Here is a 72,089-nt window from a genome sequence, read left to right as displayed (position 1 = left end):
TGTCCGGCTGCCTCGGGCCTCCTCTTGGTAAACTTGGCGCCAGTTTCCCTGACCCTATGTGGTGCCTTCCTAGCGGGTGTAACGAGGGGCTGCGCCACATAAAATGTCAGAGCCTCCGGTTTCTAGCTGAGGGTCGTTTCCTGCCTCCACTAGTTCGGGGACCGGTCTCCCCCTTTGGCCTGACCCCTCCACGCAGGTGGATTCGGGCGTGCGGTGGCGACTCGCCCGTCCGCACCCCTGGGATCCCTTCATTCCTTGTTCCTGGAGCCTTCTCCGCTCCTCTTCCTTCCTTCTCCCTCTTCCAGGCCTGGGCCTCTGTTACTAGGCCCGCCTCCGGAGCAGAGCTCATGCAGAGCCCCTGCTCCCTGCCACTTCTGCTCAGACTTCTCTGCACTGAACTAAGATGGTGCCCACCTTTTATACTCCCTTCTCAATGCACCCAGGAACTGCTTCCTCCCTGCTCCTGCACTACAGGGTTCCCCTTCCTCAGTGTTCCCTCCCCCCACTCCAGCCAGGGACAGGGACTGTCGTGCCCATCTCAGGGGCATATTGGTCGCCCTGCCCCACGGCAATGTGGTGTAATGCATGCAGGTGTCGGGTCCTGATCCACACTCCATCCTTACCTGAGAGTGAGATATCACACCTCTGGGTGAGGTGCAATACGTCTGTAGCAACCGAGCCCTCAGGGTGCTACAGTTCCATTTATCTTCAGCCTAGGTGACGTATTGCGATACAGGGCCGTGATTTTGGCTATAAAAGGGTCCCCTAGACCCCTACCCCAAGCTTTTTAAGAGAATCATATATGGCGTGCCAGGAGACTCTATGGAATGCTTTCTCAGCATCCAACGAGAGTATCTAATTACAAATTTTTAACTGCATCTAGCCCAGGAAATACTTTGTGCCTAGTAGCAGTGTCTGCTAGTGAGCGGATTATCCCGGCTGTTAAGCAAGCTGCACCACCTGTAGTTTAGACACTTAATTTTTTCAAAGGAAATGCTTCGGGACCATGGGATACTTAGTGAAGAGCATCAGGAGGCACCCCAAGGCATAGGGGCTGGGACTGGCAGTAGGATGCCTTGCGGTGGACAGCCGAGCTCGATCCTTATAAAAGCTTTTTAACTGCAGCAGCTTTAGTGGACGCTACTGGAGCTGGAATTACCGCGGCTGCTGGCATGAGACTTGCCCTCCAATAGATCCTTGTAAATGGATTTAAAGTGTATTCATTCAAATTAGAGAGACAATTTAAATTAAAAAGCTTAGAGCTGCCTCCACCACAGGGGGGCTCGCTCGACCCACCAGCGGACAGGCACCAGTATTGGGAGAGGGGGGCTGGCCGTCAGGGTTCACCGCGGCTCTGGCACAAACCCGGCGACACGGAGGTGGCACGGGCAGGAGCGGACTGGCCGTGTCGGCTTCTCACTTTTTGGATTTTAGAAGGGCATGACATGCCTATATCTGTGTCTCCCCCTCCTTTTACTCCTCCACCTCTTTTATTTTCGCATGACTATATGTACTTGTCACTTTTCCATGTGTTAGTTATGTCTTCTGAGCAGTTTGTCAGCTTTTGGACACCTTTGAAGGTGTTTTCTATGTGTTTCTATGTGTTTTTGTTTGCCTGCCATTGGTTTTAACGGTGTTCGAAGGTGTTCGACGAACAGTTCGACGAACAGTTCGGCGAACACACGGGTGTTCGACGAACCGAACCGAACTCGAACACTACGGGGGTGGCTCAACACTAGAGGTGACTGAGCTCCTTGTGCCTGATGCGGAGGTCAAAATGTCATCCGCCATTGTTACTGGTCCAGCAGGAATGAATGTGGTGGTGGGGGTGAATGAGGCTAATTCATTGTCTAGTGGTGTGGTTGCTGGTTTGGTGGAGGGTGAGATGGAGGTGGGTAATGGTGATACTGTTGGGGCTGATGTGGTCACTGGTCCGGTTGCCCCCCCGGGGGTGGCAACACCTGTCCAGAGTTATGCCAGTGTCACCTCCGGGGCAAATAGGGCATCCTCCTCGTCTCCGGGCTTTGGGGACGGCATGTTGCAACGGCGCCTTCTGGAGGCTCTAAAGAAGGGGGAGAGATCACTAATGGTAGAGGGTCGAGAGGTTGATCTATCCTTCTGGATAGAGAGGCATGGCCTCGGGGCCTTCCGAGAGCAAAAAGGGGGAGATACAGTGTGGTCCCTCCCAACAGCCGGGCCAGGCAGTGTGCGTAGGAATGTGGTCCGTCTTCGGTGGAGGGGCAGTGATGCATGTCCGCCAAGGTCTAAAGTTGTGGAGCTCCTGCTGAGGATGGGCTTCAAGGCGATTGACATCTACGCCTTGATACATCCCTATTCCACGCCTGAGTTTGATGTCAGCTTTGTTCGGCCGGAGGGGCTTGAGCTCTTCTGGGCGAATTATGAGTTGGCAAAAAATGAGCCCGGCTGGCGAGACTTTGCCGTTCAGGCAGTGTCTCGCCAAAACCAGATCAAGAAAGTGACCGTGATGACTCGTAACGAGTCGCTTTCTTGCTATGACATCATGACGTGGCTTGGTCGGTATGGAGAGGTGGTGGAGATGCCAAAGAAAAACCGCGACGAGTTTGGTATCTGGTCAGGGGCCTGGACGTTTATGGTAAAACTTAAGCGTTCAGGTGGTACGGTTGCCCACATTCCATCGTCTGCCTTCCTGGGTAGGGATCGTATCCTGGTCTTCTACCAGGGGCAACCGAAGCTCTGTCACAGGTGCGGCGACCCCACACACTTCAGTGCAAACTGCACCGTGCAGAAATGCGCGTTGTGTGGGGGTGTCGGCCATCTTGCCGCTTCTTGTCTGGAGATTAGGTGCCACCTGTGTGGTGAGTTAGGTCACCCATTCAGCCGTTGTCCTCGCTCCTTTGCTAATGCAGTCGAGACCCCGGTGGGAGTAAGCCGTGAGGCCGATTCTGCTGGAGAGGGGACTAGCAGGGGTGGGGGAGCTGAGGGGCCAGGGAAGAAAAGCAATAAAAAGACGCCTGCCCAGCTGAGGCGTCTAGACAAGCGCAGACAGGAGAGGGAGCGGGGCGAGCCCCAGACTACCGGGGCAGCCCCTGTCCTGGATGCCAGTGTTGCTGCTGAGGCCCCGAGGGATGATGAGTTGGATGAGGAGGTCAGGAGGATCCACAGGGAGGAAACTGCCTCTGCTTCAGAATCCTCCCATTATGAAAGTATGGATGAGGATAATAAGCGGTGGCTAGAGCACAAGCGTAAGCTCGGCACCAAAAAGAAGAGAAAGAAGGGAGATAAAACATCTTCTCCCGCTCTGACCAAGGTACCTAAGGAAGGTAAAACCGACTCCCCTCTAGTTGGTCTTTCTAACCGGTTCCAAGCCCTTGATAACATCTCTTCCTCTGAGGAGGAGGCTGAGGGTGAGGTTCCGGCTTCAGCGGAGCTTACAGGGGGCGCCGAGTCTCCTTCTCCTGGGGATGCAAGGTCCTTGGGGGGAGGGACTGGCCCAGAGTCCGGAGACGAGGACGAAAAAAGAAGGAAAAATGTGGGAATGGACACCTCTGTGTCATTAAAGAGGGGGAAGGATTCCTCCTCTGAGGCAGAGGATAAGGGGAGTGGGAAGAAGAAAGCCATCTAACTCAATCACCAATGATGGCGGTACCCACTCCGTTGACGCTGGCGTCCATTAATGTCGCCAGCATTAAGTCAAACATGGCTAGATTTGCGGCCTTTGATTTTCTCAGCCGGGTTGAAGCTGACATTTTCTTTTTGCAAGAGACCAGGCTGCCAAATATGGCAGAGGTGTTTATAGCTAAGAGGGAGTGGAGACTCGGGCCCTCCTATTGGTCTCTTGCGGCCGAGCCGTATAGCGGAGTGGCGGTCCTTTTTACCGCACCGGTAGAATGCCGACGGGTTATTGAGTTAGAAATGGGGAGTGCCTGATATTAGATGTCCTCATGAAGGGACAAGAGCTCCGGCTCATTAACATCTATGGTCCCCAATCTAAGTGGGACCGGAAGTGTCTCTTTATGAGGATCAAGCCCTACCTTTTTACGAGTCGGCAGGTCGTCTTTGGAGGGGACTTCAACACTGTCACGAGGCCCCGGGATAGAGGAGGTTCCAGAGACAAGCTGACTTATGATAGCGTCGCCCTTAATAGTATAGCTAGTGAGGCTCGCCTGGTGGATGTCCACATCCGGCACACCGCAGGCCACGAGGGGTTCACCTATCATAGAGGTAACTGTAGGTCCAGGATAGACAGGTTTTATTTAAAGGAGGAAGCCGTCTCTTCAGCAGTATCTGTTGTTGAGGTGGAGTTCTCCGATCACTGTTTGATTTTGTTTTCCCTGAATGTTACAGAGACCCCCCGGATGGGAAGAGGCTTTTGGAGGCTCAATTTGTCTCTCTTGGAAGAAGCGGAGATAAGACAGTCCTTTGAGGATTTTCTTCAGAGCCAGGTACCCTTACTGGATCTTTGTAGTAGTAAGTCAGAGTGGTGGGAGATGTTTAAGAAAAGGGTGGCGAGATTCTTCCGCCAGCTCTCGTGCCTCAGGAGCCTGGACAGGTACCGCCTGTATCAGGGCCTGAGGAGGAAACTCGAGCATCTTGTCTCAACTGGAGGTAGCCGCGAGGAGATCTCCAGAGTGAAATCTTTGCTAATGAGGTGTCAGTATGATAGACACGCATCTTTGGTTTTTGAGAGGGATTACGGGAAGTACCGCTCGCCCGACCTTTATAGAAACTGCAAGATGTCAGTGAATAGTAAAGTTGTTACAGGACTGGTTGACACTGCGGGGTCCCTGAAAAGATCCAGATCAGGGATCCTGGAGGTCGTCAGATCCTTCTACTCGCACCTCTTGGGGAAGAGGGATCTGGATTGGGATGAGATGTCGGCTTTTCTGGCTGAAGCCGTCCCCGAACCAGGGGTAGACCCCTCTCTTGGCGTTTTGACAGAGATGATCAGGGAAGAGGAAGTTAAGTTGGCGATTGAAGGGCTTGCCCTGAAGAAATCTCCCGGTCCGGATGGCTTAACATCTGAATTCTATAAGACCTTTAAGGACGCCTTGGTTCCCCTCTTGACTGAGATATTCAATGAGTGTCTTTCCTCGGGCACTCTGCCAAAGTCAATGAGGAGGTCTACCCTGATCATCTTGTCAAAGGGTAAGGACCCATCTTGCATTGAGAATTGGCGTCCCATAGCGCTTCTCAATGCAGACAGGAAGGTTTTGGCAAAGGTGCTGTTTAATCGGCAGGTGAAATTTGCACCCCAGCTCCTTTCGGGGGCCCAGCATTGCTCTGTTCCGGGCCGCAGTACAATTAGTGCTGTACTCTGTGTCCGAGAGGCGGTGGAGCAGGGTAGGGCTGGCCACTGGAAGGGGTACATGCTGTCATTGGACCAGGCAAAAGCGTTTGATCGGGTTAATCATGAGTACCTCTGGTCTGTCCTTCTGAGGTATGGCCTGCCGGGGGGGTTTGTTGATTGGCTTAAGACCTTGTACTCTTGGGCAGAGAGTTTCCCGCTTGTGAACGGTTGGATTGGCAGATCTTTTGAGGTTGGGTGTGGTGTTCACCAGGGTTGTCCCTTGAGCCCGCTACTGTACGTGTTTGCGATTGACCCACTTCTTAGGAGGGTGGAGCGTGGACCGTTGGCTGGGATCGGGATGGACCGGGCAGCACCGGAAGCCACTCTGAGAGTGGTGGCGTATGCCGATGACGTCACCGTTTTTGTTTCCTCTGATGGGGAGGCAGAATGGCTGATGTCAGAGGTAAATCGCTACTTGGAGGCATCCGGGTCTAAGATCAGCCGGGATAAGTGTGAGAGTCTCTGGCTGGGAGGAGGAGATCCTGGTTTTGATCTCCCGGACACCCTTCCAGAACCCAAAGTCTCTGCAAAAGTTCTTGGCATCGAATTTGGCCAGGGGGATTACCCCAAACAAAATTGGGACAGCAGGCTAGAGATCGCCACTCAGAAGGTGAACCAATGGAAGGGTTGGTCTTTGACCCTAAGGGAAAGGGTAAACCTGATCAAAACTTACCTGCTCCCTTTGCTGATCTATCTGGGCAGTGTGTGCATCTTGCCAGAGCCTCTCTGGACTCGGGTCTACAGTTTGTTCTTTCAACTGTTATGAGGGAATAGACTGAACCTGGTCAAGAGGGAGGTTACTTACCGTACGAGTAGACTAGGAGGGTTGGGTATGGTCAACCCTGTGGTATTCCTTGTGAATACCTTCATTAAGATCAATATTGCAAACCTCTGGAAAGAGATGGCTCCTCCGTGGGTATTCTCCTGTAAGGGATGGTTTCAGCCTTTCTTCCAGGAATGGGAGACAGGAGGGCAAGTGAAGGATCTCCGCACACCGCATGGACATCTCCCGGCTTACGCTACCGTGGTTCTGAAGGTAATTCGCCGGTGGGGTCTGGGAATGTGGGAGGTCAGGACTCTGCCAAGGAAGCTCCTTGACAAAAGGGTTCTGTTGACCCATTTTCAGAGGCCTCTGGCGCTCAGGGATTGCCCAAGTCGGGATCTTGGGGTGGGTCTGCATCTTTTGAATTCTATCAGGATCCCCTCGAAGGTTTGGGACTTGGCTTGGCGCTGCTTCCATGGGAAACTGTGTGTGAGGGACAATCTGAAGTGTAGGAGCTCTGAGGACAGGAACTGTCCTCGGGAGCATTGTGGTACCATGCTTGAAAGCATGGACCACTTCCTGCTTTGTTGTCCCTTTAACACAGAGGTGTACAATAGGGTGGGCGCCTCCATTGGCTGGACCCGGCTGGCCGGTCTCTCTTATGCGGAATGGGCCTATGGAGCATTCGGGGACCTGGGTGGTCGGGACCGCTGCACCTTATTTCTAGTTAGCGCAGTGGTTAGGTATCACACGTGGAACGCACGGTGCTTAGTATCGACACAGCGGAAAATCCTCCCAGTGGACGATGTGTTTAGGACCATACTCGGTGACCTGGTGAAGGTGCGTTCTCTGGAGTATGAGAGACTGGGTACACGGAGGGCCGCTCTCCTCTGGAGGGGCTTTTCTTTTAGTGTGCCCTAGTCTGGTCATCTCCTCTGCTGGTGGTGGGCTGCTGCTGACACCATAGATTTTTGTTTTATTGATCAGTAGACAGTGATGTAGGGCTGCAGGCACCGAACTTGGGCTTTGTCAGTTGTGGTTATTGTATTGTTTGTTTCTGTATATATTGTATATATGGGTTTGGGTGTAGGTGTTAGGTTGGGTGGAGGGAAAAGGGGGGAGGTGGGTTCATCTTGTGGGACACTGGTTATTTGGGTGAATAACTGGCACTGCCTGATCTGGCCTATGGACGTTGGACTGAGGCATGAGGCGCAGGACCAGCTCTCAGATCAGTGCCGGGGAGGGACTGGTGGGCTCGAATGTGGGGGGTTTTGTTTTGTCTTGTATATATTTGTATAGTTAGTATTTATTTTATTTAAAAAAAAAAAAGAATGTATATATTAGTATGTATATAATTTGTCGGTTATTGTTTATTAAATTGTTATTATTTGTTTGGTAACCGGACCAGATGTCATGGTGTAGGTAGTTATTATTGTGTATATATGTATAATATGTGTGTGAGGAGAGAGAGAGCGGCTGGACCAGTTCATTACACTGTTTATTTTCTGGTTATTAATTTTTTTATGTTTCTGTTATTATTCTTGTTATGTTTTTCATTTTTATAATAAAAGATCTACAGGATATTACTGAGGATCAATACAGGATAAGTAATGTAATGTATGTACACAGTGACTGCACCAGCAGAATAGTGAGTGCAGCTCTGGTGTATAATACAGGATGTAACTCAGGATCAATATAGGATAAGTAATGTAATGTATGTACACAGTGACTCCACCAGCAGAATAGTGAGTGCAGCTCTGGAGTATAATACAGGATGTAACTCAGGATCAGTGTAGGATAAGTAATGTAATGTATGTAAACAGTGACTCCACCAACAGAATAGTGAGTGTAGCTCTGGAGTATAATACAGGATGTAACTCAGGATCAGTACAGGACAAGTAATGTAATGTATGTACACAGTGACTCCACCAGCAGAATAGTGAGTGCAGCTCTGGAGCATAATACAGGATGTAACTCATGATCAGTACAGGATAAGTAATGTAATGTATGTACACAGTGACTGCACGAGCAGAATAGTGAGTGCAGCTCTGGAGTATAATACAGGATATAACTCAGGATCAATACAGGATAAGTATTGTAATGTATGTACATGTACACAGTGACTCCACCAGCAGAATAGTGAGTGCAGCTCTGGAGAATAATACAGGATGTAACTCAGGATCAGTACAGGATAAGTAATGTATGTACACAGTGACTCCATCTGCAGAATAGTGAGTGCAGCTGTGGAGTATAATAGAGGTTGTAACTCAGGATCAGTACAGGATAAGTAATGTAATGTACATACACAGTGACTGCACTAGCAGAATAGTGAGTGCAGCTCTGGGGTATAATAGAGGTTGTAACTCAGGATCAGTACAGGGTAAGTAATGTAATGTGTGTTGTGGTAGATTGATTTACTCGACAGCGCATTTATAGCCTAGGCCACACCCTGCGGTGGAAATATGGTGAACAGCCTTCTACCTACTCTACAGCTGTTCACATAAAATCCTAGCCCATTAAAAATGACCTATTAACCCCTAGACACATAGTGTGCTGGAGCAAACTTCTAGGTTTCACATCACTGAAGCAAATAGCCTCAGTGAAACATATCTCTCCTCCAGTAATTTGCCAATGACTCTGTCACAGTGTATGCATTGACTCCACCAGTGCAGCTTTTGTGGCAAGACGACTCACTCGGCTACAGTCGGAAGTAGATACAGGAACGGTTTCGTCTGCACGTTTATTATGTCAGCATAAAGCATTGCAGACTTTAGTAAAAATAAACTCAGCCTTGCTGGCATAAATGTAAAACAAAAGACAAATGGTAACACAGTCCATATGTGTGCGTGTTCGCCCTGCACCAATTTGCAGCACCTTCCACTCCTCTCTGAGCTGAAGTTACACATCCTGGAGACTTGTCTCTCCAGACTCACCAACAACAGAAAAAAAAACAGGACTGAGCATTTAAACTTGCCCAGCCACACCCTGAGGGGAGATATGGTGAATGACGTCCCTCCAGTCTCAGTCATTCACACCAAACCACTCCCTTCACAATGGTGAGTTAAACCCCCAACATATAACATGTTGGAGAATAGTTGTAAGTTCAGTTCACTAAGGCTAGTAGCCGTAGCAAAACATATCTCCCCTCACATATAACACCAGTGACTCTGTCACATATTGCCCCCCCTCTACCCAAAGTCGGGGGTTTGTGCACCTTCAGACACCAAGCAGGGAATTCTGGAGAGGGCATCAGCATTAGCGTGTAACTTCCCGGGTCTATGCTCCACATGAAACTTAAAGCCTTGGAGACCTAAGAACCACCTAGTTACCAGGGCATTCTTACCCTTCTTTTCCCTCAACCATCTCAAAGGGGCATGGTCTGACACCAATTTAAACTTTCGGCCAAGTAGGTAATATCTTAGCGTGTCTATGGCCCATTTTATGGCTAAGCATTATTTCTCCACAATGCCATAATTTTTCTCGCAGGACAAAAGCTTCAGGCTCATATACAGAATGGGATGCTCTTCCTCATTTATCTCGTGTGACAGCACAGGTCCTAGGCCAACTTCTGAGGCGTCTGTCTGGAGCACAAATTCTTTAGTAAAGTCTGGTGCGACCAGGACCGGCTGCTTACACGGTGCCATCTTCAGCTGCTGGAGCACCATCTCGGTTTCAACTGACCATTTCACCATCGTTGATTTGGTGCCTTTCAGAAGGTTCGTCAGTGGTGCGGCAATCATGGCAAAATTTGGGATAAGCCGCCGGTAATATCCCACGATTCCAAGAAACGCTCTCACCTGCTTCTTGGAGAGCGGTTGCGGCCAGTTTGAATTGCCTTCATTTTATTGACCTGTCGCTTAATTTCGCCTCTCCCGATGACATATCCTAAGTACTTGGTCTCCTCCTTTCCAATAGCACATTTTTTCGAATTTATAGTAAATCCCGCTGTCCTCAGAGCATCCAGAATCGCCTGTATCTTTGGCAGATGACTAGCCCAGTCAGGGCTAAAGACGACAATGTCATCAAGGTAGGCTGTGGCATACTTCTTATGTAGACCGAAGATCCGATCCATGGCCCTCTGGAAGGTGGCTGGGGCCCCCTGCAGTCCGAAAGGCATTCGGGTGTACTGGAAGAACCCATCAGGTGTTGAGAAAGCTGTTTTCTCCTTGGCCCTCTGGGACATGGGGATCTGCCAGTAGCCCTTCGTCAACTCGAGGGTGGTAATATACCTCGCCGGGCCAAGCATCTCGATGAGTTCTACGACGCGGGGCACCGGGTATGCGTCACACTTGGATACCTCATTCTGCCTGCAGTAGTCGTTACGAAATTTCCACTTCCCGTCGGGCTTTGGCACGAGAACGATGGGACTTGACAATCCGCTCTTTGATTCCTCTATCACCCTGAGGTCCAGCATCCTCTTCACCTCAGCTGAGATTACCTCACGGCGGGCTTCAGGAATCCTGTAGGGTTTAAGGTTTACCCTAACATGCACTTCCGTCAGCACGTCATGCTCGACCAGCTGTGTACGCCCCGGCAACTCCAAGAACAGGTCAACTTTCCATTGCAGTAGCTCTCTACATTGTTGCTTCTGTGCCAGCGATAGAGTCTATGCTATCTTGATGTCCTCGAGGAATCGCCAGCATTTCCTGATCTCGCTATGGCTTGAGCAAGTTCACATGGTACACTTGGTGCGGCTTTCTTCTGCCAGGCTGGTGAACTTTGTTTGAAAACCTATGAGCCGACCATACAATATATGGTCCGTAATCCCTATGAAGACAACACACCCAAAAAAGAAGTATTGGAGAAGAAAGTTATATGTGAAAAAGAGAGCCTCTAAATATTAAGTAATAAATTCCTCAATATACATATAAGTTATCTCCAAAACAACACCAAATGGGATTTAAATATTCTTTATTGAAAAAATTATTATACACAAAAATTACTCAAATATAAATAGTAGGAGGAAGTTGTGTATGCGAATATACAGACTGTTGCAGCAAAGTGAAGTGGCCATTCTATGTGTTCGCACAGCACCGCCTACTTCGCAGCACCCTGCTATTCTCACTGAAGTTCTTTAGCACAACCTGTTACCTATCTATATTCGCTCCTGCGCATGCGTGCTCTCGCTCCGGCGGCGTCCTGAACTGGCTGCGTTGCCGTGGTGACGGAGTGGATATCACGTCCCTCCTTCTCGTCGCGTGCGGCGCGCGCGGGCCTACGTCTTCACCGGGGCGGAGTGCCATGACGTTGGAGGTTCTGATTGGTACACTCCTATACATAAGGTGTCCCCTTCCTTAAGACAGCCACGCCTCCTGACGAAGCTGTTCCCAGCGAAACACGCGTCGAGGCTGCTACACATCCCCAGCATTTCTTTCCATGCCACCATATATCTATCTTTCCAGCATGACTCAAGGTAATGGAGATTTAATATTATTAGCTTTGAACTGACAGTGCGGTGTATATGTGCCCCCACCGCACCAATAACCTATAGTCAAACGGATTAATCTCTATAGTGTACCTATTCAGACAATTGTCTATTACAGTTGAACTTCTACTACTAGGCTATATATCCCTCACATGGAGAGCTGTCATATGAAATATTTCTCTATGGTCCACTGATGGAATATTCTTCTATGGTCCATTGATTGAGTGCTCCCTGGCCGGGTTCGTGTCTGTGTGTCACCCTGGCCTGGATGCCACAAGTGTAATTAAAGCTGTGTCTGAGAGCAAGGGGGAGGTTCTCTAGTCAGGGGAACATTAGCATGCAATGCCTCCTGTCTCAGGCCAGTAGGGGGAGCAGGCTGCCCCTATAAAAGCTGGTACTGGGGGCAGGGTTAGAGAGAACTGGACGACCTGCCTCAGCACTGAGAGGTGTCCCAGAGCAGGGACAGAAAGTTGTATTGCACCCTAAGAGGAAGTGTGGCAGGAGGAGAGCCACAAGCCAGAGACAAGAGGCGAAGAGAGCCTGTCTTGGCAGATCACGGACTTAATTTACCAGACTTTGGTGTCTGAGGCTGGAAGGATTCCACATTCTCCAGCAGATAACCAGTCCGCAAGGGACTGTATATTCCTTGACCTAAGAAGCCTGGAGGCCCTGCCACAACAGAAGGGACCAGCAGAGCCGTACAAGGCTGGGAGCAGAAAGGAACCCACGTCGCAGGCCATACAGGCGAGAATACACGGAAAGCTCGGAAATGTGGGCTGTTACCCTATAACGAGGAGATAGCCAGAAGGAGCACAGAAAGCACGGTAGGCCTACACCCTCACCCTGACCAGGGCCAATTTTCCCGTTGCTCTCAGACATCCAGGTCCCCTCCTAGCCGGGACTGTTTATGGGTCAGTTTACCTGCTTTAGTAAAGACCCTGGACTGCAACCTGTTGTCTGTGTGCTCCTTTGCTCCTCCAGCACTATCAGCACTGGGACTCTCACTACCATCACTCCCACCATCCACTACACTGCCCTGGGGCCGCACTCTTCCCATGGGGAGTCACACCATCCCAGCTTCATACATCATCAGCCCCTGCGGTCTGCCTTGCAGCGGCGGTTCCTAATGACCGCAAATCCACGGGTGGCGTAGTCGGACATAATCATCAGCACATAATGGACTACCACTGGCCTGACCGCCCTGAGCCACGGAACCGGGTTGCCACTACTACTCCCATCATTCCCCCTATTGCCCGGATCCGAGTGCCCCACGGCCCAGGGGGCGAGTCAGCTTTGGCGTAGTCGGCAGGATTTCGTGCCCGCAACCACCGGGTACTGCGTGCCTGAAAAAGACTTTTGTAACTTACCTGTGGCGAAGTTTCCCATCGTCCGGAGTCGTTTCCCACCATCCGGAGCCGATTCCCGCCATCAGACGCCATCTTGGACCGTTTCCCGCCGTCTTCTGCCGTCTTCCCGCCATCCGCAGCTGCTTCCCGCCATCGGACGCCATCTTCAGGACGCCGTGCGGGAAGAAGAGGGGCATGGACGTCCAAACCGCGTGAGATCCGAAGCTCCGCCCCACGCACCGATGCTGCGCAAGGTCCTGGAAGGGAGAGAGAGCGACGCTGACGTCATCAGGACGCGACGCCAGGTCCTCGTCCAGAGCAGCAGCAGCGGAGCTGCGGCCTACAGAAGAGGATCGTCGGAAGGTAGGCCACGCTTAACTGGGGGGGAAGAAGATGTCGGACACAGAGGCGCCCACTACCACCAACGCAGCTGCAGCAGCGGTGATGCCCTTTTCACTGCCCTACATCCCTGGAGCAGCCTGGCTGCCCAAGTACTCAGGGGAGCCCCATGCCCTAACTGACTTTAAGGAAAGGCTGTAAAGGTTTGTTCCAAGTCTACCCCCTGACAGAGGAACAGAAGGTCAGCATATTAACAGGGCAGTTAACTGGCGCAGCCCAAAGGGAGGTAAAATCATGGCCCACTGAGGAGAAAAGGGCTGTGAAGGGCATTCTGGCCCGGCTGCGGGGTACCTTTGACACACGTACCTCCGCTGAGATTAAAATGAGGTTCTATGGATGTAAGCAGCGGGCACAGGACTGCATCAGAGACTATGCCCTAAATCTGCAGGAAGCCTTGAGGGCTATTCAACAAACTGACCCTGGCAGTGTGCAGGAAACGGATAAGCTGCTAACAGAACAATTCAAAGAAGGTCAGCTGTCTAGCGCCCACAGGGCCCAACTGCGCCTCATGTTCTTTCAGAACCCCGACCTGACCTTTGCCCAATTTAAGGACAGGGCCATAAGGGTGCTCCGTGAATCTGCAACCTGTGGCGCTATAAACCCCCGGCACCCTGCTCTCACCTACCACCAGGAGGTGGCGCCCTCCTCTATGGACCCCGTGGGGGCTGATGCACAGGCCCTGAACCAAGCCCCGTCGAAAGACCTGCACCACCAAGTCCAGGAGCTGACCAGGAGCGTCGCGGCGTTGACCAGGACCGTCCAGGCGTTGCAAGTGGACCAGTCAAGGCTAGTGTTGAGCCACCCCCGTAGTGTTCGAGTTCGGTTCGGTTCGTCGAACACCCGTGTGTTCGCCGAACTGTTCGTCGAACTGTTCGTCGAACACCTTCGAACACCGTTAAAACCAATGGCAGGCAAACAAAAACACATAGAAACACATAGAAAACACCTTCAAAGGTGTCCAAAAGCTGACAAACTGCTCAGAAGACACAACTAACACATGGAAAAGTGACAAGTACATATAGTCATGCGAAAAGAAAAGAGGTGGAGGAGTAAAAGGAGGGGGAGACACAGATATAGGCATGTCATGCCCTTCTAAAATCCAAAAAGTGAGAAGCCGAGACGGCCAGTCCGCTCCTGCCCGTGCCACCTCCGTGTCGCCGGGTTTGTGCCAGAGCCGCGGTGAACCCTGACGGCCAGCCCCCCTCTCCCAATACTGGTGCCTGTCCGCTGGTGGGTCGAGAGAGCCCCCCTGTGGTGGAGGCAGCTCTAAGCTTTTTAATTTAAATTGTCCCTCTAATTTGAATGAATACACTTTAAATCCATTTACAAGGATCTATTGGAGGGCAAGTCTCATGCCAGCAGCCGCGTAATTCCAGCTCCAGTAGCGTCCACTAAAGCTGCTGCAGTTAAAAAGCTTTTATAAGGATCGAGCTCGGCTGTCCACCGCAAGGCATCCTAGTGCCAGTCCCAGCCCCTATGCCTTGGGGTGCCTCCTGATGCTCTTCACTGAGTATCCAGTGGTCCCGAAGCATTTCCTTTGAAAAAATTAAGTGTCCAAACTACAGGTGGTGTAGCTTGCTTAACAGCCGGGATAATCCGCTGACTAGCAGACACTGCTACTAGGCACAAAGTATTTCCTGGGCTAGATGCAGTTAAAAATTTGTAAGTAGATACTCTCGTTGGATGCTGAGAAAGCATTCCATAGAGTCTCCTGGCACGCCATATATGATTCTCTTAAAAAGCTTGGGGTAGGGGTCTAGGGGACCCTTTTATAGCCAAAATCACGGCCCTGTATCACAATACGTCACCTAGGCTGAAGATAAATGGAACTGTAGCACCGAGGGCTCGGTTGCTACAGACGTATTGCACCTCACCCAGAGGTGTGATATCTCACTCTCAGATAAGGATGGAGTGTGGATCAGGACCCGACACCTGCATGCATTACACCACATTGCCGTGGGGCAGGGCGACCAATATGCCCCTGAGATGGGCACGACAGTCCCTGTCCCTGGCTGGAGTGGGGGGAGGGAACACTGAGGAAGGGGAACCCTGCAGTGCAGGAGCAGGGAGGAAGCAGTTCCTGGGTGCATTGAGAAGGGAGTATAAAAGGTGGGCACCATCTTAGTTCAGTGCAGAGAAGTCTGAGCAGAAGTGGCAGGGAGCAGGGGCTCTGCATGAGCTCTGCTCCGGAGGCGGGCCTAGTAACAGAGGCCCAGGCCTGCAAGAGGGAGAAGGAAGGAAGAGGAGCGGAGAAGGCTCCAGGAACGAGGAATGAAGGGATACCAGGGGTGCGGACGGGCGAGTCGCCACCGCACGCCCGAATCCACCTGCGTGGAGGGGTCAGGCCAAAGGGGGAGACCGGTCCCCGAACTAGTGGAGGCAGGAAACGACCCTCAGCTAGAAACCGGAGGCTCTGACATTTTATGTGGCGCAGCCCCTTGCTCCACCCGCTAGGAAGGCACCACATAGGGTCAGAGAAACTGGCGCCAAGTTTACCAAGAGGAGGCCCGAGGCAGCCGGACAGAAGTGTTGGTAAGAAAGGCCAGACAAAGGACACACAAAGGGGGTCCTGTGAAGCGCTCCAAAGTTATCTGGGAGTTGTCTGAGCCCCTCACCTGGTGAGCACAGTACGATGTGGGCAGCCGTTACCTGCAGACGTGGTCTGGATAATAAGAACTGTGAGTAAAGGCCCTGAACTGCATCACTGACTCCGTGTCGTTACTGCTGCTGCCCTGCACCATCACCCCCATCCTCCGCATACACTGCCCTGAGGCTATACTCCTCCCGTGGGGAGTTATGCTACGCTCTGCTGCACCCACAACACCAGCCTTAGCGGTCTGCCCTGTAGCGGCGGTTCACTCTGACCGCAATCCACGGGTGGCGTAGTCGGACATTTAAACATCAAAACCACATAAATAGTTCCGCCACTGGTTTGACCGCCCTGAGCCACGGAACCGGATCGCCGCCACGAAGACTACAACCACCAGCATCCACCAAAAAGGGTCCGGCTCCGGGTGTCCCAAGGCCCAAGGGGTGCGTCAGAACATTTTCATCACCTTTCACAATCACCAATGGGACAAGGCAGGGATGTCCTCTGTCCCCTCTCTTATACATCCTAGTGACGGAGCACCTGCTCTCATCAATTCGCCATAACCCCAATATTAGGTGGATTGAGGTGGGAGGCACCGAGTACAAGTGCTCTCTATTTGCTGATGATGTCCTAGTATATATCACTCAATCACATATATCCATGACTGCTGTTATGGCTGAAATAGATCACTTTGTTACATGGTAAAATTTTAAAATCAATGCAGCGAAGTCTGAGGCCCTCGATGTCTCCCTCCCTAAATCCATATAGGATTCCATCCAGTCCAACTTTCCCTTTGCCTGGCCCTCACAGGGTATCAAATACTTAGGAATTCCTATTCATAGAGACCTCTCCCATCTATGTTATCTTAATTTTGGGCCCTTTATTGAACAATTCCATACAGACCACGGTTGGCAAGTTAGAACTGTAAGATTCACTACGTGAACCACTGGTGTTTTGTGGAAAAGCACATGTACACCGCGTTCCAAATTATTATGCAAAAAGTGTTTAGGAGTGATAAGGGAAGAATTTGTTTGTTTGTCAGTTAAACTCATTGATGGTGATGTGTGTCAGGGCTCTTTATATCACTGTAAGCAATTGCAGACACCTGTGCTAATTAGTTTGGCAGGTGTGTCCAATGAAAGGCAAGACTACTTAAGAAGGCTCTCTCACATTATTAAGCAGCCTACATTTTCTGCCAAAATGGGAAAGAAAAAGGATGTGTCGGCTGCTGAGAAGCAACAAATTGTGGAGTGTTTAGGTCAAGGCATGACTACAATCAACATTGTGCGATGATCAGGATGAAGTGTCTTGGCAATCAAAAAGTATGTAGCTGATTCACAGTACACACGTGTGCGTGCTGATAAGGGCAAATTGAGGACTCTTTCCTACAGGCAATTACGTCAGGTTGAAAGAGCAGCGGCAAAAAAGCCTTGTCATAGCAGCAGACAAGTTTTTGAAGCTGCTTGTTCCTCCAACGTCCCCCGAACAACAAGATGCAGGGTCCTTCAGAGGTTTGCAGCTGTGCATACGCCATCCTGTCGACCTCCTCTATCCACTTCACACAAGCAGAAACGGCTCCAGTGGGCCAAACATTACATGAAGACTGATTTCAAAACTGTTTTGTTCACGGATGAGTGCCGTGCAGCGCTCGATGGTCCAGATGAATGGAGTGGAGGATGGCTGGTTGATGGACACCCCACGCAAACACGGCTACAGCGCCAACAAGGCGGAGGTGGAGTAATGTTTTGGGCTGGAATCATGGGGAGAGAGATTGTCGGCCCCTTTAGGATCCCTGAAGGCGCTAAAGATGAACTCCATAATGTATGTGGATTTTCTCAAACAGCACTTCCTGCCATGGTTCAAGAAGAAGAACCGTGTATTTCACAGCAAGATCATTTTTCTGCATGATAATGCACCATCTCATGCTGCACATAAAACATCTGCATCTCTGGCTGATATGGGCATAAAAGGGGACAAACTTATGGTGTGACCCCCATGCTCCCCTGACCTCTACCCCATTCAGAACCTTTGGAGCATCATTAAAAGGAGTGTCTATGATGGCGGGAGGCAGTTCACATCTAAGCAACAGCTCTGGGAGGGTATTCTGTCCTCATGCAAAACAATTGAAGCAGAAACCATCCAAAACCTGACAAATTCAATGGACGAGAGAGTTCAGAAGCTCCTTTCGAACAAGGGGTCCTATGTGAAAATGTAACATCACCTAGAATAAAGTTTTGAGTTGAAAACTGTTTGATTTCAGTTTCTAACAACCTGCTAATGCTTATAATTTCAAAAATGACCATTTTTTTGGTCTTTATTAAAATGAAAAGGTTGATCGAAAAGTTTGGGGGATCTAAGAGTGTGGCAACCCAGTAGTCATGATTACTTCGAATTCTGACAATATGAGGGTCATGCTGCAGGTAGTGCAGCAAGAAGGCACTTATGTGTCTTGCGCATCTCGGAGCCCCAAAATTATTTTCCGGGCTAGATGCAGCTAAAAATTATTTTTAATTTTAAATCTGGTGAAGCTTATTATAGATGGCCTAATAGAATCAGTGCTGCACACTGCTACAAAGCCCAAATTATTTTCCAGTCAAGATACAGATAAACATGATTAGTAATTTGAAAGCTTAAAACGGTTGGTAGGGTGATTTTAACCAATCATCAAGCTTTTACTCTCCCCAGGATGACACGGGTAGAAAAGTCGTTTCGGATCCATGATTTGTTCATCTTTATGAACGTGAGTCTGTCTACATTATCAGTGGAGAGCCGCGTGTGCTTATCTGTCAGCACACCACCAGCAGCGCTGAACACACGTTCAGACAGAACGCTGGCTGCGGGGCATGACAAGATCTCCAAGGCGTAAGTGGCTAGCTCCGGCCATTTATCCAGATTGGAAGCCCAAAAAGAGCAAGGGTCCAGTGACACAGTCGTGGCTTCAATGTTTACTTGGAGATACTCCTGTACCATCGTCTCTAGGCGTTGACTATGTGTCAGACTTCTTGTCTCCTGTGGCCTTGCAAAGGATGGGCTAAAAAAGTGGTGAAATGATTCCGCAAAATTGATGTTACCAGCAGATACTGTGGTTCTGTTACGGTTTGAGTGCTGAACACTTGACGGTCCCACGGTTGGCAAGTTGGAACTGTGAGATTCACTACGTGCACCACTGGTATTTTGTGGAAAAGCACATGTAAGATTCTGCAACAGTCTCTGCTGATACTCCTGCATGCGTGCATCCCTTTCTATGGCAGGAATAATTTCTGCAAATTTACTTTTGTACCGGGGATCTAACAGTGTGGCAACCCAGTAGTCAGGATTATTTCTAATTCTCACAATTCGAGGGTCATGTTGCAGGTAGTGCAGCAAGAAGGCACTCATGTGTGTTGCGCATCCAGGAGCACCAAGTCCCTGTTGTGTTGGTGGCGAGGTAACAATCATGCTTCCTTCCTCTGTCCTCTCCCCCCAACCTCGCACAACAGAAATGTGATCAAGGTCTCCCTCATCTGATGAGTCTTCCATCAGTTCGTCCTCCACTTCTTCCTGGGCTCCTGCACCTTCCTCACTAGTTTGGCTGCTACCATGCGCCCTGGTAAAATCATCTCCCCCACCCTCACATGCCTGCCGCCTTGGTGCTGCCGACCGTCTGGACCTTGCAGATGTTAGCCCTTCCGCATACAACTCCTCCTCCTCTACTTCCTCCACCTCCTCTTGTGCCACCACCTGACTCCGAATTCTGTTTAACATGTGCTCCAGCATGTAAATCACCGGAATAGTCATGCTGATAATGGCATCGTCAGCACTAAACATCTTCGTCGCCATTTCAAAACTGTGCAGAAGGGTGCATAGGTCCCTGATCTGAGACCACTCCTCCAGCGTGATTTGCCCCACCTCTGAATCTCGTTGGCCCAGGCTATACGTCAGAACGTATTGCACCAGGGCTTGTCAGTGCTGCCACAGTTGCTGCAACATGTGCAGAGTTGAATTCCACCGGGTAGGCACATCGCATTTTAGCCGGTGAAGTGGCAGGCCCAACGACTTCTGTAGAGATGTAAGTCGCTGAGCTGCGGGATGCGAACGGCGGAAGTGAGCACACAGCGACCGTGCCCTCTGCAGAAGGCCATCTAGTCTGGGATAGTGGGCTAAAAATTGCTGGACAACCAGGTTCAACACGTGAGCCATACAAGGCACGTGTGTGACATTGCCCCGGCGAAGGGCCGCACCCAGGTTTGCAGCATTGTCGCACACGGCCTTCCCTGGTTTCAGGTCCAGTGGAGACAACCATTCATGAAATTGGTTCTCCAGAGCTGACCACAACTCCTCAGCTGTGTGACTCACATTTCCCAGACATTTCAATGTAAAAACCGCCTGATGACGTTGAGCCCTACTGCCAGCATAGTAAGGAGGTGTGCAGGATCCCTTCTGCGCAGTTAGAAAGCTTGTGGCATGACTAGACAGGCTTTGGGTGCAGGTGGAAGACCGAGAGGAGGTTGAGGAGGCAGAAGCAGTGGAGGAACTTTGACATAAAGAGGATTGACGCACAACTCGTGGGGACGGCAAGACTTGGACAGCAGCCCCTTGTCCTGCTGTCACCATAGTTACCCAGTGCCCAGTCAGCGACATGTAACGCCCCTGTCCATGCCTACTCGTCCAAGTGTCTGTGGTGAAATGCACCCTGTCACACACAGAGTTTCTCAAAGAAGCGGTGATGTTGTGTGCGACATGCTGGTGGAGCGCAGGCACACCTTTCTTTGAGAAGTAGTGCCGACTGGGCATCTGGTACTGGGGCACTGCGACGGACATAAGGTCTCGAAAATCCTCTGTGTCCACCAGGCGGAAAGGCAGCATTTCTGTAGCCAAGAGCTTGCAGATGGTGAAATTCAACCTCTTAGCTTTCTCATGGCTAGGAGGAAATGGTCTTTTACTTGTCCACATCTGAGGGACCGAGGGCTGGCTATTGTGCTTAGACGGGGTTGATAAGGGTGTCCCCGGCAAACTGCCGGTCTGTGAGGAAGATGCAGGCGGACATGTTAGGTTGCCTTGATCCAAAGGTGGTGCTATCGATGTCGGACAGCGCTCAAGACCAGCTGGTGTTACCACCTCCAAAGAAAATGATGACCTGCCAATCACGCTGGCTGTTGCGGGTAAAGAGGTGGCAGGTCTGCGCCCCAAAACAGGTGTGACTGCTGTCCCCCCAGTCACAGAGGATGAAGAGGCCGCGGATGCACAAGATATGGCAGACGGTGGTTGGCCCGGCCGGCTAGGCCGCATTGTAGCACACTGAGCTTCCCACTGCAACTTATGCTTCATGTCCATGTGCCGGTTCATGCATGAAGTACTCAAACTATGTATTTTTTGGCCTCTACTTAGCTTTTGCTGACAAATGTTACAGATAACACGAGTTGGGTCATCTTTATCGATCTGAAAAAATGCCCAGGCTATGCAAGGCTTAGCACCCATGCGACCTGAAGAGCCACCACGACTTGTGGTGAGAGGCAGAGTTGTGTTTGAGGATGCAGTTGTTGACGTGCTTCCAGTACTACGTCTCTGTCCAGGAAGGCGCAACCTGACCTCGTCGTCACTAGCATCTTCCTCCACCTCCTCTGCTGACCTCATCTCTTGGCTGACTGTGGGTTAACAGTAAGTGGGATCTCCGACCTCATCATCATCACCCTGTGCGTTATCACACCCGTCGTCCTCAGAGCCAACCTGTTCCTGCCCTGACAAAAAACTAAAGTTGTCGCTCCAATCAGGTATTTGAGTCTTATCATCGTCTTCCTCATTGTCTCCACCAACAGGAGTTACAGTTTGGGAATGAGGGTCTACATTATGGTCAGAACCTTCTGCGTCTGGTCCTGGATCCGACTCATAAAGATTCTGGGCATCAGTGCAGATCATTTCCTCGTCTGGATTCACAGAAGCGCTGGAGTCGACCTCTGATTCCCAGGCTATAGTATGAGTAAACAGCTCTGCAGACTCAACCATCTGTTCTACCTCATACTCAGATGGGCAGCTGGAGATTTGGGAGCTGTGAGGAAGCAAGTGCGATTTGGGTGACACCTTTGAGGACTGGAGTATTTGTGATGTTGAAGTTGATGTGGAGGAGAGCCCACTTAAAGGAGCACTTGATATCCGTTGAAGCACCTGCTGTTTTTGTGCCTCATCTGGAATTTGTAGCGATTGGCGTGGCCGTAAGAAAGGGATCTTATCACATTGTCCGCTAAAAGAAGTAGACATTTTAGTTTGGCTGGAAGATGGTCTTTCTTCTGCACCTACCCCACGGACACAACCTTTTTTCCCCTTCCCAACACGCCTATTCCCCTTTCCACCAGCAGCAGGCCTTTTTCCACTCATTTTGGTGGTTAACTAATTCACAACTCTGGAGTTGTTTGCACAATAAAACAATGGATGGTAACCGAGCAGAGCTGAGTGGCCAAACTGTGGTATTAGGCCAAAACTATTGGCTGGGTTAGATGCAGAAAAAAATTATTTTTAATTTGCAACCTGATGGAGGTCAGTATAGATGGACTAATAGACCAAGTCCCACACACCGCTAGAAGCCCAAATATTTTTTCAGAGCTAGATGCAGAAAATTTTTTTATTCAATTTGCAACCTGATGGAGGTCAGTATAGATGGACTAATAGACCAAGTCCCACACACTGCTAGAAGCCCAAATATTTTTTCAGAGCTAGATGCAGAAAAAAATTATTTTTAATTTGCAACCTGATGGAGGTCAGTATAGATGGACTAATAGACCAAGTCCCATACACTGCTAGAAGCCCAAATATTTTTTCAGAGCTAGATGCAGAAAAAAATTAATTTTAATTTGCAACCTGATGGAGGTCAGTATAGATGGACTAATAGAACAAGTCCCACACGCTGCTAGAAGCCCAAATATTTTTTCAGAGATAAATGAAGAAAAAAAATATTTTTAATTTGCAACCTGATGGAGGTCAGTATAGATGGACTAATAGACCAAGTCCCACACACTGCTAGAAGCCCAAATATTTTTTCAGAGCTAGATGCAGAAAAAAATTATTTTTAATTTGCAACCTGATGGAGGTCAGTATAGATGGACTAATAGACCAAGTCCCACACACCGCTAGAAGCCCAAATATTTTTTCAGAGCTAGATGCAGAAAAAAATTATATTCAATTTGCAACCTGCTGGAGGTCAGTATAGAAGGACTAATAGAACAAGTCCCACACACTGCTAGAAGCCCAAATATTTTTTCAGAGCTAAATGAAGAAAAAAATTATTTTTAATTTGCAACCTGATGGAGGTCAGTATAGATGGACTAATAGACCAAGTCCCACACACTGCTAGAAGCCCAAATATTTTTTCAGAGCTAGATGCAGAAAAAAATTATATTCAGTTTGCAACCTGATGGAGGTCAGTATAGATGGACTAATAGAATGATGCTATGCCCAAAAGATTTTACTTCACTAGGTGCAGTAAAAAAATTGGTATTCTATACACAGGTGGTATATCTTGCAACACAGATAGGCTACTCCACTGACTAACACACTCTGCAATAGGCCAAAAAGGATTAGCTTTGCTAGATTCAGCCAAATGCTGTGAAAAAAACTTGCACAGCACTGGCACAGACCTGCCTGGCAAAAACTGATAGGAACTGATGTAACCTAGTCCTGAAAAGGACTCCAATTACAATTAGTCTTTACTCCCACAATCTATATATTTAAGAGCACAGACCTGCTTGATAAAAGTCGTAGGAAATGCTGTAACCTAGTCCTTAAAAGGACTGCAATCACAACTATTCCCTACTCCCAAGCTATCTGTATATTTGTGCGAAAATTGGCTTGAAATTAACAAGGTATAGCGCACACAGCAACAGCGGTGCCGTCTAACACGCAGCTGCAGCAGTGAGAAAATGGTGGCGACGGGGAAAATGGCTTGGTCTTATAGGGCAAGGACATGTGACATACACTGCCAATCACACATGCCCTTGCTTGTGTGAAAAAAAGCACTTCGCTCCGTGTGTGCGCTGCTGATAGGCTGACAGATTGCACCTCCCCACGGCAAATGCGGGAAAGAGAAAAAAAAATGGAGATCTTCATTGTTCCTGCAGAGATCCATCCCCTGCCCCTCCCCCCGCCCCGCTGTACACTCAAACTGCGTATTAACATTAATTTTCATCATTACTGAGAAAAAATCCAGTTATGATTTTGGTGCACGAACAGTTATCGAACATAACCTCGAACAGCCGAATTTTTCTCAAATTGTTCGTGTTCGCCGACCGGCTCGAACACCGCCCAAAACAGCTCGAATTTGAGATTGGCGAACAGTTCGAGTAGAACAACGCTCATCTCTAGTCAAGACCGATCGAGCTGGCTTCAAGTCCGGAGGATGTCCCGTGGCGTCAACAGAGGAGGATCCCGTCGTTCCGAGGGAGGCCCACAGACCGCTACGCAGAGGATGGACAGCCCATTTGCCGTCGATGCAACCAGCCCGGACACATTTCCAGGTACTGTAATTTAAACGGGTCCAACCTGGGGCAGAGGGCCAACCCCCAGGCATAAGATCACCAGGCCCTTATAATTTGCGTGATAAGTACGTTGGGAGGCGCCCGGTTTTACCCGTGGTGCTGGACGGTATCCCCATGAGCTCCTTGCTGGATACTGGGTCGCAAGTAACCACTATCCCTTATGTACTTTTTAAGCAGTATTGGACTGATGCTGATATCACACGGTATCCAGACAGTAACTTGAGCATCATCGCCAGTAATGGCTTACCCGTGCCGCAGATGGGGTTCAAGGAGATGACCATTAAAATTCGTAAAGTTGAACTGCCGGCACAGGGAGTAATTATTGTGGAGATTGACCGTCGTGAAAGTCACCCTAAAATAACTGTGGGTACTAATGTAATTGAAAATTGTCTTTCAGAGGTAATTGTAATTCTACAACAGGTGGCGGTGAATGCTAGTTCCACCCAACAAAGAGTCCTCAACAAGGAGATAAAAGCCCTGATGAGACGGCAGCAGGTAGAACTGTCTGGTGGTGAGATCGGTAGCGTAAGAATGAGTGACCCGTTCCCCATTTCCATGCCTCCCAAAAGTGAAATGATGATCTGGTGTCGGACTGCAATCGGGTTGAGAGGTAGAGACTACCAAGCCATGGTAGAACCCGTGTACTCAGACAGCAGGCCCACCATTTTGACAGCCCGGGGGGTGGTTGATGTCCGTCATGGGAGGGTGCCCGTCCGCATTCTCAACATTGGGGAGAGGGAGGTACACTTACCCAGGTACGCTACACTCGCCAAACTGTTTGTTGTCGAACACAAAGCTATCAGGGCCATGGAACCCTTGCCTCCATCTCCACAGGCGGAGGGTAATGGCTCCCAGAAACAAAAGGAGGACTGGTGCCAGAAACTCCATGTGGGTGCTGACTCCACTCCCCTGCACCAAAAACAAGGAGTCTACCGGGTGGTACAGGAGTACGAGAGAGTCTTTAGTAAGCACCCGCTAGACTTCGGCAGAGTAAAGGAGATAGAACACCACATCCCCACAGGGAGCAACCCACCGATAAAAGAAAGACACAGACCTGTACCCCCTGCACACTACCAGAACGCAAAGGGCATGCTAAGAGAGATGAAAGAAGCTGGGGTCATTAGAGACAGCTGTAGCCCCTGGGCAGCCCCCTTGGTTCTGGTCAAAAAGAAAGACGGCACCATGAGAATGTGCGTGGACTATAGACAAATCAACCGTATCACCCACAAAGACGCATATCCGCTGCCTAGAATAGAGGAGTCTTTAGCCGCACTAAAATCAGCTAACTTCTTTTCTACTTTGGACCTTACTAGCGGGTACTGGCAGGTTCCTGTGGCAGAGGCTGACAAGGAGAAGACCGACTTCACCACCCCGATGGGACTGAGTGAGTTCAACTGTATGCCTTTCGGGCTCTGCAACGCACCAGGGACCTTCCAGCGGCTGATGGAATGCTGTCTAGGGCACCGAAACTTCGAGATGGTCCTCCTTTACCTGGACGACGTGATCGTCTATTCGAAGACCTACGAGGACCATCTCAAACACCGGGCTGAGGTGTTCGAAGCCCTGGCAGGCTATGGCCTGAAGGTGAAACCATCGAAGTGTCACCTGCTGAAACCAAAGGTCCAGTACCTAGGGCACGTGGTAAGCGCGGAAGGAGTAGCCCCCGACCCTGACAAGGTCACGGCAATCAAGAGCTGGCCAAGCCCCTCGAACATCAAAGAGGTGAGACAGTTTCTCGGGTTGGTAGGCTACTACCGAAGGTTCATCCCCGGGTTCACTAAGATGGCAGCTCCTATGCAGAACCTCCTGATCGGACAGTCTAAGTTCAGGAGCCAAAAGCCGCCCTTCAAGTGGGATAAACCGGAAGAGGAGTCCTTCCGCCAGCTAAAGATGGCCCTCACAGGGACGAGATCCTGGCCTACCCTGATTATGGCCAGCCTTTCATTCTCCACACAGATGCCAGTAATGTGGGACTGGGAGCTGTACTGTCCCAAAACCAACAGGGCAGAGAAAGGGTGATCGCGTACGCCAGCCGGAAACAGGCCCACCGAGAGGAACCCAGAGAATTACAGCTCCTTCAAGCTAGAATTCTTGGCGGTGGTGTGGGCCGTGACGGAATGCTTCAAGCATTACCTGGCCTCCGCAAAGTTCACCGTGTACACGGACAACAACCCGTTGACACACCTGGACAATGCAAGACTGGGTGCCCTAGAACAGCGGTGGATGGCCCGTCTCTCCAACTATGACTTCGTGATCAAGTACCGGGCCGGCAAAACCAATGCCAACGCTGACGCCCTATCGAGGATGCCTCACTTACCTGAAGGTGACGAAGACGCAGAAGAGCTGGAGGAGGTAGAACTCCCTGCGTTTCACCGGTATGGAGCCGCTCAATACTCCCACCGCGTGAAGGAGGAGGATCTAACAACCGTGATGATCAATCCCCTACCTCACCACAGCTGGGCCGAGACCCAAGATAGTGACTAGTGTTGAGCCACCCCCGTAGTGTTCGAGTTCGGTTCGGTTCGTCGAACACCCGTGTGTTCGCCGAACTGTTCGTCGAACTGTTCGTCGAACACCTTCGAACACCGTTAAAACCAATGGCAGGCAAACAAAAACACATAGAAACACATAGAAAACACCTTCAAAGGTGTCCAAAAGCTGACAAACTGCTCAGAAGACACAACTAACACATGGAAAAGTGACAAGTACATATAGTCATGCGAAAAGAAAAGAGGTGGAGGAGTAAAAGGAGGGGGAGACACAGATATAGGCATGTCATGCCCTTCTAAAATCCAAAAAGTGAGAAGCCGAGACGGCCAGTCCGCTCCTGCCCGTGCCACCTCCGTGTCGCCGGGTTTGTGCCAGAGCCGCGGTGAACCCTGACGGCCAGCCCCCCTCTCCCAATACTGGTGCCTGTCCGCTGGTGGGTCGAGAGAGCCCCCCTGTGGTGGAGGCAGCTCTAAGCTTTTTAATTTAAATTGTCCCTCTAATTTGAATGAATACACTTTAAATCCATTTACAAGGATCTATTGGAGGGCAAGTCTCATGCCAGCAGCCGCGTAATTCCAGCTCCAGTAGCGTCCACTAAAGCTGCTGCAGTTAAAAAGCTTTTATAAGGATCGAGCTCGGCTGTCCACCGCAAGGCATCCTAGTGCCAGTCCCAGCCCCTATGCCTTGGGGTGCCTCCTGATGCTCTTCACTGAGTATCCCGTGGTCCCGAAGCATTTCCTTTGAAAAAATTAAGTGTCCAAACTACAGGTGGTGTAGCTTGCTTAACAGCCGGGATAATCCGCTGACTAGCAGACACTGCTACTAGGCACAAAGTATTTCCTGGGCTAGATGCAGTTAAAAATTTGTAAGTAGATACTCTCGTTGGATGCTGAGAAAGCATTCCATACAGTCTCCTGGCACGCCATATATGATTCTCTTCAAAAGCTTGGGGTAGGGGTCTAGGGGACCCTTTTATAGCCAAAATCACGGCCCTGTATCACAATACGTCACCTAGGCTGAAGATAAATGGAACTGTAGCACCGAGGGCTCGGTTGCTACAGACGTATTGCACCTCACCCAGAGGTGTGATATCTCACTCTCAGATAAGGATGGAGTGTGGATCAGGACCCGACACCTGCATGCATTACACCACATTGCCGTGGGGCAGGGCGACCAATATGCCCCTGAGATGGGCACGACAGTCCCTGTCCCTGGCTGGAGTGGGGGGAGGGAACACTGAGGAAGGGGAACCCTGCAGTGCAGGAGCAGGGAGGAAGCAGTTCCTGGGTGCATTGAGAAGGGAGTATAAAAGGTGGGCACCATCTTAGTTCAGTGCAGAGAAGTCTGAGCAGAAGTGGCAGGGAACAGGGGCTCTGCATGAGCTCTGCTCCGGAGGCGGGCCTAGTAACAGAGGCCCAGGCCTGCAAGAGGGAGAAGGAAGGAAGAGGAGCGGAGAAGGCTCCAGGAACGAGGAATGAAGGGATCCCAGGGGTGCGGACGGGCGAGTCGCCACCGCACGCCCGAATCCACCTGCGTGGAGGGGTCAGGCCAAAGGGGGAGACCGGTCCCCGAACTAGTGGAGGCAGGAAACGACCCCCAGCTAGAAACCGGAGGCTCTGACATTTTATGTGGCGCAGCCCCTTGCTCCACCCGCTAGGAAGGCACCACATAGGGTCAGGGAAACTGGCGCCAAGTTTACCAAGAGGAGGCCCGAGGCAGCCGGACAGAAGTGTTGGTAAGAAAGGCCAGACAAAGGACACACAAAGGGGGTCCTGTGAAGCGCTCCAAAGTTATCTGGGAGTTGTCTGAGCCCCTCACCTGGTGAGCACAGTACGACGTGGGCAGCCGTTACCTGCAGACGTGGTCTGGATAATAAGAACTGTGAGTAAAGGCCCTGAACTGCATCACTGACTCCGTGTCGTTACTGCTGCTGCCCTGCACCATCACCCCCATCCTCCGCATACACTGCCCTGAGGCTATACTCCTCCCGTGGGGAGTTATGCTACGCTCTGCTGCACCCACAACACCAGCCTTAGCGGTCTGCCCTGTAGCGGCGGTTCACTCTGACCGCAATCCACGGGTGGCGTAGTCGGACATTTAAACATCAAAACCACATAAATAGTTCCGCCACTGGTTTGACCGCCCTGAGCCACGGAACCGGATCGCCGCCACGAAGACTACAACCACCAGCATCCACCAAAAAGGGTCCGGCTCCGGGTGTCCCAAGGCCCAGGGGGTGCGTCAGAACATTTTCATCACCTTTCACAATCACCAATGGGACAAGGCAGGTATGTCCTCTGTCCCCTCTCTTATACATCCTAGTGACGGAGCACCTGCTCTCATCAATTCGCCATAACCCCAATATTAGGTGGATTGAGGTGGGAGGCACCGAGTACAAGTGCTCTCTATTTGCTGATGATGTCCTAGTATATATCACTCAATCACATATATCCATCCCTGCTGTTATGGCTGAAATAGATCACTTTGTTACATGGTAAAATTTTAAAATCAATGCAGCGAAGTCTGAGGCCCTCGATGTCTCCCTCCCTAAATCCATATAGGATTCCATCCAGTCCAACTTTCCCTTTGCCTGGCCCTCACAGGGTATCAAATACTTAGGAATTCCTATTCATAGAGACCTCTCCCATCTATGTTATCTTAATTTTGGGCCCTTTATTGAACAATTCCATACAGACCACGGTTGGCAAGTTAGAACTGTAAGATTCACTACGTGAACCACTGGTGTTTTGTGGAAAAGCACATGTACACCGCGTTCCAAATTATTATGCAAAAAGTGTTTAGGAGTGATAAGGGAAGAATTTGTTTGTTTGTCAGTTAAACTCATTGATGGTGATGTGTGTCAGGGCTCTTTATATCACTGTAAGCAATTGCAGACACCTGTGCTAATTAGTTTGGCAGGTGTGTCCAATGAAAGGCAAGACTACTTAAGAAGGCTCTCTCACATTATTAAGCAGCCTACATTTTCTGCCAAAATGGGAAAGAAAAAGGATGTGTCGGCTGCTGAGAAGCAACAAATTGTGGAGTGTTTAGGTCAAGGCATGACTACAATCAACATTGTGCGATGATCAGGATGAAGTGTCTTGGCAATCAAGAAGTATGTAGCTGATTCACAGTACACACGTGTGCGTGCTGATAAGGGCAAATTGAGGACTCTTTCCTACAGGCAATTACGTCAGGTTGAAAGAGCAGCGGCAAAAAAGCCTTGTCATAGCAGCAGACAAGTTTTTGAAGCTGCTTGTGCCTCCAACGTCCCCCGAACAACAAGATGCAGGGTCCTTCAGAGGTTTGCAGCTGTGCATACGCCATCCTGTCGACCTCCTCTATCCACTTCACACAAGCAGAAACGGCTCCAGTGGGCCAAACATTACATGAAGACTGATTTCAAAACTGTTTTGTTCACGGATGAGTGCCGTGCAGCGCTCGATGGTCCAGATGAATGGAGTGGAGGATGGCTGGTTGATGGACACCCCACGCAAACACGGCTACAGCGCCAACAAGGAGGAGGTGGAGTAATGTTTTGGGCTGGAATCATGGGGAGAGAGATTGTCGGCCCCTTTAGGATCCCTGAAGGCGCTAAAGATGAACTCCATAATGTATGTGGATTTTCTCAAACAGCACTTCCTGCCATGGTTCAAGAAGAAGAACTGTGTATTTCACAGCAAGATCATTATTCTGCATGATAATGCACCATCTCATGCTGCACATAAAACATCTGCATCTCTGGCTGATATGGGCATAAAAGGGGACAAACTTATGGTGTGACCCCCATGCTCCCCTGACCTCTACCCCATTCAGAACCTTTGGAGCATCATTAAAAGGAGTGTCTATGATGGCGGGAGGCAGTTCACATCTAAGCAACAGCTCTGGGAGGGTATTCTGTCCTCATGCAAAACAATTGAAGCAGAAACCATCCAAAACCTGACAAATTCAATGGACGAGAGAGTTCAGAAGCTCCTTTCGAACAAGGGGTCCTATGTGAAAATGTAACATCACCTAGAATAAAGTTTTGAGTTGAAAACTGTTTGATTTCAGTTTCTAACAACCTGCTAATGCTTATAATTTCAAAAATGACCTTTTTTTTGGTCTTTATTAAAATGAAAAGGTTGATCGAAAAGTTTGGGGGATCTAAGAGTGTGGCAACCCAGTAGTCATGATTACTTCGAATTCTGACAATATGAGGGTCATGCTGCAGGTAGTGCAGCAAGAAGGCACTTATGTGTCTTGCGCATCTCGGAGCCCCAAAATTATTTTCCGGGCTAGATGCAGCTAAAAATTATTTTTAATTTTAAATCTGGTGAAGCTTATTATAGATGGCCTAATAGGATCAGTGCTGCACACTGCTACAAAGCCCAAATTATTTTCCAGTCAAGATACAGATAAACATGATTAGTAATTTGAAAGCTTAAAACGGTTGGTAGGGTGATTTTAACCAATCATCAAGCTTTTACTCTCCCCAGGATGACACAGGGGTAGAAAAGTCGTTTCGGATCCATGATTTGTTCATCTTTATGAACGTGAGTCTGTCTACATTATCAGTGGAGAGCCACGTGCGCTTATCTGTCAGCACACCACCAGCAGCGCTGAACACACGTTCAGACAGAACGCTGGCTGCGGGGCATGACAAGATCTCCAAGGCGTAAGTGGCTAGCTCCGGCCATTTATCCAGATTGGAAGCCCAAAAAGAGCAAGGGTCCAGTGACACAGTCGTGGCTTCAATGTTTACTTGGAGATACTCCTGTACCATCGTCTCTAGGCGTTGACTATGTGTCAGACTTCTTGTCTCCTGTGGCCTTGCAAAGGATGGGCTAAAAAAGTGGTGAAATGATTCCGCAAAATTGATGTTACCAGCAGATACTGTGGTTCTGTTACGGTTTGAGTGCTGAACACTTGACGGTCCCACGGTTGGCAAGTTGGAACTGTGAGATTCACTACGTGCACCACTGGTATTTTGTGGAAAAGCACATGTAAGATTCTGCAACAGTCTCTGCTGATACTCCTGCATGCGTGCATCCCTTTCTATGGCAGGAATAATTTCTGCAAATTTACTTTTGTACCGGGGATCTAACAGTGTGGCAACCCAGTAGTCAGGATTATTTCTAATTCTCACAATTCGAGGGTCATGTTGCAGGTAGTGCAGCAAGAAGGCACTCATGTGTGTTGCGCATCCAGGAGCACCAAGTCCCTGTTGTGTTGGTGGCGAGGTAACAATCATGCTTCCTTCCTCTGTCCTCTCCCCCCAACCTCGCACAACAGAAATGTGATCAAGGTCTCCCTCATCTGATGAGTCTTCCATCAGTTCGTCCTCCACTTCTTCCTGGGCTCCTGCACCTTCCTCACTAGTTTGGCTGCTACCATGTGCCTGGTAAAATCATCTCCCCCACCCTCACATGCCTGCCGCCTTGGTGCTGCCGACCGTCTGGACCTTGCAGATGTTAGCCCTTCCGCATACAACTCCTCCTCCTCTACTTCCTCCACCTCCTCTTGTGCCACCACCTGACTCCGAATTCTGTTTAACATGTGCTCCAGCATGTAAATCACCGGAATAGTCATGCTGATAATGGCATCGTCAGCACTAAACATCTTCGTCGCCATTTCAAAACTGTGCAGAAGGGTGCATAGGTCCCTGATCTGAGACCACTCCTCCAGCGTGATTTGCCCCACCTCTGAATCTCGTTGGCCCAGGCTATACGTCAGAACGTATTGCACCAGGGCTTGTCGGTGCTGCCACAGTCGCTGCAACATGTGCAGAGTTGAATTCCACCGGGTAGGCACATCGCATTTTAGCCGGTGAAGTGGCAGGCCCAACGACTTCTGTAGAGATGTAAGTCGCTGAGCTGCGGGATGCGAACGGCGGAAGTGAGCACACAGCGACCGTGCCCTCTGCAGAAGGCCATCTAGTCTGGGATAGTGATCTAAAAATTGCTGGACAACCAGGTTCAACACGTGAGCCATACAAGGCACGTGTGTGACATTGCCCCGGCGAAGGGCCGCACCCAGGTTTGCAGCATTGTCGCACACGGCCTTCCCTGGTTTCAGGTCCAGTGGAGACAACCATTCATGAAATTGGTTCTCCAGAGCTGACCACAACTCCTCAGCTGTGTGACTCACATTTCCCAGACATTTCAATGTAAAAACCGCCTGATGACGTTGAGCCCTACTGCCAGCATAGTAAGGAGGTGTGCAGGATCCCTTCTGCGCAGTTAGAAAGCTTGTGGCATGACCAGACAGGCTTTGGGTGCAGGTGGAAGACCGAGAGGAGGTTGAGGAGGCAGAAGCAGTGGAAGAACTTTGACATAAAGAGGATTGACGCACAACTCGTGGGGACGGCAAGACTTGGACAGCAGCCCCTTGTCCTGCTGTCACCATAGTTACCCAGTGCCCAGTCAGCGACATGTAACGCCCCTGTCCATGCCTACTCGTCCAAGTGTCTGTGGTGAAATGCACCCTGTCACACACAGAGTTTCTCAAAGAAGCGGTGATGTTGTGTGCGACATGCTGGTGGAGCGCAGGCACACCTTTCTTTGAGAAGTAGTGCCGACTGGGCATCTGGTACTGGGGCACTGCGACGGACATAAGGTCTCGAAAATCCCCTGTGTCCACCAGGCGGAAAGGCAGCATTTCTGTAGCCAAGAGCTTGCAGATGGTGAAATTCAACCTCTTAGCTTTCTCATGGCTAGGAGGAAATGGTCTTTTACTTGTCCACATCTGAGGGACCGAGGGCTGGCTATTGTGCTTAGACGGGGTTGATAAGGGTGTCCCCGGCAAACTGCCGGTCTGTGAGGAAGATGCAGGCGGACATGTTAGGTTGCCTTGATCCAAAGGTGGTGCTATCGATGTCGGACAGCGCTCAAGACCAGCTGGTGTTACCACCTCCAAAGAAAATGATGACCTGCCAATCACGCTGGCTGTTGCGGGTAAAGAGGTGGCAGGTCTGCGCCCCAAAACAGGTGTGACTGCTGTCCCCCCAGTCACAGAGGATGAAGAGGCCGCGGATGCACAAGATATGGCAGACGGTGGTTGGCCCGGCCGGCTAGGCCGCATTGTAGCACACTGAGCTTCCCACTGCAACTTATGCTTCATGTCCATGTGCCGGTTCATGCATGAAGTACTCAAACTATGTATTTTTTGGCCTCTACTTAGCTTTTGCTGACAAATGTTACAGATAACATGAGTTGGGTCATCTTTATCGATCTGAAAAAATGCCCAGGCTATGCAAGGCTTAGCACCCATGCGGCCTGAAGAGCCACCACGACTTGTGGTGAGAGGCAGAGTTGTGTTTGAGGATGCAGTTGTTGACGTGCTTCCAGTACTACGTCTCTGTCCAGGAAGGCGCAACCTGACCTCGTCGTCACTAGCATCTTCCTCCACCTCCTCTGCTGACCTCATCTCTTGGCTGACTGTGGGTTGACAGTAAGTGGGATCTCCGACCTCATCATCATCACCCTGTGCGTTATCACACCCATCGTCCTCAGAGCCAACCTGTTCCTGCCCTGACAAAAAACTAAAGTTGTCGCTCCAATCAGGTATTTGAGTCTTATCATCGTCTTCCTCATTGTCTCCACCAACAGGAGTTACAGTTTGGGAATGAGGGTCTACATTATGGTCAGAACCTTCTGCGTCTGGTCCTGGATCCGACTCATAAAGATTCTGGGCATCAGTGCAGATCATTTCCTCGTCTGGATTCACAGAAGCGCTGGAGTCGACCTCTGATTCCCAGGCTATAGTATGAGTAAACAGCTCTGCAGACTCAACCATCTGTTCTACCTCATACTCAGACGGGCAGCTGGAGATTTGGGAGCTGTGAGGAAGCAAGTGCGATTTGGGTGACACCTTTGAGGACTGGAGTATTTGTGATGTTGAAGTTGATGTGGAGGAGAGCCCACTTAAAGGAGCACTTGATATCCGTTGAAGCACCTGCTGTTTTTGTGCCTCATCTGGAATTTGTAGCGATTGGCGTGGCCGTAAGAAAGGGATCTTATCACATTGTCCGCTAAAAGAAGTAGACATTTTAGTTTGGCTGGAAGATGGTCTTTCTTCTGCACCTACCCCACGGACACAACCTTTTTTCCCCTTCCCAACACGCCTATTCCCCTTTCCACCAGCAGCAGGCCTTTTTCCACTCATTTTGGTGGTTAACTAATTCACAACTCTGGAGTTGTTTGCACAAAAAAACAATGGATGGTAACCGAGCAGAGCTGAGTGGCCAAACTGTGGTATTAGGCCAAAACTATTGGCTGGGTTAGATGCAGAAAAAAATTATTTTTAATTTGCAACCTGATGGAGGTCAGTATAGATGGACTAATAGACCAAGTCCCACACACCGCTAGAAGCCCAAATATTTTTTCAGAGCTAGATGCAGAAAATTTTTTTATTCAATTTGCAACCTGATGGAGGTCAGTATAGATGGACTAATAGACCAAGTCCCACACACTGCTAGAAGCCCAAATATTTTTTCAGAGCTAGATGCAGAAAAAAATTATTTTTAATTTGCAACCTGATGGAGGTCAGTATAGATGGACTAATAGACCAAGTCCCACACACTGCTAGAAGCCCAAATATTTTTTCAGAGCTAGATGCAGAAAAAAATTATTTTTAATTTGCAACCTGATGGAGGTCAGTATAGATGGACTAATAGAACAAGTCTCACACGCTGCTAGAAGCCCAAATATTTTTTCAGAGATAAATGAAGAAAAAAATTATTTTTAATTTGCAACCTGATGGAGGTCAGTATAGATGGACTAAAAGACCAAGTCCCACACACTGCTAGAAGCCCAAATATTTTTTCAGAGCTAGATGCAGAAAAAAATTATTTTTAATTTGCAACCTGATGGAGGTCAGTATAGATGGACTAATAGACCAAGTCCCACACACCGCTAGAAGCCCAAATATTTTTTCAGAGCTAGATGCAGAAAAAAATTATATTCAATTTGCAACCTGCTGGAGGTCAGTATAGAAGGACTAATAGAACAAGTCCCACACACTGCTAGAAGCCCAAATATTTTTTCAGAGCTAAATGAAGAAAAAAATTATTTTTAATTTGCAACCTGATGGAGGTCAGTATAGATGGACTAATAGACCAAGTCCCACACACTGCTAGAAGCCCAAATATTTTTTCAGAGTTAGATGCAGAAAAAAATTATATTCAGTTTGCAACCTGATGGAGGTCAGTATAGATGGACTAATAGAATGATGCTATGCCCAAAAGATTTTACTTCACTAGGTGCATTAAAAAAATTGGTATTCTATACACAGGTGGTATATCTTGCAACACAGATAGGCTACTCCACTGACTAACACACTCTGCAATAGGCCAAAAAGGATTAGCTTTGCTAGATTCAGCCAAATGCTGTGAAAAAAACTTGCACAGCACTGGCACAGACCTGCCTGGCAAAACTGATAGGAACTGATGTAACCTAGTCCTGAAAAGGACTCCAATTACAATTAGTCTTTACTCCCACAATCTATCTATTTAAGAGCACAGACCTGCTTGATAAAAGTCGTAGGAAATGCTGTAACCTAGTCCTTAAAAGGACTGCAATCACAACTATTCCCTACTCCCAAGCTATCTGTATATTTGTGCGAAAATTGGCTTGAAATTAACAAGGTATAGCGCACACAGCAACAGCGGTGCCGTCTAACACGCAGCTGCAGCAGTGAGAAAATGGTGGCGACGGGGAAAATGGCTTGGTCTTATAGGGCAAGGACATGTGACATACACTGCCAATCACACATGCCCTTGCTTGTGTGAAAAAAAGCACTTCGCTCCGTGTGTGCGCTGCTGATAGGCTGACAGATTGCACCTCCCCACTGCAAATGCGGGAAAGAGAAAAAAAAATGGAGATCTTCATTGTTCCTGCAGAGATCCATCCCCTGCCCCTCCCCCCGCCCCGCTGTACACTCAAACTGCGTTTTAACATTAATTTTCATCATTACTGAGAAAAAATCCAGTTATGATTTTGGTGCACGAACAGTTATCGAACATAACCTCGAACAGCCGAATTTTTCTCAAATTGTTCGTGTTCGCCGACCGGCTCGAACACCGCCCAAAACAGCTCGAATTTGAGATTGGCGAACAGTTCGAGTAGAACAACGCTCATCTCTAATAGTGACCCTGCCATCCGCCTGGTGAAAGATCTGCTGACCCAGGAAGACGCCCGCATGGATCCGGATGCCCCAGAGGAAGCCAAGAAGCTATGGAAAGAGAAGAGCAAGCTGTTCCTCTACGAAGGCAAGTTGTGCAGAAGGATTGTCAACCACCGGACACACGAGCTGACCTGGCAAGTCGTGGTCCCAAGGCGGGATGCAGCTATGGTCCTGGGGGCTTACCATGACAGAGCGGGGCACTTCGGTTGGAAGAAACTGGAGTTCCTGCTAAGAGGAAGGTTCTTTTGGGTCGGCATGAGAGGAGCTGTAGAAAAGTGGTGCAGAGACTGTGGCCCTTGTCACCTGAGGAGGAAGGACCGCACCAGCCAGAAGACACCCTTGAGGCCCATCGTCACCACGCAGCCTCTTGAGCTGGTAGCTCTGGACCATGTCAAATTGGCTCCCAGCTGGTCAGGATACCTCTATGCCCTGACAATCGTGGACCACTATTCCCGTTTTCTAGTGGTGGTCCCGGTAAAAGACTTGAAAGCCCAAACAGCGACCAGAGCCTTCCAGCAATGCTTCTGCCGTCCACACGGGTATCCGGAACAGGTCCTGACAGACCAGGGTCCAGCATTTGAGGCTGAAATCTTCCAGGAGTTCTGCAACCTCTATGGCTGTAAGAAGATTCGTACAACGCCTTACCACCCCCAAACCAATGGGATGTGTGAGAAGATGAACAATATAGTCATTGATCTCCTAAAGACGTTGCCCCTGGAGGAACGCAGCCTGTGGCCAGAAAAACTGCCGGATCTGATAGACTTATACAATCATATCCCGGTGAATGCTACAAACTGCACCCCGGCTTACCTGATGCGAGCCAGACCAGGTAAGCTGCCCGTAGACCTGGAGATGGGAGTCCTAACACCTGAGGACACCTCCCCGGATGCGGACTAGGATACGGAAAGGCAACTGCAGTACAAGAAGGTACAGGAGAGTGTGGAGAAGAGCCTGGCCCACGTGAGAGAAAGGCAAGAAAGACTCTTCAACCAACACGCCCCTGCTGGTCCCCTAGAACCTGGTGAGCAGGTCCTGAAGCGGAAGAGAAGGCTACATAAGTTGGACGACCAGTGGGAAAGGGAACCCTACACCGTACTGCAGTCTGATCACGACAACCCGAAGGTGTGCGTGATCACCAAGGACGGAGGAGAAACCACTAGTACCGTCTCCAGAGACCACCTCAAAAGGTGCCCCGAGCAACTCCGTAGTGCATAAGAGGATCAGAGTGACCTTGAACCCGCAGAGGACAAGGAAGAAATGATCAGCACCGTTCTCGGAGAGTTCCCTCAGTCCGGGACTCGCATAAATGATGCCATAGTGGTACCTGTCCTGCATTTCCTGCAACCAACTGCGCAACAACCTGCACCAGAGCCGGAAGGTGAAGAGGAGCAAGCAGTTCCAGAGGCAGAAGAGCCTGTACCAGCAGCCCAGGAGAGTCAACCCTCTGCTGACAGTGAGCCTGCCATGCCTGCGGTAAGCCAAAGGACCCCCATACATCTGCCTGCCCTACCTGTACACCCAGCTGGTAGCTGTACCCCTAACGCTAGTGGGGAAAGCCACGTTGGTCCACCACCAGACAGTGGGCTACGTAGATCAACCAGGAGCACAAAGGGGCAGATACCCGCTCGCTGGAGAATATAGGGTGCACTAATTGTAAATAACCCTGTTGCCAAATGTTGAATTGTTTGCCAAGTTACATGCATGTTTGGTAATTCTGTGTTTCAGTTTCTTGCAGCTACCGTAAGGACTCAAAGGTTATGGACTTTTTATAACCGAGACCTTGTATGGACTGCGTTCGGAGCCTAACCCAGGAAGGAACTAAGACTGTGAAGGACTTGGGGTAGGACAGACCCCCACCTGGTTAAGGCTCCCCGTTGTATTGGTGATATGGACACCCGGTCACAGACCACACTGTGACCTTAAGAACTCAATCTGTGCGTCGTCTGTCTGTTGTTGTTTTATGGTTATGCATATTGTCTTTGTTTACTGTTTAGTCCCGGAGTACTAAATTTCACTAGGGGGGAATGTGTCACCCTGGCCTGGATGCCACAAGTGTAATTAAAGCTGTGTCTGAGAGCAAGGGGGAGGTTCTCTAGTCAGGGGAACATTAGCATGCAATGCCTCCTGTCTCAGGCAAGTAGGGGGAGCAGGCTGCCCCTATAAAAGCTGGTACTGGGGGCAGGGTTAGAGAGAACTGGACGACCTGCCTCAGCACTGAGAGGTGTCCCAGAGCAGGGACAGAAAGTTGTATTGCACCCTAAGAGGAAGTGTGGCAGGAGGAGAGCCACAAGCCAGAGACAAGAGGCGAAGGGAGCCTGTCTTGGCAGATCACGGACTTAATTTACCAGACTTTGGTGTCTGAGGCTGGAAGGATTCCACATTCTCCAGCAGATAACCAGTCCGCAAGGGACTGTATATTCCTTGGCCTAAGAAGCCTGGAGGCCATGCCACAACAGAAGGGACCAGCAGAGCCGTACAAGGCTGGGAGCAGAAAGGAACCCACGTCGCAGGCCATACAGGCGAGAATACACGGAAAGCTTGGAAACGTGGGCTGTTACCCTATAACGAGGAGATAGCCAGAAGGAGCACAGAAAGCACGGTAGGCCTACACCCTCACCCTGACCAGGGCCAATTTCCCCGTTGCTCTCAGACATCCAGGTCCCCTCCTAGCCGGGACTGTTTATGGGTCAGTTTACCTGCTTTAGTAAAGACCCTGGACTGCAACCTGTTGTCTGTGTGCTCCTTTGCTCCTCCAGCACTATCAGCACTGGGACTCTCACTACCATCACTCCCACCATCCACTACACTGCCCTGGGGCCGCACTCTTCCCGTGGGGAGTCACACCATCCCAGCTGCATACATCATCAGCCCCAGCGGTCTGCCTTGCAGCGGCGGTTCCTAATGACCGCAAATCCACGGGTGGCGTAGTCGGACATAATCATCAGCACATAACGGACTACCACTGGCCTGACCACCCTGAGCCACGGAACCGGGTTGCCACTACTACTCCCATCGTTCCCCCTATTGCCCGGATCCGAGTGCCCCACGGCCCAGGGGGCGAGTCAGCTGGATATTTGCATAATAAGTCATGAGATATACATATATGCAATCTCGGTCTTTCTTCATTCTTGTTATACTATTTGGCTGGTAGAATATGTTAACACTCATTACCCATTGAGTGCCATATAAGGGGATGTAAGTCTCTTTAAGTCTCTTTGCAGGGTTTTTCTACCTTACCCTGTCTTTTCTTCCTTTAGCTGTTCCTCCCCCGAATTTCTTCCCCCTAATATTTATATTTGAGTAATTTTTGTGTATAATAATTTTTTCAATAAAGTATATTTATATGATCAAATCCCTTTTGGTGTTGTTTTGGAGATAACTTACATGTATATTGAAGAATTTATTACTTAATATTTAGAGGCTCTCTTTTTGACGTATAACTTCCTTCTCCAATACTTCTTTTTTGGTTGTGGTGAACTTTGTAGTTCACTTTGCTGAGTTTCTCCACCACCTCATATGGGCCTTGCCACTTGGCCAGGAACTTGCACTCGATGGTGGGAATAAGAACCGGCACGCGATCCCCAGGCTGGAACTGCCTCAGCCTCACTGATCAGTTATAGTCCCTTGCCTGGGCCTCTTGTGCCTGGAGAAGATGCGCCTTCACGATAGGCGTCACTTTCGCCATTCTCTCCCGCACCTGGGCAACATGTTCTATGATGCTCCAGTGGGGCGTAACCTCAGCTTCCCAGGTTTCCTTGGCAATATCAAGGAGCCCTCACAGATGTCTTCCATACTTTAGCTCCAACGGGGAGAAACCCGTAGAGGCTTGTGGGACCTCTCTTACCGAGAAGAGCAGGAACAGTAGCAGGTAGTCCCAGTCAGGACCATCCTTCTTTACGACCCTTTTGAGCATTGCTTTTAAGGTTTTATTAAAGCACTCCACCAGGCCATCTGTCTGCAGATTGTATACGGAGGTTCGCAGCTGGGTAATCTGAAGGACTTTACACAGCTCCTTCATTACCTTGCTCATGAACGGAGTTCCTTGGTCCGTTAGTATCTCCTTCAGCAGTCCGGTCCTGTCAAATATATGGACAAGTTCCCAGGCTATGCTCCTACTCGACAAGTTCCTCAGTGGTACCGCTTCCAAGTACTGGGTCACATAGTCCATGACCACAAGGATGAATTGGTGGCCCCGTGCAGATTTACGTAAGGGCCCCCATAGGTCCATGGCAATCCTCTCAAAGGGGATTTCTATCACAGGTAGGGGGATTAAAGGACTACGGAAGTGGGAAGATGGGGTGGTTATCTGGGAGGTGGGGCAGGACCTACAATAGTTTAGGATCTCCCGGTAACACCCTGGCCAATAAAACCTCTTCAATATCCCCTCCTGAGTCTTCTCGACCCCCAGGTGGTGTCCCTGTAGAACATGTGAATGGGCCATATCTCTCTCCTGGCACCTCTAATTCAGGGAGGTCTGCCTCCTCGGTCACAGTCTCGTCCATGTCGCCGGCAAGGACATACAATGGGAAATCATCCCCTTCAGATGTCAACGGGGGTATTTCCCTAGGGACCTGGATTTTGTCCACGCGACTCAGTCTGGTTCCTTTCCCCCACAAGTCCCAGAATAAAGGAAAGTTGCGCCCCAATATGACAGGATGTATCAGATCCTTGACCACCCCAACCTCGTGGGATTGGGCACCACAGTCTGTTCCCACTGACACTCTGGCCATAGGGTAGTACTTGGCGTCCCCATTTATGCAGAGAACACCCATAGTTTTGGCAGGGATCAGCTGGTGGGGAAGGGTGGCGCTGATCAGGGTCACCAGACTCCCTGAGTCCAATAGTCCAAGTACCATCACCCCATTACTGGACATGGCACATGCCTGCTGGCCCTCACCAGGTTGACCATCCACGCTACAAGCCGGATAGGCATAATAGGAACAATGCCAGCCTAGGCTGCAGTCCATTGGTTCAAGGGACATATGTCACCGGGCGACTATGTGTCCAGGATTATGACACTGCCAACATACCACATCCCTCACAGCAGTCTTTGCAGGGCCCTCACTGGGAGTGGGACGACCCCCATTTGACTGTGACTCTAGACCCTTTACATGGTGAGCCTGTTCCTTTTTGGGTACTCCAGTACGGGGAATTGACTATGTCCGGTTTCCCAAGGGATTTTTCGACAACTTGTCACCTCTCTACCAGGCCCACGAGGTCATCCGTGTTCCAAGGGTCGCCCTGGGCAACCCAGGTCTGCAGAGGCCTGGGTAGGGAATGGATGAACCTGTCCATCACCACATGTTCAACCATCTGGGCAGGAGAGGAAGACTCTGGCTGCAGCCATTTCTGGACTAAATGTAGCAAGTCAAACATCTGCGAGCGAGGGAGTTTGTCATCTGCATACGCCCAGTGGTGGAACCTTTGTGCTCTGACAGACATAGTCACTCCTGAGCATGCCAGTATCTGTCTTTAATTTGGCATACTCCTGTGCATCCTGTAGGGCCAGGTCATAGTAGGCCTTTTGGGGTTCACCCGTTAAATAGGGGGCCAGCACCTCTGCCCACTGCTCCGGCTGCAGTTTTTGCCTCTCAGCTACCCTTTCGAACACAGTCAGAAATGCCTCAATATCATCCCCTGGGGTTATCTTTTGCAACGCATGCCTTACCGCCTTCCGGACGTATAACACATCACCTGGACTTGGGGGAGGGGCGGTTTCCCTGCTGAAGATCTCCCCTGCTAGGAGGTCCATCTGCCATTGCTGCTGTTGGATCTGCTGCATGAAGAGTTTATTGGTCTCTTGCTGTGCTTGCTGGCTCTGCAACTGCTGCTCTCGTTGATGGTGTACAAGCTCCCGATGCTGCTGCTGCATATTCTGTTGGCTCTGCAAGTGCTGTTGTTGTTACTGTTGTTGGCTCTGAAGCTAGTGCTTGAGGAGCTCCTCTATGCTGCTGGACATCTCTGGCTGGCTGGCGGCCTTAACCCAGGACATCCACCGATCCCTGTGGCAGGTACATGTGTTCCTGGAATCTTGCTCGCACTCTCACACCAACTGTGGCAAGACGACTCACTTGGCTGCAGTTGGAAGTAGACACAGGAACGGTTTCGTCTGCAGGTTTATCATGTCAGCATAAAGCACTGCAAACTATAGCAAAAATAAACTCAGCCTTGCTGGCATAAGGTAAAACAAAAGACAAATGATAACACAGTCCATATGTGTGCGGGTTCGCCCTGTAACAAATTTGCAGCACCTTCCACTCCTCTCTGAGCTGAAGTTACATAGACTGGAGACTTGTCTCTCCAGACTCACCAACAACAGAAATAAAACAGGACTGACCATTTAAACTTGCTCAGCCACACCCTGAGGGGAGGTATGGTGAATGATGTCCCTCCCGTCTCAATGTCATTCACACCAAACCACCCCCTTCACAATAGTGAGTTAAACCCCCAGCATATAACATGCTGGAGAATAGGTGTAAGTTCAGTTCACTAAGGCTAGTAGCCATAGAGAAAAATACCTCCCTTCACATATAACACCAGTGACTCTGTCACTCTGTGAAGTATAATACAGGATGTAACTCGGGGTCAGTACAAGATCAATAATGTAATGTATGTACACAGTGACTTCACCAGCAGAATAGTGAGTGCAGCTCTGGAGCATAATACAGGATGTAACTCGGGATAAGTGCAGGATAGGTAATGTAATGCATGTACACAGTGACTCCACCAGCAGAATAGTGAGTGCTGCTCTGGAGTATAATACAGGTTGTAACTCAGGACCAGTACAGGATAAGTAATGTAATGTATGTGTAGGTGTCCAAGGGCAGTAGTCATGGGTGAGCTGCTGCTCTTTGGCTACACTGCGGTCACCATCGTTCTTATCACAGGAGCACTCTCGCATCTGTCAATTCTTCCTAATCCATTTATGTCTGAGGGCGGTAGTCGTGGGCGAGCTGCTGCTCCATGTCACCCTGGCTCTCTACATGTGTCACAGATCAATTGTGTTGTAGTTTGTGAGGTGTGTTGCACTCACCTGTAGGCTGCAAACCTCAGCTGTCTCCAAATCTTGATATTCATGAGCAGCCGCACATGAATCAGGGGACACCCAGTTTGTTTCATGACAGAGAAATTTACTCAACAGTCCATATGCATCATATTGAAACAACTAGTATTGGTCAAAACACTTTCCCTTTCTTGTTTCTACAACATAGTACACTTCCAGATTTTCCTTCCATTCTACCTGGACTATCTCTGCTTTCACTGATCCTGTAAGTCCCAGGGATCCCTGTACCAGTCCCCTAATATGTCCGAGGTCTGTTACTTCTCCCACCTGCTACTCCACATCAATCTTCCTCCGCAAGGAAGGGGTTAAAGTGCTTGCAATTGCACCAAGATCCAGCCTTGAGCTCTAGATGTTACAGGAGTATATTTGCCCAGGGAATTCTAGTAAGGCCTCATACTGCCCCGAACACCATGTACGCTCTCTTACTATTCAGCCTTAACCGTTTCCTGCCCTACATACAGTGCATTGTGAAAGTATTTGGCCCCCTTGAACTTTTCTACCTTTTGCCACATTTCTGGCTTCAAACATAAAGATGTGTTAGTTACAGGGTTAGTATAGATTAGGTATAGATAGAGTATTAGATTAGGAATTGGGTACAGTGCAGTGGTGGGCACAATAGTTTAGGATAGAAACAGTTAATGTGGTTAGCAATAGCTCCAGTGTAGGAGGAGCCAGGGTAGTAACGGGGAAGTCTGCCGAGCAACCGAAGGAGGATTGGTGATTGGCCCAGTTAAAAGGGGGAGGAGTTTGGGCCAGGGCAGAGCAACAGTTTTTCCTGTCAGTCAGTTAGAGTCTGAGGGAAAGATGTGACAGAGCAGTAGTTGGAGGTCCAGGGGGCACAGAAACCCGGTGCGACCAGCCGCAGAGGAACGTCAGGAACTCTAAAACGACTTTCCCTTTACATTCGGGGCCTATGGTCCACAGGAGTCAGCAGCGTAGCTTGTCTCAAAATCTTCCCAGAAGGTGAAGTCGGACAGGGAAATAGAACAGAGGAAATGGAACGAGACTTTTAAAACTGCGAGAGTCTCAGAGGCCAAAGAGGTCGACTATGGAAGGGACAGCTCAGGACAAACTGACGGTGAATATTAAAAAATGCAGTACAATGAACTGTGAACCTGGAAAAGGATGTACTCAATACTGCATGTTCCCTCATGTTGAAGTTGGACTGTTAAGTAAAGTTCTTTTTTTATAAAATGGATTGAAAGTCCCCTATTTTGTGTGCGGCGGTTCCTGTAGTGGAAAAACCGAAGACAGCAGAGTTCTGCGACCAAAATGTGTGTGTTCTGCACCACACGCACAGCACAGAAGAATTGGGACATTTGTCTTTGTCAGGGAGCCATGGTGTAGGAACACAACAACAGTCCCTCGCCACTACTACCACCCTGCACCCCTCACACCTATATTATACATTTTGCCTTACTTATAACATGCTATGCAGAAACACATTACAGTACACTTCACATCACAATTCACATTAACCTGGTTGGTGTCTTCCGGCGCAGGAACATGACCACCTCCTTACATATGTACATGTGATTCCACCAGCAAAATAGTGAGTGCAGGTGTGAAGTATAATACTGGATGTAACTCAGGATCAGTACAGGATAAGTAATGTAATGTATGTACACAGTGACTGCACCAGCAGAATAGTGAGTGCAGCTCTGGAGTATAATACAGGATATAACTCAGGATCAGTACAGGATAAGTAATGTAATGTATGTACACAGTGACTGCACCAGCAGAATAGTGAGTGCAGCTCTGGAATATAATACAGGATGTAACCCAGCATCAGTACAGGATAAGTAATGTAATGTATGTACACAGTGACTGCACCAGCAGAATAGTGAGTGCAGCTCTGGAGTATAATGCAGGATGTAAAGAAAAGTGTTGAAGGCTTTATTTCAGAGTATAAAGGCATAAAACAAGATTTTTTTTACATAGGCCTTCTTCAGCTACAGGTAGCCTTTTGTCCAAAATGTCACCATTTTAAAATTATATGCTCTGAAATAAAGGTTTGATCCCTTCACTTTGGCATGGCCTTGAACTTCCAGAATGTATTTACACAGTAATTTAGAAAGGAGTAGACATAAGACTCAATGGTCTATTCAAGCCAGCAATGCCGTCCTTACCTACTGTAGAATGCCACCCTGCTAATTGCAGTCGCTGGGGTGGTTTCGCAGGAGTTTCAGACCCCGTCGAGATTTTTTTCTTCTTTTTTCTGTGAATTATAATACAAGTCACGAATCATCATTCATTTTGATCAAAGACACAAACTAAAATCTGCCAAGATCTGTCTGCGATGATGAATTAGAGGTGCAGCTTCTGCTGTAAAAGTATTTGAAGGGGACATAGAAGGTGTCTCTGGGGAATAGACACAGAGGTCTAAGGGGACGCAGGCTCACACCATTCGTTCCAAATCTATGTTTATGTAATTTTCTCCCACCCTCAACTACTCGAATTTCTACTGTGATATATCGCTGACCCCAACACTTTAATAGACACTTTTGTTTCCTTGTTTAACTTTAGAGGATGGAGGATTTTATTGAATGTCTTTCTATGTTTTTTTGAAACCTAAACTACTGGATAACCAGTTATTAATGTGGTCTAGGGAGGTAACAAAAATATAAAAGTGACTTATACACTGACCTCCCAGATCGACGGCGCTCCATACTCAGTGCTGTGTCCTCCATCAGTATGTTGAAATCAACATCCAGTAGGGTTGACATGTGCCCACTGCAGCCAATCATCGGCCGCTGATTGGATACAGCGCTCACATGTTGCCACTGTCATTTGTTGTTTCTATCAGATTGAAGATACTGAACTGAGTAGACAAGAGTGGTGCCTGTTTTGTAGGCAAGTATAATTTTTCCCCATTTCCCTGGGCCTATTAATAAGGGGATATCTAGTAGTGAAAAATATATTTAAGGTAAGAAATAGTTCTGAATTTATTGTATGTTATTACAGGTTAAGGGGCTGGGGTGCAGTCCTATGTAAATGAAACTGAAATACTGTATAATGAAAACTTTTGCAGCTTTCTAAAATTTGATTTTAAAAAGGACATGCTACCAAGTCTATAGTGTCCATATTTGCTCTTACCTTTTCCCTCTGCTCCTTTTTTTCTAAATCCACCATACAGTTCCATAGGCATGAGCCTTTACATTTAGAACACATTTTTATGGTCTTTACCAAAGGGGCGTAGCTCACAGGATTCTTGGGGGTTTGTCTTTCGGCTACTCTGTATAATTATCCCCGAGTAACATCCCCTGGGGTAAAGACCATAAAAACTTGTACTATATATCTATATAGCGCTGTGTCTCTGGAACCAAATGGTGGATTTGTGGTGCCCCTGAGGGTTCGACCGCCACAGGGATGCTGCACTTCTCTAATGGAGTGTAGTGTTCCTCCTCTGAGGTAAGAACAGTGTGATGGTCGGGACCCAACCTTTGCATCCAACACCACATTTCTCCCACCAGAGGGGGCTAGTATACACTATGTGCTGCTCCCCTGGTTACAGGGAGACTGGGGAACCAAGAGTTAGGGGAACAAGTTAGTGGGTGAGGGTGGAGGACTTACAAGTTAGTTACACTTTAAATTTCATACCCCGGTTTATAGAGACATGTGTCCCTGCGGACTTGCAGCAGACAGACTCCTTTCTTGTATATAGTTTGCATCTTTTTAGGTGCTCCATATTGATTTTATACAAAACCGCAGACATTTCTACCTCAAGACCTCAGAAGGAAAACCTGGCAAGGTGGCTCTCTGGGAGGTCCAACTCGGGATCTTCATGCCCTGCAGCCACCCCAGGGCCCACGTTGAGGGTTTGGGACAGGTCCCTCGCACTTCTGAACTGACTCTGCGCCTTTGCACCTTAACCCGTCTGTCTGCACAAAATGTCTCTGGAAAATGCTAGCACTTTTATAATTTTATATTTTTGTACTGTATATTCTGTTTTGCAACGTTTAAGAAGATGTGCCTCCCATAAAGGGAAGATAGTTCATGTTTATATAAAAAGAAAATTTCCTGGGTGTTACTCTTTTGCAGCCCGCGGACGTGCTGTGTTTCACCAGGGGGGAATGTGGCGCCCCTGAGGGTTCGACCGCCACAGGGATGCTGCACTTCTCTAATGGAGTGTAGTGTTCCTCCTCTGAGGTAAGAACAGTGTGATGGTCGGGACCCAACCTTTGCATCCGACACCACATTTCCCCACCAGAGGGGGCTAGAATGCACTAGGTGCTGCCCTCCTGGTTACAGGGAGACTGGGGAACCAAGAGTTAGGGGAACCAGTTAGTGGGTGAGGGTGGAGGACTCACAATTCAGTGACACTTTAAATTTCATATTTAATTAAAAAAACATCTTGGTTCATGGTCTTTGACTGTCTTTGGACTGTGAAGTCCTGTGATCTCCCACCCTGAGCGTGGATCCTGTGTGGGCCTGCAGAGGACGGAGACACGGCCCTCGTAACTTAGCCGTGGGGCGAGGGGCAGGTTGCAGACTAGGGATGTCTCAACCCGGTCAAGGACCATGACCAAGAAGGCCCGGAGCTTAAGAGTGTAGCTCCACAGCAAATGGATCCCGGGGAGGATGCAGACGGAGCGGTGTACGCCACCTGTCCTCGCCAACCTGATATATTCAGAGGGAGTCTGGCTGCAAAAGGGGTACCGGCCCCCGACACCCGACCTTGCTACTCCATGTCCTGGTCGGGAAAGCCCGGTAGGCCCTGAGGATCCCACCGGGTATCGGAAGGAGCAGAGCTGCCACCCGTACCCTTGTTCTGAGAGGAGCTCAGAGGGAGACCCGGCCTATCCACACACACAGACAGGAAAGGATACGGTCTGTAGTTCAGGAACACTCTGGTGCGGGGTCCCGATTGAATGCTGGACTTGCTCGGAGGTTGTCAGACCCCCGTCCCTGGTGACCGCAGGACTCCGCGGGGAGCAGGGAGTCGCCTTCCTTCTGCCATCTCTAATGTGAGTAAAGCCTTGGAAGTTCACCCCTATGGCCTCCGGACTGTTTATTCTGCGCTACACCGCGCGACACGGCGCCCGTTCTCCTCTACTACTACCCCCTCCATCCTGTCCCTCTGCCCTGAGGCCTTGCTTCGCCTGTGGGGAGTAGTAATAACTATGGCCGCCATACCACCATGCCTCAGCAGACTGCAGCGGCGCTGGTGGCCTTCACCAGGTGCCACAGGTGGCGTAGTCGGAATCAGACACTCAACCCGGATAAGCCCACACCATCCTTTTTTAATTGTGATGGCCCTGAGCACTGGTCGGGTCCGGGCCACGGCTGCACCCCATCTCTCCATCACAGGAACCGACTCCGAGTCCCCCATCTCCCAGGGTAAAGAAAAGGGCTTCCGAGAAGAGGCGTCACAGATTAAAAAGGAAAAAAATAACGTTAATAATATACGGGTGCATCTCACTAAATTAGAATATCATCATAAAGTTAATTTATTTCTGTTCTTCAATACAAAAGTGAAGCTCATATATTATATAGAGTCATTACAAACAGAGTGATCTATTTCAAGTGTTTATTTCTGTTAATGTTGATGATTATGGCTTACAGCCAATGAAAACACAAAAGTCATTATCTCAGTAAATTAGAATACTTTATAACAACAGCTTGAAAAGTGTTTTTGAAATCCAAAATGTTGGCCTACTGAAATGTATGTTCAGTAAATGCACTCAATACTTGGTCGGGGCTCCTTTTGCATCAATTACTGCATCAATACGGCGTGGCATGAAGGCGATCAGCCTGTGGCACTGCTGAGGTGTTATGGAAGCCCAGGTTGCTTTGATAGTAGCCTTCAGCTCGTCTGCATTGTTGAGTCTGGTGTCTCTCATCTTCCTCTTGATAATACCCCATAGATTCTCTATGGGGTTAAGGTCAGGCGAGTTTGCTGGCCAATCAAGCACAGTGATACTGTTTTTTTTTAAACAGGTATTGGTACTTTTGGCAGTGTGGACAGGTGTCCAGTCTTGCTGGAGAATGAAATTTCAATCTCCAAAAAGCTTGACGGCAGAGGGAAGCATGAAGTGTTCTAAAATTTCCTGGTAGACGGCTGCGATGACTTTGGTCTTGATAAAACACAGTGGACCTACACCAGCAGATGACATGGCTCCCCAAACCATCACTGATTGTGGGAACTTCACACTAGACCTCAAGCAGCTTGGATTATGGCCTCTCCACTCTTCCTCCAGACTCTGGGACCTTGATTTCCAAATGAAAATTGTAACTCTGGGACCTTGTGGAGTGTGTCAATGACTGCTTTCTGGGCATCTGTCAAGTCAGCAGTCTTCCCCATGATTGTGGACCCTACTGAAACAGACTAAGGGACCTTTTAAAACGCTTAGGAAGCCTTTGCAGGTGTTTTTTGTTAATTATTTTAATTTACTGAGATAATGAATTTTGTGTTTTCATTGGCTGTAATCCATAATCATCAACATTAAGAGAAATAAACACTTGAAATAGATCACTCTGTTTGTAATGACTCTATATAATATATGAGCTTCACTTTTTGTATTGAAGAACTGAAATAAATAAACTTTTTGATGATATTCTAATTTAGTGAGATGCACCTGTATCTGTTCCCTGTTCTCCATTACTAGCTTTTCCTAAGAATCATGTCCCTTCTATCATCTGTTCACACTGATGGACACAGACAGAAAAGGGCCCCTGTGAAAAATCAGTATATGGGCCATTTGCATACCAATTATAATTCATTATAATGCACAATTTCACTTACTTTGAAATTGGATGTGGGCCCCCTAAACTTTTGGGCCACTGTGCGACTGCACAGGTTGCAACAATGGTATGTCCACCTCTGTCTATTCCCACATACTCCATGCACTTAGTAGCCCTTTGTATTTGTACTTATTCAGATACTGGCCGATGTCCCTATTTAATATATTAAAGGCTGGACCTTAGATAACAAGCACTTTTCACTTCTTGTGCCTCCCTTATTTCTTTATAGATTGTACACTTGCGAGCAGGGCCCTTACTCCTCTTGTTATTGTTGAATTATCTGTTATTCTGTAATGTCTGTTATGGTCTGTATGTGTCCCCTCTGAACTGTAACATGCTGTGGAATATGTTGGCGCTGTACAATGATTATTGTTATTTTTTTATAATGTGACCATGTTGGCAGAATATCATTATTAAAGGGGTTGTCTGGTCAAAACCGATAAGTCTGCAGTCACTCTGTGTGACTGGAGACTTATGAATCCCCCCAGCGCAGGCATTGTGCACTGCGGGGATTCGCTGGTTTTAGAGCTGGTATCGGAGGGTATACAGTAGTGTTCAAAATAATAGCAGTCCTATATGACTAACCAGATTAATCACTGTTTTTGGTATAAATTATATTACCACATGTTAAACAATTTACCAGTTGGTGCAGTAGATTCTAAGAAAACCAACAGACTCAGCATTCATGATCTGCAAGTTTTTGAGTCTGTGTATTTGAATAATTAATTGAAAGGGGGTGTGTTCAAAATAATAGCAGTGTGGAGTTCAATTAGTGTGGTCAATCATTCTGTGAAGAAACAGGTGTGAATCAGGTGGCCCTTATTTACGGATGAAGCCAGCACATGTTGTACATGCATTTCTCCTTGAAAGCCTGAGAAATATGGGTCGTTCGAGACATTGTTCAGAAGAACAGCGTATTTTGATTATAAAGTTGATTGGAGAGGGTAAAACTTATAAAGAAGTGCAGACAATGATAGGCTGCTCAGCTAACATGATCTCCAATGCTTTAAAATGGAAAGCAAAATCAGAGAGACGTGGAAGAAAATGGAAGACTACCATTTGAATGGATCAAAGAATAGCCAGAATGGCAAAGGCTCAGCCAATGATCAGCTCCAGGATGATCAAAAACAGTCTCAAGTTACCTGTGAGTACTGTGACAGTTAGAGAAGCCTGTGTGAAGCTAATCTCGTAGCAAGAGGTTCCCGCAAAGTCCCACTATTTAAAAAAAGACATGTACAATTTGCCAAAGAACACATCAACTGGCCTAAAGAGAAATGGAGAAATATTTTGTGGACTGATGAAAGTAAAATTGTTCTTTTTGAATCCAAGGGCCGCAGACAGTTTGTCAGACGACCCCCAAACTCTGCATTCAAGCCACGTATACTCTGAAGACAGTGAAGCATGGTGGTGCAAGCATCATGATATGCACATGTTTCGCTTACTATGGTGCCAGACCTATTTACCACATACCAGGGATCATGGACAGTTTGCATATATTAAAGTATTTGAAGAGGTCATGTTCCCTTACGTTGAAGTGGATATGCCCTTGAAATGGGTGTTTCAACAAGACAACAACCCTAAACACACCAGTAAATGAGCAAAATCTTGGTTCCAGTCCAACAAAATTGAGGTTATGGAGTGGCCAGCCCAATCCCCGGACCTTAATCTGATAGAACACTTGTGAGATGACATAAAAAATGCTGTTTCTGAGGCAAAGCCAACAAATGCCAAAAATTGTGAGATGCAGTCAAAGCATCGTGGGCTGGAATAACAGTTGACAGGTGCCAGAAGTTGGTTGACTCTATGCAACATAGATGTGAAGCAGTTCTAAAAAACTGTTGGTATAAAACTAAATATTATAAATCCTCAAAAAAAAGAGTACATATTGTGAGTTTGTAATGACAAATGCAGATACTGCTATTTTTAAGAACAGTGCAATGTTAATTTTTTTGTTATTTTCTGCAAAGTAGTTAAAAATTCTATACATTTCTCTTCATGTTTTGAATTAGAAAACAGTGTGTAATTTTCCCAATACATGGAAATAAAAACTAGTATAAAGATTTTGTGCTTAACTCATGTTTTTTAACACACTGCTATTATTTTGAACACTACTGTATATGAGTTACATATACTCCTGACCAGTGGGCGTGGCCAAGCTCTCCATACATTTGTATGAAGCGATGCCTCGCTCTCTAGTCAGACACGACCACTGGCCAGCCGCATCACTGGTCGGGGCACGGCCTTTGCTTAATACAAGTGTATAGCTGGCCAGGGTATGTGTAACTCATATATACCCTCCGTTACCGGGTCTGAAACTGGCGAATCCTCGCAGCGCACAGTGCGTGTGCTGGAGAGATTCATAAGTCTGCAGTCACACAGAGTGACTGCAGACTTATAAATTTTGACTGGATATACCCTTTAATGTGGTCACAATGTACACTGCTCAAAAAAATAAAGGGAACATTGAAATAACACATCCTAGATCTGAACGAATGAAATATTCTCATTGAATACTTTGTTCTGTACAAAGTTGAATGTGCTGACAACAAAATCACACAAAAATCATCAATGGAAATCAAATGTATTAACCAATGGAGGCTTGGATCTGGAGTCACCCCCAAAATTAAAGTGGAAAAACACACTACAGGCAGATCCAACTTTGATGTAATGTCCTTAAAACAAGTCATAATGAGGCTCAGTATTGTGTGTGGCCTCCACATGCCTGTATGACCTCCCTACAATGCCTGGGCATGCTCCTGAAGAGGTTGTGGATGGTCTCCTGTGGGATCTCCTCCCAGACCTGGACTAAAGCATCCGCCAACTCCTGGACAGTCTGTGGTGCAATGTGACGTTGGTGGATGGAGTGAGGCATGATGTCCCAGATGTGCTCAATCGGATTCAGGTCTGGGGAATGGGCGGGCCAATCCATAGCTTCAATGCCTTCATCTTGCAGGAACTGCTGACACACTCCAGCCACATGAGGTCTGCATGGTCCTGCATTAGGAGGAACCTAGGGCCAACCGCACCAGCATATGGTCTCACAAGGGGACTGAGGATCTCATCTCGGTACCTAATGGCAGTCAGGCTACCTCTGGCGAGCACATGGAGGGCTGTGCGGCCTGCCAAAGAAATGCCACCCCACACCATTACTGACCCACTGCCAAACCGGTCATGCTGAAGGATGTTGCAGGCAGCAGATCGCTCTCCACGGCGTCTCCAGACTCTGTCACGTCGGTCACATGTGCTCAGTGTGAACCTGCTTTCATCTGTGTAGAGCACAGGGCACCAGTGGCGACTTTGCCAATCCTGGTGTTCTGTGGCAAATGTCAAGCATCCTGCACAGTGTTGCGCACAACCCCCATCTGTGGACGTCGGGCCCTCATACCACCCTCATGGAGTCGGTTTCTAACTGTTTGTGCAGACACATGCACATTTGTGGCCCGCTGGAGGTCATTTTACAGAACTCTGGCAGTGCTCCTCCTGTTACTCCTTGCACAAAGGCGGAGGTAGTGGTCCTGCTGCAGGGTTGTTTCCCTCCTATGACCCCCTCCACGTCTCCTGGTGTACTAGCCTGTCTCCTGGTAGCGCCTCCAGCTTCTGGACACTATGCTGACAGACACAGCAAACCTTCTTGCCACAGCTCACATTGATGTGCCATCCTGGATGAGCTGCACTACCTGAGCATCTTCTGTGGGTTGTAGAGTCTGTCTCATGCTACCACGAGTGTGAAAGCACAACCAACATTCAAAAGTGACCAAAACATCAGCCAGAAAGCATTGGTACTGAGATGTGGTCTGTGATCCCCACCTGCAGAACCACTCCTTTATTGAGGGTGTCTTGATAATTGCCAATAATTTCCATCTATTGTCTATTCCATTTGCACAACAGCATGTGAAATTGATTGTCAATCAGTGTTGCTTCCTAGGTGGACAGTTTGATTTCACAGAAGTTTGATTTACTTGGAGTTATATCCTGTTGTTTAAGTGTTTCCTTTATTTTTTTGAGCAGTGTATTACTATTACTGGGTCGGCCTCCTTATATTAGCACAGTGCCTAAAGACATTATTTAGGCCCTCTTATACAGTGACTATAACTGCATAGCACTATTATGTGACCACTGTGGGAGTGCGGCGCCCCTGAGGGTTCGACCGCCACAGGGATGTTGCCCTTCTCTAATGGAGTGTGGTGTAAGAACGGTGCAATGGTCAGGACCCCACCTCCACATCCAACACCACATTTCTCCCACCAGAGGGGGCTAGTAGGCACTAGAGTGCTGCCCCTACTGGAAATTGGGAGACTGGGGAACCAAGAGATAGGGGGAACCAATTAGTGGGTGAGGATGGAGGACTCACATTTAGTGACACTTAATATTTCATATTTAATAAACAGCCATCTTGGGCTCATGGTTCTTTGATTGTGATCTCCCTCCCTGAACGTGGCTTCTGGGAGAACCTGCAGCGGATGGGGACACGGCCCTCATACCCTGGCCTTGGGTCGAGGGGCAGGTTGCAGATAACGTATGTCTCAACCCGGTCTAGGACCATGACCAAGAAGGCCCGGAGCTTAAGAGTGTAGCTCCACCGCAAAAGGACCCCAGGGGGATGCAGACGGAGCGGTATACGCCACTTGTCCTCGCTATTCTGGCCCAGCCAGGGGGATTCCGGCTGCAAGAGGGGTACCGGCCCCCGACACCTGACCTTGCTACTCTACGTCCTGGTCAGGGAAGCCTGGTAGGCCCAGAGGATCCCACCGGGTAACGGACGGAGCGGAGCTGCCACCCGTACCCTTTTTCTGAGCGTGGTCCAGAGGGAGACCCGGCCTACCTACACACACTCAGACAGGAAAGGACCCGGTCTGAAGTCTAGGAACACTCTGGTGCGGGGTCCTGATTGAGCACTTGCATCACTCGGAGGTTGTCGGATCCCCGTTCCTGGTGACCGCAGAACTCCGCGAGGAACAGGGAGAAGCCTTGCAGCTGTACTCTCCACCGTGAGTAAAAACCCTAGAAGTCGACCCCTATGGCCTCCGGACTCTTTATTCTGCACTGCACCGCACCACTTAGCACCGGACCTCCTACACTACAACCCCCTCCATCCCTGTCGCTGCCCTGAGGCCCTGCTCCGCCTGTGGGGAGTAGTAACAACTTTGGCTGCCACAACATCCCGCCTCAGAGGACTGCTGCAGCGCTGGTGGCCTTCACCAGGCACAAAAGGTGGCGTAGTCGATAGCAACCACTCAACCCTGATAAGCCCGTACCACCTTTTTAATGTGACGGCCCTGGGCACAGAGCGGGTCCGGGCCACGGCTGCACCCCACCGACAACATAGGACCCGGCTCCGAGTCCCCCATCTCCCAGGGTAGGGCTGCGAGCGTCACACAGGAGCCTGTCAGGTCCTAGAACACCTATAAAAATGATACTTTTTTGTAGTAATCTGATGTGTTGACCCTGAGAAATCAAGCTTGCGAAACTGCATGCAAATCAGAATAGAAGTGCACTGGGGTTGTGTCAATTCATTCAGAGTGCACAGACAATGCAGTTCCAGGCAACTACAAAATAGGTATCATTTTTATGGTTGTACTTATAGTCATATCATTTGTAAAATTGTTCTAAAAGGTTGATTGTAGGGGCACTATTACTGTTTGGTATTATTATACTGTACTTTCATGCAAGCACGTTTTAGGGGGGCAGTGGGCACAAGGACTAGCTGAGATTAATATGTCAGTTCTGCAGCTAAATGGTACTATTATGTGGGCACAGGCTGCTCATAGCTTTTATGGAAGTAATATGGCTCAGGGGGCATTACTATTGGGGTAAGCACAGAGTCTTCAATGTGGCCATCGTTTCGCTCTGGGAGGTCCCCTCTGGAGTTTTCTTAGATGTCATTTATTTATTTATTTTTTTAAGAGATGTGTGGTGCCATCTGCCCAGTTAGGAACAGAAGTTACAGAACAGTTGAAGTTTTGTTCTAATGATGTGAGCAAACATCTGCTTTACTCCTTGATGTGAGAACAGCTGGTGTTTTCGGCTCTGCTTAGTTAAACAAAACATCAACCTGTGTGTAGTGCGAGGTGGCTGTGAACCTAAGCTTGCATTACACCTATCTTGTGAGCCGAAATACGTGCCGCTGCTTCATCACAGTTTATTCATTTCAGTCGTCTTCTATTTGCTGACTTGAAAGGTAAATTGTCACCTAAAACAGGGAAATTATCACAAAAACAAAGATAAAAGTCTTCATTTACGCACCACATAAAAAGGGTGGTCATGTGTCACCGATGCCATTTCTTTTCATGGAAATGCTGCCAAATGTTTGCAATCTTTACTTTTTAAAATAAGGAGAAAGAATGTAGCATAAGTCTATCTAAACCATACTGTTATGCACGCGCCCGGGCTGAGCGGCGTGTGCGTGTGATTGTAGTGATTCCACTGGACCATGAACCGGAGAGTGCCTGGAGGGGCGTGACTAAGTATCTGGCCGATCCGACCAAGATGGCACGACGGCATACGACGCCAGTGCACCAGGGAGAAACCGGGCAGAGGGACCAGGTGCTACTCCAGGTCAAACTCCGGACACGGGGGTTGACCCACACAGGGATTACTGGATCAGGCTGGTTAGGCTGGCGCACAGACTGGAGGGTATAGGCAGGCACGACTGGTATGCAGGCAGGCGGGTAAAGGCAAGCGCAGCTAGAGTGCAGACAGGGAGGCACTAGCAGGTAGGAACACAGGCGGGATAGGACCCAGTACACACTGGGACTCAGGAACAATACAGGTAGAGGTGTACAGGCAAGCACAGCTAGAGTGCAGACAGGGAGGCACTAGCAGGTAGGAACACAGGCGGGATAGGACCCAGTACACACTGGGACTCAGGAACAGGCAGGTTAGGCTGGCACAGACTGGTGGATATAAGCAAACACGGCAGGTATGCAGATGGGTGGATACAGGCGAGTATGCAGGCAGGGAGGTACTGGCCGAAAGGACGGGCTGGAGCACAGAAAGGTTAAGACCCAGTACAGACTGGGTCACAGAACCGCAGATGCGGTAGACAACCACAGCAGAGAGGGAACGCCCGAAGCGGTGGGCAAGAACAGAGCAGGACGGGGCTGCAGGAGCAGCGAGCACAAGCAGGGCAGGACAGGACTGCCGGAGCAGCGGGCAGAAGCAGGGCAGGACAGGACTGCCGGAGCAGCGGGCAGAAGCAGGGCAGGACAGGACTGCCGGAGCAGCGGGCAGAAGCAGGGCAGGACAGGACTGCCGGAGCAGCGGGCAGAAGCAGGGCAGGACAGGACTGCCGGAGCAGCGGGCAGAAGCAGGGCAGGACAGGACTGCCGGAGCAGTGGGCAGAAGCAGGGCAGGACAGGACTGCCGGAGCAGCGGGCAGAAGCAGGGCAGAACAGGACTGCCGGAGCAGCGGGCAGAAGCAGGGCAGGACAGGACTGCCGGAGCAGCGGGCAGAAGCAGGGCAGGACAGGACTGCCGGAGCAGCGGGCAGAAGCAGGGCAGGACAGGACTGCCGGAGCAGTGAGCAAGGAGTCAGAGCAGGCTAGAACCGCCGGAGCGGTAAGCAAAGGAGTCAGAGCAGACTAGAACCGCCGGAGCGGTGAGCAAAGGAGTCAGAGCAGGCTAGAACCGCCGGAGCGGTGAGCAAAGGAGTCAGAGCAGGCTAGAACCGCCGGAGCGGTGAGCAAAGGAGTCAGAGCAGGCTAGAACCGCCGGAGCGGTGAGCAAAGGAGTCAGAGCAGGCTAGGCTGAGTAGGGGGGACAGGGCTCTGTTCACACGGAACAGACAGGAAGGGAAAGGCAGAGCCAGACACCCACAGGGTACTTGCAGTGAAGTAGCGAGTGGACCACAAACTCACAAACGGGAGTACAGAGACAACAAGCAGGAGTTAGGTACGAGTTCAGACTCTGCAGAAAAAGGAAGGGAACGGACATAGAGGCAAAACAGGTAAAGGATAGGAGAGAGTTCAGACTGGAACTGAGTGTACGGAGGAGACCGACACTGCAGCGGGATACAGGAGCGGGTCTGGGAATACGGCCCCCAGAGAGGCAGGACGAACAGGCAAGGAGCGTGTTCAGACAGGACAGACAAGATACAGGAGCGGGTCTAGGTAATCAGCCCCTAGAAGGCGAGAGGAACAGGCTAGGAGCGTGTTCAGACAGGTCAGACAAGATACAGGAACAGGTCTAGGTAATTGGCCCCTAGAAGGCAGGAGGAACCGGCTAGGAGCGTGTTCAGACAGGTCAGACAAGATACAGGAACAGGTCTAGGTAATCGGCCCCTAGAAGGCAGGAGGAACAGGCTAGGAGCGTGTTCAGACAGGCCTGGAAATACAGCCTCCAGGATAGGCAGACAAGAGAACACAGAACGGGACCTGGCACCTTCAGAGTGCAAGCACACACTGAAAGAAACACTATGCTCAGGCAGGAATAGGTGGGAGCAGCTGAGCTATATACCAGGTGACAGACAGCAATAGGCTGAGGACGCACAAGGGGTGTGACCCACAGCAGGTACAAAAAGCAGGAAGTGATCGGGCGCCGCCCTTAAGCAGCAGAAACAGACACAAACAGACAGCATGGAGGGAAGCCAGAGAGACATTCTGGACAGGAGATCAAGTGCGCGCTCTTGCACAGTGGGAGATGGACCACTATGCAAGGACGCCGCCAGGTATGTTACAGTACCCCCCCCCTTACGCCCCCTCTTCTTCAGGCCTGCCAGAATCTTCCGCAGGGAATTCGAGGGCCAATTCTTCACTTCGAAGAGATCACTTCCCCTGTCCACCGGAAAAACTGGTCTCCTCTGGGTAGCTAGGATGCTACCTCCCATCCAGCCACCCTTAGCAACAGACGAAACGGGTGGAGTACCAGGAACAGCACACAAGGAAGTCTCTCTCCACATATTTTCAGGTGGCACCCCAGAGGGTACAGGAGACAACTGGAAGTCCTCCACCGGGTTGGAGGGGGACAGAGACTTGGGGGTAACTACCACTTTGGGGTACCCATTGTCAGGCTCACAGGACGAAGCGGACAAAGTATCGAGTACCGGGTGTAGAGAATTCTCTCTCCATTTGTCATCGAGTGGTATCCCGGAGGATTCAGGAGGCAACAGGGGGTCCTCCGCCAGGTAGTAGAGGTGCACAGACTCTGAGGTAACCACAGATTTGGAGCATCCTTGGACATGCACACCGGTTAAAGTGGGTGAAGCATCTGATGCCGGGTGCAGGAAGTTCTCCTGTGTGGAGTCTGGATGGGCAGAAGTCTCTTCGGGCAGGAGAACTGGTGCACTACCCACGCACATTACCCGTTGGGGCTTCTCCGGGATACAGGGAGATGAAGCTTCAGTAGGGACTTCAAGGTTGGGGTCAGGAGGTCTCAGGGAGGACAGACCCTGGCGTGACGGCTTGCCTCTACGTCTAGCACGTCTGGACTGCCTCTTGAGGTTGGGAGAAGTATTCCGGAAAGCGTAGTCACCCTGTGAGGATTCTGGGTGGGCAGTAGTCTCATTGGGCTGGAGGACTATTGCGCTACCCACACACATTACCCATTGGGGCTGCTCCGGGATATTGGGAAGTGAAGCTTCAGCAGGAGCCTCCGGGTTAGGATCATCGAAGACCATTAGAAAGGCCACCAGGAAGGCCATTAGGTCCAGGAGGATCGGATCCTGTGTTTCATATAGGGGGTTGATCCATTCCAAGGCATCACCCGCCAGGTAAGACATAATGAATGCCACCTTAACCCGATCGGTGGGAAAACATAGAGGGTAGAACTTGAAGTGTAGCATGCATTGCTCCACAAATGCACGACTTTGTCTAGGATCCCCATAATAACGTAGCGGATCCGCGGGAACGAGAGCAGATAGATCCATCTGGACGGGTGCGTAATTCGCCTGGAACTCAGCTAAAGGAAAAAAAAAAAAATTTATTTATTTATTTTAATGCATGTATTCGCTGGAAAACTTCTCAGAGAGCGAAGGCCGTGGGGCTCAACGGGAACCATGGCCTGAGCATGCTGTTATGCACGCGCCCGGGCTGAGCGGCGTGTGCGTGTGATTGTAGTGATTCCACTGGACCATGAACCGGAGAGTGCCTGGAGGGGCGTGACTAAGTATCTGGCCGATCCGACCAAGATGGCACGACGGCATACGACGCCAGTGCACCAGGGAGAAACCGGGCAGAGGGACCAGGTGCTACTCCAGGTCAAACTCCGGACACGGGGGTTGACCCACACAGGGATTACTGGATCAGGCTGGTTAGGCTGGCGCACAGACTGGAGGGTATAGGCAGGCACGACTGGTATGCAGGCAGGCGGGTAAAGGCAAGCGCAGCTAGAGTGCAGACAGGGAGGCACTAGCAGGTAGGAACACAGGCGGGATAGGACCCAGTACACACTGGGACTCAGGAACAATACAGGTAGAGGGGTACAGGCAAGCACAGCTAGAGTGCAGACAGGGAGGCACTAGCAGGTAAGAACACAGGCGGGATAGGACCCAGTACACACTGGGACTCAGGAACAGGCAGGTTAGGCTGGCACAGACTGGTGGATATAAGCAAACACGGCAGGTATGCAGATGGGTGGATACAGGCGAGTATGCAGGCAGGGAGGTACTGGCCGAAAGGACGGGCTGGAGCACAGAAAGGTTAAGACCCAGTACAGACTGGGTCACAGAACCGCAGATGCGGTAGACAACCACAGCAGAGAGGGAACGCCCGAAGCGGTGGGCAAGAACAGAGCAGGACGGGGCTGCAGGAGCAGCGAGCACAAGCAGGGCAGGACAGGACTGCCGGAGCAGCGGGCAGAAGCAGGGCAGGACAGGACTGCCGGAGCAGCGGGCAGAAGCAGGGCAGGACAGGACTGCCGGAGCAGCGGGCAGAAGCAGGGCAGGACAGGACTGCCGGAGCAGCGGGCAGAAGCAGGGCAGGACAGGACTGCCGGAGCAGCGGGCAGAAGCAGGGCAGGACAGGACTGCCGGAGCAGCGGGCAGAAGCAGGGCAGAACAGGACTGCCGGAGCAGCGGGCAGAAGCAGGGCAGGACAGGACTGCCGGAGCAGCGGGCAGAAGCAGGGCAGGACAGGACTGCCGGAGCAGCAGGCAGAAGCAGGGCAGGACAGGACTGCCGGAGCAGTGAGCAAGGAGTCAGAGCAGGCTAGAACCGCCGGAGCGGTAAGCAAAGGAGTCAGAGCAGACTAGAACCGCCGGAGCGGTGAGCAAAGGAGTCAGAGCAGGCTAGAACCGCCGGAGCGGTGAGCAAAGGAGTCAGAGCAGGCTAGAACCGCCGGAGCGGTGAGCAAAGGAGTCAGAGCAGGCTAGAACCGCCGGAGCGGTGAGCAAAGGAGTCAGAGCAGGCTAGGCTGAGTAGGAGGGACAGGGCTCTGTTCACATGGAACAGACAGGAAGGGAAAGGCAGAGCCAGACACCCACAGGGTACTTCCAGTGAAGTAGCGAGTGGACCACAAACTCACAAACGGGAGTACAGAGACAACAAGCAGGAGTTAGGTACGAGTTCAGACTCTGCAGAAAAAGGAAGGGAACGGACATAGAGGCAAAACAGGTAAAGGATAGGAGAGAGTTCAGACTGGAACTGAGTGTACGGAGGAGACCGACACTGCAGCGGGATACAGGAGCGGGTCTGGGAATACGGCCCCCAGAGAGGCAGGACGAACAGGCAAGGAGCGTGTTCAGACAGGACAGACAAGATACAGGAGCGGGTCTAGGTAATCAGCCCCTAGAAGGCGAGAGGAACAGGCTAGGAGCGTGTTCAGACAGGTCAGACAAGATACAGGAACAGGTCTAGGTAATTGGCCCCTAGAAGGCAGGAGGAACAGGCTAGGAGCGTGTTCAGACAGGTCAGACAAGATACAGGAACAGGTCTAGGTAATCGGCCCCTAGAAGGCAGGAGGAACAGGCTAGGAGCGTGTTCAGACAGGCCTGGAAATACAGCCTCCAGGATAGGCAGACAAGAGAACACAGAACGGGACCTGGCACCTTCAGAGTGCAAGCACACACTGAAAGAAACACTATGCTCAGGCAGGAATAGATGGGAGCAGCTGAGCTATATACCAGGTGACAGACAGCAATAGGCTGAGGACGCACAAGGGGTGTGACCCACAGCAGGTACAAAAAGCAGGAAGTGATCGGGCGCCGCCCTTAAGCAGCAGAAACAGACACAAACAGACAGCATGGAGGGAAGCCAGAGAGACATTCTGGACAGGAGATCAAGTGCGCGCTCTTGCACAGTGGGAGATGGACCACTATGCAAGGACGCCGCCAGGTATGTTACACATACTTTCCAACTCTGTACATTTATAAAATGCAGCTGGATAAAAAAAACTATGGGGGAAGAGAATATACTACTGTATGAAGCGATCAGGTTAAGGGGATTAATGTAGAAACTGGGATTAAAGGAATAGAGGGGATGCAATAGGTTGGTGCTAAAAAGATATATATGATTGAAGGGAATGTGTCATCAGAAAATAACCTATTGTTTAAAATGTATAATTGTATATTTAAAAAATGTCTGATATTTTCATTAAATTTTCCATATCTATATAAGATATTTGTATATATATATATACATATATATATATATATATATATATATATATATACAGTACAGACCAAAAGTTTGGACACATCTTCTCATTTAAAGATTTTTCAGTATTTTCATGACCATGAAAATTGTACATTCACACTGAAGGCATCAAAACTATGAATTAACACATGTGGAATTATATACTTAACAAAAAAGTTTGAAACAACTGAAAATATGTCTTATATTCTAGGTTCTTCAAAGTAGCTACCTTTTGCTTTGATGACTGTTTGGTACACTCTTGGCATTCTCTTGATGAGCTTCAAGAGGTAGTCACCGGAAATGGTCTTCCAACAATCTTGAAGGAGTTCCCAGAGATGCTTAGCACTTGTTGGCCCTTTAGCCTTCATTCTGCGGTCTAGCTCACCCCAAACCATCTCGATTGGGTTCAAGTCTGGTGACTGTGGAGGCCAGCTTATCTGGCGTAGCACCCCATCACCCTCCTTCTTGGTCAAATAGCCCTTACACATCCTAGAGGTGTGTTTGGGGTAATTGTCCTGTTGAAAAATAAATGATGATCCAACTAAACGCAAACCGGATGGAATAGCATGCCGCTGCAAGATGCTGTGGTAGCCATGCTGGTTCAGTATGCCTTCAATTTTGAATAAATCCCCAACAGTGTCACCAGCAAAGCACCCCCACACCATCACACCTCCTCCTCCATGCTTCACGGTGGGAACCAGGCATGTAGAGTCCATCCGTTCACCTTTTCTGCATCGCTCAAAGACACGGTGGTTGGAACCAAAGATCTCAAATTTGGACTCATCAGACCGAAGCACAGATTTCCACTGGTCTAATGTCCATTCCTTGTGTTCTTTAGCCCAAGCAAGTCTCTTCTGCTTTGTTGCCTGTCCTTAGCAGTGGTTTCCTAGCAGCAATTTTACCATGAAGGCCTGCTGCACAAAGTCTCCTCTTAACAGTTGTTGTAGAGATGTGTCTGCTGCTAGAACTCTGTGTGGCATTGACCTGGTCTCTAATTTGAGTTGCTGTTAACCTGTGGTTTCTAAGGCTGGTGACTCAGATAAACTTATCCTCAGAAGCAGAGGTGACTCTTGGTCTTCCTTTCCTGGGGCAGTCCTCATGTGAGCCAGTTTCTTTGTAGCGCTTGATGGGTTTTGCAACTGCACTTGGGGACACTTTCAAAGTTTGCCCAATTTTTCGGACTGACTGACCTTCATTTCTTAAAGTTATGATGGCCACTCGTTTTTCTTTACTTAGCTGCTTTTTTCTTGCCATAATACAAATTCTAACAGTCTATTCAGTAGGACTATCAGCTGTGTATCCACCTGACTTCTGCAAAACACAACTGATGGCCCAAACCCCATTTATATGGCAAGAAATCCCACTTGTTAAACCTGACAGGGCACACCTGTGAGGTGAAAACCATTTCTGGTGACTACCTCTTCAAGCTCATCAAGAGAATGCCAAGAGTGTGCAAAGCAGTCATCAAAGCTAAAAGTGGCTACTTTGAAGAACCTAGAATATAAGACATATTTTCAGTTGTTTCACGCTTTTTTGTTAAGTATATAATTCTACATGTGTTAATTCATAGTTTTGATGCCTTCAGTGTGAATGTATAATTTTCATAGTCATGAAAATACAGAAAAATCTTTAAATGAGAACGTATGTCCAAACTTTTGGTCTGTACTGTATATATATACAGTACAGACCAAAAGTTTGGACACACCTTCTCATTGAAAGATTTTTCTGTATTTTCATGATTTTGAAAATTGTACATTCACACTGAAGGCATCAAAACTGTGAATTAACACATGTGGAATTATATACTTAACAAAAAAGTGTGAAACAACTGAAAATATGTCTTATATTCTAGGTTCTTCAAAGTAGCCACCTTTTGCTTTGATGACTGCTTTGCACACTCTTGGCATTCTCTTGATGAGCTTCAAAAGGTAGTCACCGGAAATGGTTTTCACTTCACAGGTGTGCCCTGTCAGGTTTAATAAGTGGGATTTCTTGCCTTATAAATGGGGTTGGGACCATCAGTTGTGTTGTGCAGAAGTCTGGTGGATACACAGCTGATAGTCCTACTGAATAGACTGTTAGAATTTGTAAAATGGCAAGAAAAAAGCAGCTAAGTAAAGAAAAACGAGTGGCCTGGCCATCATTACTTTAAGAAATGAAGGTCAGTCAGTCCGAAAAATTGGGCAAACTTTGAAAGTGTCCCCAAGTGCAGTTGCAAAAACCATCAAGTACTACAAAGAAACTGGCTCACATGAGGACCGCGCCAGGAAAGGAAGACCAAGAGTCACCTCTGCTTCTGAGGATAAGTTTATCCGAGTCACCAGCCTCAGAAATCGCAGGTTAACAGCAGCTCAGATTAGAGACCAGGTCAATGCCACACAGAGTTCAAGCAGCAGACACATCTCTACAACAACTGTTAAGAGGAGACTTTGTGCAGCAGGCCTTCATGGTAAAATAGCTGCTAGGAAACCACTGCTAAGGACAGGCAACAAGCAGAAGAGACTTGTTTGGGCTAAAGAACACAAGGAATGGACATTAGACCAGTGGAAATCTGTGCTTTCGTCTGATGAGTCCAAATTTGAGATCTTTGGTTCCAACCACCGTGTCTTTGTGCGACACAGAAAAGGTGAACGGATGGACTCTACATGCCTGGTTCCCACCGTGAAGCATGGAGGAGGAGGTGTGATGGTGTGGGGGTGCTTTGCTGGCGACACTGTTGGGGATTTATTCAAAATTGAAGGCATACTGAACCAGCATGGCTACCACAGCATCTTGCAGTGGCAAGCTATTCCATCCGGTTTGCGTTTAGTTGGACCATCATTTATTTTTCAACAGGACAATGACCCCAAACACACCTCCAGGCTGTGTAAGGGCTATTTGACCAAGAAGCAGAGTGATGGGGTGCTACGCCAGATGAGCTGGCCTCCACAGTCACCAGACCTGAACCCAATCGAAATGGTTTGGGGTGAGATGGACCGCAGAGTGAAGACAAAAGGGCCAACAAGTGCTAAGCTTCTCTGGGAACTCCTTCAAGATTGTTGGAAGACCATTTCCGGTGACTACCTCTTGAAGCTCATCAAGAGAATGCCAAGAGTGTGCAAAGCAGTCATCAAAGCAAAAGGTGGCTACTTTGGAGAACCTAGAATATAAGACATATTTTCAGTTGTTTCACACTTTTTTGTTAAGTATATAATTCCACATGTGTTAATTCATAGTTTTGATGCATTCAGTGTGAATGTACAATTTTCAAAGTCATGAAAATACAGAAAAATCTTTAAATGAGAAGGTGTGTCCAAACTTTTGGTCTGCACTGTATATTGTAAGGTGGCTGTTAGACACCTTGTGGTTGGGACATAAACTTGACATAATGCTTTAATGCATATAGGACAAAAAGGAGTTAATCAGCCATGACAAGTTGATTATGAGCATCTGAACATGTGCTCACCGTATCTCCACCTGTGGGTGGGATTCAGTGGGTAAATTGAGATCTTTTTGTCTTACATATGCTGGACGTATGGAGGTGCAGGTCTCCTGGATTGAATGCCTTTGCTAAAGGACTTGGAAGCTGGATTCTAAGCCAGGCGGCTAACCAGCACTATTGTATGGACATGTTACTTTATGTTTTACCTTGTGCCGGACAAAGACTGTATCCAAGTTTTCTGGTGATGTGATTTATGAGGATTACAATAAACCAGCTGGATTTTATGTAGAAACGGTTCCTGTGTCTACCTCTTTAAGAAGCAGAGTGAGGTTATCTACCACAGTTGATGTTAATAGTGCAGGCAACGTTCCCAGGGAACACGTGTGACTACTATAGAAGTACTGCATGTCTTGGGTTAAGACGGCTATAGGCCAGGGAGAAGCATCAGACATCATGGAGGTGCTGATTAAACACCAGTTGCAAGCCCAATAGCAGCAGCACCAGTAACAGCTACAGCAGCTACAGCAACAGCTGGCACAACAGGAGACAAGTAAGCTGCTTATGCAACAGCTCCAGCAGCAACAGCAGCAGCTCCAACAGCACCAGCACCAGCTCCGACAACAACAGGAGCAGATTGATTTACACACAGAGCTGGTTCGTGGCACGGCGGTCACTCCGACTCCAAGGTCAGATGATGATTTTTCTATCCGGAAAGCGGTGAGAAAAGCTTTTCAGAAAATGATCCTGAGGGACGATATAGAGGCCTTTTTAACCATTTTTGAAAGGGTTGTCGATAGAGAGAAACTGCCGCCAAAGCAGTGGGCGGAAGTCCTGTAGCCATACTTAATGGGGGAGCCACAAAAGGCCCACTTTGCTTTAGCCTTACAGGACACCAAAGAATATGCAAAATTTAAAACAGAAATTTTGGCGTGCTTGGTGGTGACAATGTCTGTCAGGGCACAATGGGTCCACTGCTGGGCATATCACCGTGACAAACCTACTCGCTCCCAAATGTTTGATCTGCTGCACCTCATCCAAAAGTAGTTTCAGCTGAAGCCCTTTACCCAAGTGCAGATGATAGAGTGAGTTGTAATTGACCGGTTCGTGCACTCTCTTCCGAGCCCAATGCAGACTTGATTTGACCAGGGAGATTCCCGGAACGCAAATTACTTGGTCGGACTGGTAGAAAGGTATCAGGGGGTTGACGGTTCCTTGGGGAGACAACCCACTCCATACTGGGGGGGCGGAGGTTAAAAAAGGGGTGGGACGTCTAAAGTTCCAAGGGGCTGCAGAGGTCATTCTGAGGGCCTCATCTTGGGATGTAATTTTCTGGAGATGTCACGGCCTAGGTCATATAGCTGCCTATTGTCCCCTGACCACTGAGCAAATGGACTTTAGCATGGGATGCCAATGTTCATTCTATGCATATCCAGCTTGCAGTGTGGTCTGTCCACCTGGCAAAGGACCCCAAGCTTGTCCTGTAAAGGTAAATGGCCAGCAAATGACTGGATTACTAGACTCAGGGAGTTTGGTGACCCTTGTGAGGGTCACACTCCCTCTCCAATTGATCCCTAGGGAAGAAGGTGGGTGTCAGCTGCATTCATGGGGATTCATGGGGATGCTAAAGACTATCCGATGGCAAGAGTGGTCATTGAAACGACCTGAGGTACTAAGTTCCATGAAATCGGCGTGGTCCACAATTTATTGCACCCAATTATCATAGGCCGGGACTTTGTGTCTTTTTGGGACTTGTGGGGGAGGGGAAGAGTCCACGATTGCTCAGGTAAGAAACGGGTTGGCCCTAAAAAAATTCTCACCAACCCCAGAGTCTGACGGGTTTCCCTTCTGTGTAATGGGGGAAGATGAGGAGGTAGTTTCCCCTGAGGCAGACATTCATGAGATAGGGGCATATAAAAGGAAAACCAGCGTCCAGTCCAGGGTGTTCAAGGTATCAAAATTGTAGTTTATTCCGCCAGATTATAATCTGGTGGAATAAACTACAATTTTGATACCTTGAACACCTTGGATTGGACGCTGTTTTTCCTTTTATATGCTGCAATTTTTCCAAGTTGGTTCCTTGGAGTCAACGGGCATCCATTTTGAGACCAGAGAAAATTTGAGATTAGTCCAACATAGGAACCTAACTCTAAAAGTAATGTTCAATAAGGTAACCATTATAAATGGCATAGCACAGGAGTTGGGGGCTGACACCAGGTTTCCCCTTTTCATGTTGAGTGTGAACTTATTGTACCAGATTACTAAGGTGATGGAGAAGATAGTGGACCAATTGTTGGTACTAAGACCCTATTGATGAAGAGTATTGGAAGTGGCCCATTCACATGTCTTGAGTGGCCATCTGGGGGTGGACAAAACTCAAGAACGAGTCATGCAGAGGTTCTAAGGTATTGCAAGTTCTGTCCCACCTGCCAGTTAACAGCTACCACCTCTCACTTACGAAATCCTCTTGTGCCGCTACTAGTGTTGAGCATTGCGATACTGTAATATCGGGTATCGGCCGATATTCGCGGTATCGGAATTCCGATACTTAATTCCGATACTTTTACAATATCGGATACCGGAATCGGAAGTTCCCATAATGCCTGCGCTCTGCAGTGTCTGTGAAGGATGACAAGTTGGATGGCAGCGCGATCCAGCCTGTCATCAGAATGCCATCCCAGCGGGGGAGAATTCTCCTGATTGTTTAAAAGCCGGCGGGCGGTATAAAGCCGCCGGCTTTTAAACAATTACACAGCCCCATACTGCTTCCCCGCAGCCTCCCACCCCGATCCTCCGCTCACCTCGCCACCTCCCATCCCGATCGTAAGTTAGGACCGGGCGGGGAGCGCAGCTCCAAGGAGCGGGGAGTGAAGGACCCGGGCGGGGAAGCCGGCAGTGAAAAGACTTCACCGCCGGCTTTCCCGTTCTATGCTGCGCTTTCCCGCCGGTTATTTCAAATGAACAGCTGAGATATCAGTTGATGCCGATCAGCTGTTCATTTGAAGTCGCCGCGTTGCCCTCAGAGGGTTCATGTGAGTTCATGCTTGACTGCATGAACGCACATGAACTTTCCCACGGCCGCACAGGTCAGCCACACCTCCCAGGCCATCAGCCCGTCATGATTAGTGTGTGTGCGGGGTGTGTGTGCGGGGTGTGTGCGCGATGTTTGTGCGGGTGTGCGCGGTGTCTGTGCGATGTGTGCGGGTGTGTGCGGTGTGTGTGCGTGCAGGCAGACATAGGCCGATGTGACACTACTACTCCCATTGGCCTATGTCTGTCCCCCGTCCACTCCTGCCAGCAGGATCAGCTCGATGGGAGCAGTAGTTCCCATCAGCCTGATCCTGCTATTTAAATTGCCCTACTGTGCCCCAATAAATGTTAAATACATGTCATTGGTGGCCAGTGGTTACCTACAATAAATTAGTTCATACATTACCTGTCCCCGCCGATCGCCACCTAAAATAAAGTAAAAAATAAAAAACTACACCTATACTCACCTAGACACCTAATTCCCCGAAGCCATCGATCTCCTGTAATAAAATATAAAATAATAAACCACAACCTTATCCTTACCCCTCCGTAGTAGTCCACGAGTGTCCCACGAAGATCTCCAGTTCAGAGCAGCCACATAGAATGTGACCGCTCTGAACCGCTGCCGCCGCTAGAATGACGGGGCCGTAAGGGTTCACCGGAGTTCAGGCAGCGCTGCTCCGGTTAGCTCCTTTACGGCCCTGCTGTATCGTGAGAAATTCCCACGGTACAGCAGTGCCGTAAAGGAGGTCTCCGGAGCTGCGCTGCCTGAATGCACTCCGGTGACCTCAGTCAGTGGCTCCCGCTGCCGGGAGCGGACGTGTTCCCGGCAGTGTGAGCTTACAGCAGCCATGCACAGCTGTCACCATCTCCAGATGTGACAGCTGTGCATGGGAGATCAGCGCAGGAACGTGGACAGGTAACTATTATTTTTAGTAAACTAAGAATTAAATAAAATTGTGTGTTTTATTTCAAATAAATTATTTTTTTCTGGGTGTAGTGTGTTTTTTCTTTTTAACACTTTGTAGGTTAGTAATGGGGGTGTCTTATAGACGCCCATCATTACTAACCTGGGCTTCATGGCAGCTGGCGCTGACATGAACCCCACCACTATTACCCCCTGCCACCGCACCAGGGCAGCGTGGAAGAGCGAGGCTAAGTGCCAGAGTTGGCGCATCCTATGGATGCGCCATTTCTGGGGCGGCTGACGACTGGTGTTTCTAGCCTGGGAGGGGGCCAATATTCATGGCACCCTTCCTGGGCTATTAATATCAGCCCCCAGCTGTCTGCCTAGCCTTTGCTAGCTATTAAAATAGGGGGGACCCCACGTCATTTTTTTTGGGGGGGTCCCCCATTTTAATAGCTAGTAAAGGCTAGGTATTCAGCTGGGGGCTGATATTAGTAGCCTGGGAAGCTCCGTGGGTTTTATCCCCTTCCCAGGCTTCAAACATCTGCCCCAGCCGTCTGCTTAACCTCCGCTAGAGACTAAAATTATGGGGGATCCCACGCCATTTTTTTTTTAAATAAATCCATTATTTTAACACTAAATGACATTTGAGGAGTTAATAAAGATGCAGTCCCTAAATTATTATTTATTTTTTAATTAATTTTTCCCAAAACTTTTGACGTGGGCTTCGCCATATTTTTGTATGCCAGCCAGGTACAGCATCCAGCTTCTATGAACGCGCCATTTTCCGGGGCGGCTGCGGACTGCAATTTTCAGCGGGGGGCAGAAAGCTTGGGCCTCCCTGCGCTGCAGATTCCATCCCCCAGCTGCCTAGTTGTACCTGGCTGGACACAAAAATAGGGAGAAGCTCCACGTTTTTTTTTTTTAAATTATTTCATGAAATTCATGGAATAATTAAGAAAAAAAGGGCTTCCCTATATTGTTGTGTCCAACCAGGTACAAATAGGCAGCTGGTGGTTGGGGGCAGCCCGTTCCTGCCTGCTGTACCTGGCTGGACCCAAATATAGTGCAAAGCCCCACGTCAATTTTTTTTTAATTAATTCAGGAAATTCATGAAATAATTAAAAAAAAATTATGTGGGGCTTCGCCCTATATTTGTGTCCAGTCAGGTACAGCAGGCAGGAACGGGCTGCCCCCAACCACCAGCTGCCTATTTGTACCTAGCCGGACACAACAATATAGGGAAGCCCTTTTTTTCTTAATTATTCCATGAATTTCATGAAATAATTAAAAAAAAAAATACCTGGGGCTTCGCCCTATTTTTGTGTCCAGCCAGGTACAACAAGGCAGCT

The sequence above is a fragment of the Phyllobates terribilis genome, unplaced genomic scaffold, assembly GCF_046119375.1.
Source record: "Phyllobates terribilis strain yellow unplaced genomic scaffold, ASM4611937v1 Scaffold_5__5_contigs__length_657084704, whole genome shotgun sequence".
In the NCBI taxonomy this organism is placed as follows: Eukaryota; Metazoa; Chordata; class Amphibia; order Anura; family Dendrobatidae; genus Phyllobates; species Phyllobates terribilis.
This window is presented reverse-complemented; position numbering follows the sequence as displayed.